Source organism: Sitophilus oryzae, unplaced genomic scaffold, assembly GCF_002938485.1.
Source record: "Sitophilus oryzae breed Bouriz unplaced genomic scaffold, Soryzae_2.0 scaffold_1351_pilon_pilon, whole genome shotgun sequence".
NCBI lineage: Eukaryota > Metazoa > Arthropoda > Insecta > Coleoptera > Curculionidae > Sitophilus > Sitophilus oryzae.
The window spans coordinates 175,276-247,364 of record NW_022146006.1 but is presented as its reverse complement, the minus strand read 5'-3'; the positions used below and the strand labels follow the sequence as shown (position 1 = coordinate 247,364).

The 72,089-nt window shown below is 32.4% G+C and overlaps 1 protein-coding gene across 1 annotated transcript; it reads right to left on the bottom strand.

Moving 5' to 3' along the window:
• Window positions 1-37,199: 37,199 nt before the first annotated feature.
• LOC115875189 lies at window positions 37,200-40,763 on the bottom strand. The gene is made up of 3 exons (XM_030890593.1): window positions 40,273-40,763; window positions 39,592-39,699; window positions 37,200-39,533 (listed from the first exon to the last, which is right to left on the bottom strand). Exons 1-3 carry the CDS (start codon window positions 40,337-40,339, stop codon window positions 37,525-37,527), a joined length of 2,184 nt encoding a protein of 727 aa, XP_030746453.1. The 5' UTR covers window positions 40,340-40,763; the 3' UTR covers window positions 37,200-37,524.
• Between the last annotated feature and the right edge of the window lie 31,326 nt (window positions 40,764-72,089).

The window sequence follows — 72,089 nt, the reverse complement described above, 5'->3', positions numbered from 1 at the left end:
ACTGTTATTAATATCTTAATTATTAGATATTAATACCTCTGGTATTATGGTATTCCGGTTTTTCGTCGATTTTAAAATAAACTAACTGTTTCTATCTTATTTTTTCGTTGGAATGGGCATAATCAAGAGGGCTACTGATACCGTATTGTATGTATAATTTTGCTAATATCTTCGGTTTGAAAGAAGATATCAAGATGCGGTTTTCGCTGACTTTTTAAGCTTTTACTACACTTTACTACCAGTTAAAATTACATATACTATTACATTTAATTTTTTTGAAAAAACGCGCAATGTTTGTTAAATTGTAAGATAACGCCCCCCTAGCGTCTACGTTCAAAAGCTTATTATTATTGTTTATATGGTACAATATAGAGTAAGAAACGCTCTTTTAAACGAGCCCTCGCTTGTTGAATTCCCATCATCCAGTCCAGAGTTATTAATATTCAAATAAAAACAGATCTAACCTTCCCCCACCACTTTATTTTGGTAGATAGGGGAAAATGACTCCAACAAAAAATATTCAAAATTTACTGAAGATTATGAAGCTGTTACTTATAGTACACCTTATCTAGACAAAATTGTGTAAAAACTCCATTTTCTTATTTTTTGGTGCAGTTGCGCCCCCTAGCGGTCGTTCTACAAATTTGAAAATAATTTCCAGCAATTTCCCATAGCCTCTTTAGTTATAAATATTTTTTTCCGCAGCCGCTACAGCTAATACTTTCCGAGATACAGCCGAGAGCTATTCTTAGTGGATCAATTTATGAAAAGTTTATTTTTGTACTGTAACAGCTTGTTCGTCTTAATCTTCAAAAAAATACGGCCCAATGTAATTCTCTAATATCCTCAGTCCAAAATCAGCACCAAACTGTGACACGTTGAGCATGCATCGGGATTTCTTCGCAAAACATTCAATAATTGAAAGAAGATATTACGCGAAAATTCGTGACATAACTTCAGGAATGTGTTCAGCTGCAATGAAAAATTTCAACAAAAGAATTGTGCGCTACCAGGGAAGTCATGGTGGCCATTTGGTAGATGTTGTGTTCCACGTGTAATTGGGGTAATTGTTCCACGTGTACACTGGGCAGCTACGAACTGCCATAAAGAACTTTTAGGTATGGTATGAAACTTTTATTTTATTCGTTATCAACATCCCAAACCTCTTGTTGTAATACCCTTTATATTGTATACCGATTATTAAATACTTTCAGAAGAACTAAGAAAAAGCTCAACAACTTTCAGAAGTATACTCAATGCTTTTCTCATGTTTCGGGGAATCTTGGTTTGTCTTGGCCGCAAATTCCTAAACAGAGCGAAATCGGCCGAGACAAGCTTGTTGATTGATTGTGTGTTTTTTTATTGTCAAGTAAGTAACAATGTTAATTAGCGCTCATTAATATTGTTACGATTATTGTAATAAGGTTAAATAATTTAAAAAACCAGAGCCGGACTTGAAATAGTGTTGTTAAATTTAATGTGTCCAAAACAAAATAATATATTAAGTGTGGTATATCGTTGTACTCGAGGTATACAATGGCGAAAACCCCGTTGGACTTTTTTGGATCAATCTATATTATTTATTAATATTAATATTAACAACACAATAGAGCTCACATGAATGATACAATTCAACACAAAGATTTTCAAAATATAATTAGTAATTAATTTTAACACGAAATTGCTGTAATATCATCACATTTTTCAAATTCCTCAACTCTACGAACTATTTTCAACCGACCTATCAGACTAACTGGGCATTCCATCCAAAGATTCGCCGAAATTCTATGCATAAATTAAACCTTGCTCCACTCGCAAACCTATCTATACTTTCCATTCATCTCTATCCTCTTGATTTCCATTAACTTTGCGCCGTGTAAAGTCTTTCGCAATCGCTCGAAACCAAGCAATTAAAAAGTTTAATTTAGTTACTGCAGCTCACCTTTAATCAAAACTTGGTCGGGGCGCTGTTGATCTAAATTGTACAAATTGTTTACCTGATGCGCGGGTCTTTTTTCTTATTTCCCAAAATCGATTTAACTCTGGCATTTTAATGTTTTTTTTTAAAAGACTGTTAATTGAATGTTATCTTCATCATAGTGTTATCAAATTGTTAGCTTAAAATAGTTAGTCAAAATAGAATTCATTAATATAGTACATCATACCAAATAAATTTTTAGTGTATAATAATATTTACGTGTATGGATACAAGATTGATGACCGAGGGAAGCTTAGACATCTATTTTACATGGATGACCTCAAGTTGTATGCAAAAAATCAGGAGCAGTTCGAGGGACAGCTTGAGCTGGTCAGAAGTTTCAGCCGGGGTATTTGTATGAAATTTGAGCTCGATAAGTGTGCGACTATCCATATAAAGAGAGGAAAGCTAACTGAAAGCGCAGACATAACGCTAGCGGATGGAGGCGAAATTCGTAACTGGAGAGCGGAGACCTCATAATAAATACTTAGGCATACAACAAATCTATGAGCTGAAACAGAAATAAGTAAAGAGCAGGCCGAAAAGGAATTGGTACGAAGAACAAATAGAATACTAAAAACACAACTCGACGCCAAAAATAAGTTTACAGCATTCAACATCTGGGCAGTACCGGTGCTAATATCTATCCGCCGGCATTGTATTTGACTAAGAGTGGATCCCAGGTGGGACCCTCCACTGCGACCGCGAGGACCTATTGTGGCTCAGTTTCTACAAGCTCTTTAATAGAAAAAGAGCATCAAAGTTCACCCTCAAGACTCAGCCTTTTAACATAGACCGTTATGTCCGAGGGCGATATGTCTTCTAGGTCGGATAGGTCTAGCGTGGGTTTGCCAAACACCTCAAACCTGGTCCTGCCCCAGCGGGGCAGGTACCGATATAGGCATATATCCGTCGGCATACTCACGTGGTCAAAACCGGATCTAGAATATTGGACCGGAAAATTATATCTCTACAGACGACGCATGGCATACTACACCCAGACTCGGCCATAAAAAGGTTGTACTTACCTAGAAATGAAGGGGGACGAGGACTGATCAGTTTAGTGTCTGCTAACCAGGAAGAAAGGCAGAAACTACGAAAATATTTACTCACCAAAAATGCACCTGTGTATAAAAGCATACGAGTCTTAGATTAAAACCATACAACACACTACCTGGCTAGCAACCAAAATCCGGAAGCAGAAAATCTTGCAGGACAGATGAAACAGCGCTGGCAGAGTAAAGTATTGCATGGCAGATTTTACACCTCCTGGCACCACGAAGATGTGGATTTCAAGGCCTCAAATACTTACCTAACAGCTGGATACCGCTTCCCAGCAACCGAAGGCGCAATACTATCCATTCAAGACCAAATGATAAAAACCCGAACATATGCACGGCACATATTGAAACAACAAGTTGAAAGCACGAAGTATCGATTGTGTAATATCAGTAATATCTTCTGGATGGAAGTAAAATAACCGGGGCCAGATACCTAGAGAGACATAAAAGGAAAAGTAGGTGCACCAGTTAGTACGCCTGAACAAGAAGTCATGATTACAAAGTCCCGCTTAAGATGGGCTGGTCACGTATGCAGAATGCAAGAAAACCGCATACCAAAATCTCTGCTTTACGGTGAGCTTGTAGACGGTAAGATGAGGCCGGGTGGACAACTCAAAAGGTTCAAGGATATGTTCCACGAAAACGTAAAGGGAATTAACAAGCAGAATGAGTGGGAAGAGGCAGCTCACAATAGAACGGAATGGAGAAGAATTGTAAAGTCAGTTAAGAGCGACAACCAAAAAATAAAGAGGCAACAAAGCAATGAGATTTTTGAATATCTGGAGTGCGGTAGACAGATAACATCACGTATCGAGCTTTTCAGTCACAGAAAAGCTCACGAAAGAAAACGCCTTGCGTCACCATCTTCTGATGCGTATCGAGTACTCGTCAGCGAGTAATGGCGGTATGTATGTATGTATGTATGCCTGAACAAGGGCCTCCTTGACACATTCAGCCCCCACCACGTGTACGTTCCAAAAACTGTATTAGAAAATAATATCACCAAGATATACTGGGACTTTACAGTAGAAACAGATATAGGGGTAGAACATAATAAACTCGATATATCTGTCTCACCTTATTGGCAATATTAGTTGTGTCCTTGGCTGGTTGCAGCCCGGACATGGACTACCACTAGTACTATTAGTGTGAAAAAAAATTATGTAATGATGTTTATAAAAAGAATTTTACTTTCGCATCTCAAGTTCGCAAATGGTATATGGTATAAGTTATAGTCTATCCAACGACTAAATTCTTGGTAGTGATAGATGTGTCTGTCATTTTAATTTCAACGATTTGAGGAGCAGACTTACTAAATGAGCATTCTATCCATTTTTAAGATTTTCAATCAATGGTGGCATTGTAAACTACATACACAGAGTTACAATGAATACGACATTCTAAATTCATTTTATCCCATTCGAATTAAAGGGAGAAAATGCCTTAGACTTTCTATATGTTGTATGTCCATTGGTGGTAGACAAACAGGAGTATGTCCTCTTGTGCAGTGGACATACTGCTGTTTGTTTGTCAATGCCAGATGAAGAGTGTTTTTTTTTACTACAATTTCTCTATTTTTTGAATAATATTACTTAAAATAATGAATGGAACTACGACTGAAAACCATGTAGTTGGGGACATGGACCGTGATAGCAGAAAAATAAACAGACATTTTATGTCTAAAGGACAGTCAATAGTTTTTTCAATTTTTTCATATCAAAACTAGATTTTTCAGATGTGGGTGTACTATTTTTATTATTTTTTCCATTTTTTAAGTATACTAGCTTTTCGGTATGTTTCTTGCAAAAAGGCGTAGCAATTTTTCTTTGTTTGCCAAAATTCGAAAAAATGGACAAAATGCATCTATAAAGGCTGCTCCTCATTTTATCTTACAAGAAATATGTTGGTACAATTGGAAGGCAAAGTGGGAAATTAATAAAATTTAAAAATTTAGTGATGGACGATTACTTCAAAATAGGGCTCCAATGGAGTCTATGTACTGTTCTTTCGTGTTGCTCTTCCTCCAATGACACGATCAAAATTAGATTTCTAAGTAAAGAAATACCTACTATCAAAAAATATAAAAAACTATAAGCAATGTTTCTAATGACGTTTTTTTACCAGTAATGTAATAAAAGCAAAAAAAAATTCGGCAATAATGAAAATAGTATATATAATATACTAGAAAGAATAGTAGAAAATAGTTTTTAAATTTTATTTATGGAGACATTTTATCCCTCCCCAGCTTCGCCCTAATCCTCATAAAAACTCAAAACCATCTTTTGCAGTCGCCTAGCTTCTCGACAAAACTCCACACCGGTAACGCTCGCATTTAAGCAAGCGAAACACTAAGAATTTTAAAAACAAATACCGGAGTCTGAAGTGAAAATCGCGAATGTTCCTTATTTCGCCGTCGTTATACAGGATGACAAAAATATCGTTGCACAATGTGGCAATCCAATGCTGTTAGTCGAATAATAAAGTTATAGCTTTAAAATTCAGTTCAATAAAATTCATGTTTTGAATTAAAGAAAGAAGGAATAACATTTCTGGTTTAACCGGATTTTTTTCTTGATTTTTTATTCAGTTAAAATGCTTGTAGTTGTTGTGTAAAACGTCAAAATTAATTTTTTAAGTTCTGGTCAAATTTACAGTAGGAAATACAAGAATTCTAAATAATAGCTAGACCTTTTTGAAATGTTTATTTTTTGAAAAAAATCTGATCTTAAGATTCTCATCCTGCGTTTCTCAAGACATCCTTATTTGTTGACATAAAAAAGACCACATTTCAAATGTGGAACACATTTCAATTCTAGAATATTTATAGGCCCGTATCGTATCCAAAATTTCGATCGAAACTGAGAATTTTGATATTTAAGCAAAACAGAAAGTGTTTTTATATAATGTCAAAATATTAATTGTTTTCTCTCAGAATGTTGATGAATGTATGAGAGGGAGGTTAATCACCGCGACCTTACAGATCTATTTTGTGTTTCCCTTTTTTAGTAGCGGTAGAATGTATGTATGTATGCCTGAACAAGGGCCTCCTTGACACATTCAGCCCCCACCACATGTACGTTCCAAAAACTGTATTAGAAAATAATATCACCAAGATATACTGGGACTTTACAGTAGAAACAGATATAGGGGTAGAACATAATAAACTCAATATATCTGTCTCACCTTATTGGCAATATTAGTTGTGTCCTTGGCTGGTTACAGCCCGGACATGGACTACCACTAGTACTATTAGTGTGAAAAAAAATTATGGTTAATGAGGTTAATCACCGCGACCTTACAGATCTATTTTGTGTTTCCCTTTTTTGTATTTTTTATAACTCTTTTCTTTAACTGAGAATACAGTGCATTGACAAAACCAAAAGTTATTTTGGTAACTAAACAATAAATGAACAAACATATTGTTAATTTAACAGTAATTCGCTAGTATTTCAATTTACTGTTATTACTATTAAATTACTATTAAATTAATACTGTAAATTAAATGCAATCTCTTCAAAAAGTTTTCTAAATCTATTTACAAGCTTTTGATGATTTGTTTCATAAATAGGTACATAATGTGAAGAGAACTATATATCCAAATTTACAGCACGTAACTATTTATAATATTCATACCTTCCTAACCAAATTGATAATCACAACAGGCCATATCACAATTTAGCAACGTAAATAATACGCATGGTGCAATTAGGATAAGCACACTGGTTTGTAACTTTTAAGTTCCATTCTCACTATGCGGTGATACGTCGATAAAGGAACTTAAAGCTCACTTGAAATGCGTATAAGAATTCAAAAACATATGTGGTATTCTAATCCATGTGGTGACCATCAATTCAAAGATGGTCAAAGAAATCCTAGAGAAGCTGAACAAATTAGGCAGAGAAAATAAAGTTCCCCTACTCGGGTGCTAACTCATCAAGGGATAGAAGGCAAAGAAAAAGCAAACGATCTAGCTAGAAAAGGAGCAAACACTGCAGTGTTAACTGGACCAGAACCGTTCTGCTTTCCAAGTGGACACCAACTTAAAGCAGAACTCAAGAACCTGGAAAACTCCATCCGTAACCTGGAATGGGAATCCTCCAACCGTCTAAGACCTTCAAAGGAATTACTCAAAAATCAAAGATTTTTCTTGATTTTAGTAAGAACAATCTTCGGATTGTCACGGGGTTTTTAACAGAATACTACCTCCTCAACGAACACCTCAGTAGACTGAAGCTAAGAAACAACGGCGAATGCAGATTATGTGGGGAAACGGGGAAAACACTTCATCACTAAGTGCGCCGAGATGACAACCATGCGTGCCATAAACTTTGGTACGACTGATATCGGAGAGGGAGAACTCTGTAAACCGCGTCAGACACTGGCTTTTGGTAAAGCCCTGAGACTGTATGTTCAGTTATAACTCGTTATAACTCAAGAAAGGGGCACACACAATAGATCTGTTGGGTCACAGTGACTAACCCCCCTCTCTAACATTCTACATTCTACCGTTATTCTACATACTAATTAATCTGATCTACCGAACGATAACGACATAAAAAATTATCTGAAAATACAGTCTTCTATAAATATCCACCAAATAAGTTTTTATGTTTATTCTTTTTTATATGATTCATACATGCGTTCAAAATTCGTCTATTGTGATCGTAATATTTCTTTTGATAGTTCGCCCAAAAACCAATATTCCGCCGAATAGCTGCAAAACGCATCCCATCGACGCATTGGCGCATCAAGTCGACGCATTGAAGAACCGCATCAGCGCATAGTGAATATGAAGCTTTAGTGTCTATATTTCCCGATAGAGATCCATGTGTAATTCAGTGTCCGTCAGAACAAGCATTTGGCAAGTATCTGTATGAAAATTGCCAAATGCAAAAAGAAGTATTATTAAATATTTTGTTATAGTTCAGAGTTTATTTCACAGTTGCACCGACTTGGAAATGTAAATATGTCACCCGGTATAGGTGGCGCTGTCTGAAACAGACGCCGATACAACGCCAGATAACGTCTCTGGCAAAAGGAAAAAGGCTCAGGTAGACGCGAGGCCCTTGTTAAACGCGAAACAATAGTCCCTACGGATTTACACCTTTTTACCTTGACATCGTGATTAATTGGCGCTAAGTCGTGTTTTTCTCTTCTCCGCTGCCGCTTTGTAGGAAAGCTCCGAAATTAACATTTAGGAGGATACTCGGAACTAGCGAACGCTCCGCTTCTCAAAATTTGTCAGATTACGGTTTCTTCTTTACTTTATCTCTCTAAGCCTGTTGAAATGACGACACGAAGCGGTGACTTTGTAATATTGGCTTTTCTTTGTCGGATTTTGACAGTTTTTATAGCGAAAGTGATGTCTATCTTTCTGGGTGGTTTTTTTTTTCTCTAATCTTCTCGTAATATCGCTACTAAAACTTTGCACGATTCATAAAAACGAGTGTAAGTAAAATTTTGTACCATAAGAATCAATAGTATAAAAAAATGAAAAATGTTTAAACAACATTTAAAACCGACTATCCTGAATCGTTTATAAGAAATACTTTAACTAATTTGAAATTACACATAGCATATGGAGGTTCGTAAGTTCATATGTCCACAAAATGTCCATTATTTATATGGGTTCTGTATATTGTTATATAAATCAGCTCAAGTAGAAAAACATCTGCATTAAAATCGTAGCATGAAAGAATTTATTTAATACAGGATTATTGGAAACACCGTATGATCGAAAAAACCAATGTCAAAGACGGCTAGAGAATGACAATCGATGATAATTTTGGGGAGGTCAATCTCTAAACGTCGTTTTCTAAAAATTGACTTAAAACTTGTCAAAAATTAACACTAATTATAAAAACAGAAATACAGAATGTTTCCAAAGACACAACAAAAAACACTTTTACTACTAAGCCATTTAAAAATAATTTTTACTCAATATAAAAAAAATTACAACTTTTTTAAGTCAATTGGGCTTGAACTCACTAAAATTAATTATCATAGATTGCCATTCCCTAACCGTTTTTGACGCTGTTTTTTTTTCGATCGTATTATTTTTTAGTACTCATTACACATCATCACACTTTCCTGTGATGAATACCAAAAAGTAATATATTAGTTCTAAGGATTTGGAATTAGTAGCAATTCAGCTTAATGGCAACAGGTCCTAAAAAGTTTCCAAATTGTAGTTGCTATTCGTCAAATAATTACAATAATTTATAGTTAAATAATATCGTAATTAAATAATTACAACATTCTATTTGTAATTATTTAATAATTATACTTGTGGATATGATATTAATTACTTACTAATTCATTTTTTAAACTAATTTAACAAAAATTAAAGAAAAAAAACTACAAGTAAAAATGTTCGTGAGTTTATCTCGCTTATTACAATAATATGTAAGTATCTTATTAAGATTGAATCTCTTTGATATCTCTTCACCATTCTTTTGACATTTTATATAAATTACCATCATGTTTTTTAAATAATTCTTTCGCACCCTTGTAACTTCACAATGTAAACAGCTGACTTGAAGATATGCATCTCCCACACCCAAATAAATTCCAACATTATCATATTTTAAACAGCTGCTGTTACTTGTTATCAGTTGATCAGTTGAAATTTAAATTGAACAATTCGGGTATAGCTCAACCCTGAATAAAAAACAGCATTATAGTTGCTGATTTTTTGAGAACTGGGAGGTATGGAAATTCTTTTATATTTATAAATTATTTTCAATACTTTTCCTACGCGTGTCATAAGTGTTTCACAAGTACATGTGACCTCACGTATCTGCAAGGGTTAGAGCCTAGAGGTGTGAACGAATTAGTGCCAATGAACTATTCCCCGGAACGAAAGGAACTAGTTCCCGGTTTCTCAAAGGACTAGTTCCTCTGGACCTATTCCGGGGACCGATATATAATCTGCGACGGCGAGTTTACGCGATTGTAGCCCGATGACGGGAGTGGGAAGTACCAGCCGTATGTTACCGGTCCCGGACCGAAAGGACTGAGAGGAACTAGAGGAACTAATTAAAAGACTAGTTCACGGGAATTTATTCAGTCCGCAGATCAGAGATATAGTACAAGACGAAGACGATGGATCCGGTCTTGTCCTGGATATATTGCTTTATGCTTTTCCATTCTTCTTTAAGAACCAAGCGAAGTTGGTGCCGCTTCGCGACCTCTAAACCCCCTGCCTAAGATTTCCCAAACGTCGAACACGATGGGTAGTTCATAGTAGTGTTTAGTTCACAATAATCACCAAAACCGCCTTATCATATTGAAAAATAACTTCAAAAAGAAATGATAATTCAAAAAATTGCAAATTGTTGGTGGCAAGTTCATTTCGCTCTTAAAAATTAACCAAGGTGTGTATTGACATGGTCCAAAAAACAAAATGCTCAGGAAACATGGTTCTGACTGTAAAATTATGTTTTAGGAAAATTTACAGACGAAAATATTGCACAGGGTGTTTTAAAGTTAAGGTACAAAAAAACCTAACCCTCGTTTAACCCAGTATAATATATATAATATAGTAGTATAGTATAATATTTCAAATACTAGAGTTTATTAAAAACTGAGTTTAGGAATTAAAGTTGATATAATTATATACAGCTTGCTAAAATATGAAATAATTCATGAAAATAGAGCTAAAAATAACAAAAATGTAACACAAATTTGACCGAAAATTTCTCAGTTGCGTTTTTTTGGCATCTGAGATTTACTCATTTAGCAGATTATATTAATTTACTAATCTTACTGATTATAATTCGAAGAGAATATAATTTAGACGAACATTTTAAATAAATGATTCAGACATCTTTAGAACCCTGGCGGGCAGAGATTGCGAAACAGTCGTTCCTCGCCGAAACAAACCCAGATAAAGAAAGGCGAAAAAGTTGTATGGTATCGGGCCCGAGGGGCCGATATAAATATTTATTTTGCCGGGTTGGGTCGTAAAAAAAGCGCTCCGAAACGGATAGGATACGGTCCTGCGTTCAGGTGTTTGTGCGAGGGAAATCAATGTGGAAAATTCGGTATTAATTTGGCAGCGCAGTAAAACTTTTTATTGAAGTGAAACTACCGAGAAGTTTGGGCGAAAGTGGCTCGACGTAAAAATATGGAAATAAATAAATAAGTAGATATTTTATGGGCAAAGTTGTAATTCGAAAGAGAAATGTCGCATTAGTAGCGTAGGGATATTGGATAAATTTTGCATTTATCTTTCGAAATTGTTTAAAAGCAATTGACAAGTTGGATAGCACTTGAGGAAGTGTACGCCGGTTATCGACTATTTAGAAAATGCGACAAAAGTTTTGTAATAACAAATGTTTAACTGTATATTTTTATTTTTAGTTATTCGCGTTAGTATTTTTTCATTTTACAAAATTCGTTTATTGTATGTGTTTATAATATTTGAAGGTTGGAACATTTGATCTTACAACACTAATTCACCAGAATACACCCAATCCCAAATCCCATAAAATTCCAATTTTAGCATCATCAGCAGATGATTACATCTAAACTAATGTACCTACAAATTGAGCGTTTATATAGGCGCTCGGTTGGTACGGACCAAGCGTCACAAAATTAGCCATACGAGTCAAAACCAATTGAGCGTATCAATTAATTATAGAAACTAGATTAATAAGAACAAAGAACAAGAAGGAATTGGACCATTATCCGTGTTCGTTGTTCATATTATCTTTACATTTATTTACTTTGCTCCCATATGCATTTAAATGCCCGTAAATTGGAACTTGTTTGATAAATTTTAAATTATTAACATCTGTATCAACAGGGTGGGTCAAATTGGAGGCTTTTAAAGGGAAACACCCTTTTCTATAGGAGATAGACCAAAAACTAATATCGGTCTGGAGCTCAATTTTTTCCAAAAACATGATGGTGAAAACCTCACATCGATATCTGTTACCGTTTCCGAGTTACGGGGTGTTTTTCAATAATGTGCATTTTTAACAAATCGCTGTAACTTTTTCGCAATGGAAAATTTTGTATTTTAACCAAAGCAGCTTTTGACGTATAATTTAATGATTTAAGTATATTTTTTTTAAATTAATAATTTAAGAGTTATCAACAGAAAATTTGATTTTTTATTTGGGACAGCCTGTATATTTTTAATTAACCGAAAAGAACTTAAAATTGCCTTTCCATAAATATAGTGCAAATGATATTTTGTTATAGTCCCCTTCGAAATACAGAATTTTTGAAAGCTCGCCACTTTTAACTAGTAAGCGTTGGACCCCTTATTGATGATCCGACCCTAATGGAACTCGAAAATTATATTTTTCCAACAAGACGAGGCACCGGCTCAGAATGCTGAAGTTATCAGCAAATTTTTACAACCAATTTCGAGAATAACTGAATAGCTAATCAAGATCACAGCCGTTGGCCGCCGAGGCCGCCGGGGTACCTATGGATTTTTATCTTAGCGGAGTGTCCCATATAAAAATTTAAATTTTCTGTTAAGTTTTCGGTTCTTAAATTATTAATTTAAAAAAAATTATACTTAAACCCTTAAATTCTGCGTAAAAAAGGTGATTTGGAAATGTTTTCATAAAAATACAAAATTTTTCGTAGCAAAAAAGTTACAGCGATTTGTTGAAAGTGCGCATTTTTTGAAAGACACCCAGTAACTCCGAAACGGTAACAGATATCGATGTGCAGTTTTCACCATCATATTTTTGATAAAAATTGAGCTCCAGACACCGATATTAGTTTTCGTCTATTTCCTATAGAAAAGAGTGTTTCCTTTTAAAAGCGTCCAATTTGGCACTAATCAATTGACCCTGTACAATGATCTTTATCAAAAATATGTTGAGCAATGCAAGATTTGTCTGCTCTATCATATCTTATTTTTAAATCTAGTTAATATTGACGTTCTAGTTTGCCCGATATATTTTTGGCTACAATCTTTAATAATAATTATTATTAATTAATACCCGACCTTTTGGAACACCTAATAGTTGTTGTAATTTATTATTAGCACTATACACTAGAGTTTCACCTTTTTAAAAATTAATTTTAAACCATGGGATAGCTCTCTATGACACATTTCAGCACTTGAAAAGTCATAAGTATAACTATGTTTTCTAATTAGTTTATCAACTAATGCAGGAGAGATATATATTACCCTCAGCTATATTCCTAATTTTATTTCTTTCTATTTCATATCTTTGGTTGGTAAATACAAAACTAATTTACTAAAAAAACTATTAAACTAAATTCAAACTAGCCATCTTATGTTCAACACTATGATAAAACTCATTAGGAATATATCTGTGGTAGATATTTTTACACCTAAGGTACATAGGCCCCCCTGTATACTGGATATTCGAAAACAAATTAAATTAAATTAAATACAATTACTAAAATCTACAAAGAAACATGACCATAAAACAAGAAATGAGAAAACTATTACCATGGACATGCATATCAAGGATTTAAAGAATATTGCAAGTAAAAGGAACAATAAATTAAAATTTATTGTTCCTTTTAATTGCTTTTAATTAGCTAAGGTTAATAGCATTTACGCAAATGAATAGCACTGCCTTCTCCGCATACATAAATACAAAATTTACGAGTGGTATTATACTAATGTACAAAACAATCAACGGGGAAATGTTTTTAGCAAGCAACAGTTGATGTAGTCAGCCAGTACACTCGAACAACGCTATTTCCTAGGAAGTCATCCGGAATGTCACCTTTAATATCTGAGTGCTAGTATAGGGGTAGAATGGGCTTCCAGCAGACCAAATACTCGACTAATAAAGCAAAGTCGTAAAAAGGCGCAAGTCATACCTGCTTGTAAAAGTCGCAAGTTTACGACAGGGCAATAAAGATATTTTCACACCTGAAAATTTGAAAGTGGCAACGACTCTATAAAAAGAAGTCTGTTTATTAACACCTACATAAGTTTTTTACTAGACCCCTTGTAATGAAATAAACAAATATCGTAATAACGATTTGAAATTGCATTGAGAAGTAAATTTCTGCCTGGAAGTGTGACTTAAAAATAATCATTTAGCCAAAATACAAGGTGGCGTCTTTCTACAACTCGAAAAAGAAGACAGTTTGTATCGGAATTAAGATTTAAGAAAAAGTTTTTAGCTTATTTAGAACACATTCTATAATTATTTGGAGCTCTACAGGGTGTCCACAAGTTGTATATTAGTATATTATTTTTTAATGGAGCACCCTATAAATTAATTGGTTTCTCGATTCGGGAAAAACGTTATGTCACTTTAAAGAACCTAGATGTTTAAAGACAATGATTCAAAAAAAAATGAAAATATCTACAAAAATGTTTAACTAAGGGGTAGGCAATTTTGATTGACTATATTCAGCAAATGTTAGGGCACCATAAATAAATAGATTATAATTATAATGATAATCAGCATGTTCAATAAAAAATATCTATACCTATGTGGCGGATTCATCTCTCCAAAAAAATCCTTTATGGGAATTTCGCCACTGCACTGCAAGAAAATCTACAAAATAAAATAGTTATTTTTTGTAAACACTTCTGCGTTAAACCTAAACGGACGCTGCTTGTCAGAAGTTATGTTTACAGTTATATAAATTTGCCTATAACAAAGAAAAAAAAGTGCTTAACGTTTCTGAAAGTTTATCTCCTTCTGTCGTCGGAAGCAAAAAAAATACAAAGAATAAAGAAAAAAACTATTTAAAATATTTAAATTCAACTATTCGAGAACACTTTACTTTTTTAAAACAGATACGTCTACAAGAAACCGTTGACGTTCTGTTAAAAAAAATAAAAAAACATTCTTCTGACAAGCCGCAGAAGTGTTTACAAAATAACTATTTTATTTTGTAGATTTTCTTGCAGTGCAGTGGCGAAATACCCATAAAAGATTTTTTTGGAGAGCATGTTCAATGTTAAATTTACTTGTATTATTTTGTATTTTTGTTTTTGATTTATTTTACGGCTCACTCCTATAAAAAAGTTATAGGAGTGAGCCGCTTTTGAGAAACACCCGGTATGTGAAAGTAATATCTATACTGGGGAGTCGTTTTTAATACTTTTTATAGGTGAAAGGGAATATTTTACAAAAATCCGCTCAAATGATGGTTCTTTCAAGTTACATTAAAATAACTTTCAAATGGCTTCTGAACTATAAATAGTTTGTAATAAATAATTCTAATTAATTTCTAAATAATTAATAGTTTCCAATAGCTGCTATAAACACCATAACATTTGTAAGAAAAATCTGAAGGTTTCAACATTTTCAACTGTGTAAAACAGTTTTGATCTATTTTAATTAACATCGATTAAAATCTCAAGTAAAGGTAGTTAATCTTGAGATTTTCTACAAAAGTATATTCTATAGGTTGCGGTAAACTGCAATCGAAAGTTTAAACTTCAATTGTTAAATAGGGTTCATTGGGATAACACATTTCGTTAGTTTATAGTTTTTACATGGGTTTGGAATTTTTATATAAATTATGTGCAAAAATAAATACAGGGTGGCCCATCGAAAACGTTCCGCAAGGTATAACGACCAGGATATTTTTTTTTCAAAAAATCCAAAAACACTTCAATTTTGTTTGTGAGGGGGACAACTTTTGCCCCAAAAATGATGCAAATCTTCAACCCTCTAAGCGGGGGTGTCATCCCCCAACTTTTTTCAAATAGGAAGGGGGGTCAAGTGGTACCGCAATGAAAAGGGCTTTTTATTCTCTATACTTTCCCGCTTCGTTTTTGAAAATCGGTCGAGTCATTGAGAAAATATGAAGGATTGAAATTTGAAAAGTTTATTTAAAGATTTATCAGAGTAAATGATAAGGATAAATTCCTTCAACCAATTTGCTGTTTTTTCTTATTATTCAACACCTTCCATCGTTGGACATATGAACATTTGCCACGTCGGGTAGGAGATACACCTGTCAATTGCAATATTGTAGAAACCTGTGCCAAATGTTGGGACCAACGTTTTACGCATCGTGTAGGACCGGCTTTACTTAATATGCAAAAGGTACAATTACAACCAAACTAGTACACAATACATCAACATATGCAGCGCATAAGGAATATAATAATAATAGTAAAGGTATTTATTTGTACTGTACCATATACATATACAATTATAGAAGAGAAAAAAAGTAATATAAGTGTACAAACGGACGAAGCTCGGTTGAGCAGATTAGATATATCTGCCCTCTGTTCAATTAACCCCTGCCCTCTCTTAAACATAAAACTAAGAGAAGAAAATATTTATTAACGAAAATAACAAATTAATGAAACTAAATCTTAAGTAAATCTACAGATATGTAACCTTAACATTGCATATACAGTATAAAAAAATACATTTATTTACGGCATGAAATAGAATAAAAATGCATTATTCTATTTCATGCCGTAAATAAATGTATTTTTTTATATGAATGTTTTCTTCAGTGCAAAACTCATCAATATTTAATATAAATAATTTTTCCATTTCCAGTAAATAAAATGAACAAATTTTTCCACTTTCATGATCAAAGGCTTTTAAATGGGTAAATAATTTCGAGTTATCCAGAGATTCGGATTCTTTTGCAAATTTTAGACAAATATCACATTGATGTATTTGAAGACCCTTTTAATTAATGTAGTCAAACATAATTAAAGGCATTTTGAGTTGAAAACATTTCTCAGAGGCTGTGATATAATGCTCATGATATAATGAAAACTATAGAATTTGACCACCCATGTGAGAAATTTCTTCTTATTTACATCATTAAATGATTTATTAGATCGAAAATATTTGATGTATTAAAGTTTACAAATAAAGATTTATATAGTCGAGAAAAGTCCGATAGAACCAATAGAAAGGTACTATTTTGTCACATTTTTAATTAAATTTTGTTAAATAAATTAATTTTTTACACTATAAATATCTTTTTTTTCCTTATAAATAAACACATTTGTATCCCATTTTAAATAAGATATAATAAATTACCAAAACTTAGAAATAACAGTTCAAAAGTTCAACAAAAATCCTACACCCGTTTTTAAAAAGAAACATATAACCACGCACTATGTCATTCCAGCAAGCAAATACGACACAGCATAGGTTTCCGGACTAAACGACTGGTGTATTTACACCACTCAATAGGCGTGTGGGGTTTGCCGAGCGGTTTCCGATGCAGTCGCTTTCTTTCGCATCTGTTATAGGTAATTTGTGGTAGAATTATCTTTGCTACCGTCTATGGTCTAGTTGGCAAAATGTTAGTGATTCGTCAAGATATTTATAAATCATTATTTAAATAATTATTAATTCAGATATTTCCGATTTGTCGGAAAGTTTGGTGATTTGTGTTTATAGTTTTTGTTTTTGTGACCAAAGACACCTGAATACGTCAATCAATCCTAATTTATGTCATATACTAACAAACTAAATCTCGTTTTTTTTATCTGAAAAAATAAAAAAGTTGTGAGGTGAGCCCCTTTTGATAAACGCCCGGTATATATTATTTAGTAAAAGTATCAACAATGGTATCTAAAAAATATTTTTATGTAAAAATCTATCTGTTTTTCACTAGAGAAATTTAGGAAAAAATTAATGATATAAAATGTATACCTAATTTTCAATACTTATACCTAAATTCAGTGAAGCTTGAAGACATAAAATAGTTTACCTCATTTCATTTCGACGTTACCAATTTAGAAATAAGAATAAACGTTTCCTTTTTTATTAAGTTGAGACGTATTTGAAGAAATCCATTTACTAAGTTTCTTTTCAGTATCTACGTAAATTTATGGGCTCGTTCTGGCTTTCACAGGCTGAAAAGCAAATATTCCACAAATGAACTTAAGTTGTAAAGCGACGCAATTTTTGCTTGTAAAAATCGCAATTTTACGACAAGGTAATAAAGTAATTTGTCACACCTGAAAGGAAAGCAACATAAAATGGCAACGTCTATATTAAGAATTTCTTTTCTAGTGAAATATTGAAGATCGCTTTGTGATTTAGTAAAAAGCCGGGTTATAGCGTAAACTATTTTTATTGTTAGTGCAGTGGTGTAAATTATTTTTACTTTGCGAAAATTGTATTACACTTTTTGAAGAAGCGTTAAAGTTATACTTTCGTCTAGAATTTCGTTTTCTGTGGAATAGGCATCTAAATATTATTTGCAAAAATCTTCCTTCAAATTACTAAAAATTTATAATACGGCCCAGAGAATGCTACAATGAAAATACCAGCAAAATAGTAAAATATATATTGTCAATTTGTCGAGATTGTCATTGTCAAGTTCGATGTCACATTTTGTGTACAAAAATTCGTATGGTTTGTAAAGGTAAAACTTTTTTTAAAACTGTCCCAAAAGTATTGGAAATAATGTATGGTATAATAGATTTAAAAACTTTTTTTAAATAACAAAATATTTGAAGATCCTCTGTTAAAACCAAAGACATTATAAAGATAGACCGAACATCTCATTCATAAATACTCGTTGGTAGTGTATCAAACATTCCAATGTGTCGAACAAGGACAGAAGAGACAGGGAAGTCTAAAATTTCCGACCCCGGCAACTAGGCACATTTGGATTGTTCTAATGGCCAGTGGCGTATCGTTTTTTGGAACGAATTTAAGTAGTAAAGTAATTAGTAAAATTTTTACTCCATATTAATATACTACATTAACACTTTTTCGTTAGATGAGTTTTGTTATAAGGTCTAATATATTAATATCCCACATATACTTATGTTGAAACGTTAGTAGATAGTTTTCGAAAATCGCTCCAACGTCGATATTCAATTTAAACTGTCAGTTACTTCTCAATAAACTTTCAGTTACTTTTGAATATTTACAGGGTGACTCAGGCTTCCGAAACAGTTCTATATTAGGTTTGTGGTTGGTGACTTTTCTTTCAATTTTTTTTAGAATATGGAGGCAATGGTAAAGCACGTTTTAGACATTTTTGTAAACATAGGTGGCCGGAACATATTTTCAAACTAAAGTTGTAGATTTGCCATTAAATTTCCATTTCAGAAATACCTAGGGTTGCCACCTGCCCTTTTTTGAAAAGGACAGTCTTTTTTGGAATAACTTGTCCTTTTGACTTTTTTTGACTTAAAAAGTCATTTTTATTTACGTATTTTCCCTGAGAAAATTACCTACAGCAAACAGAAATATTCTTTTCGTCCAAATTTAATTAGAGATCTTATAAAACTTATAAATGAATTTTTCTTGTTTAAAATAGGCAACATTATTTAGAACTTCCCGTTTAATCATCTCAGATGATAGTTTAGGTTTTAGTTTTACTTTTTTTGATCTTAAAAAGAACTGTTCAAAATTAGTAATTAGTTACGATTTAGTTAGTTCGCAATCGATAGCTTCCTGTGAAATACTGTGTAGTTGTTTAATCGTATAAAACTAGTAGCTTAAGAATTATTTACAGTTCGTCCCATTCTAAAAAAAGGTAAACACACCGCACAAATAACTCTAGAAAGAGGTATTTGTATTGTACGGTGGTAAAAAATTGTCTAAACAAGACCGAAGTGGCAGATATAAGATATAATAAAGCAATAAAATGTAAAAAAGGACGGGTAAACACCTTTGTTTATTTGTTGAGCAAAATTTCTTTAGAATATCGTATATAATGACCAAAAAATGACGCATTTTAAAAAAAAATGTCACTTTTTCTGGCTTATAATAAAGTTTCAAATGCAACGTTTATATTCAAATTTGTTATGATTTAGAAAAGTTAGGTAGTAATTGAGACGAATTATAATTCAATTACCGGCTACTACGTTCTTATTTTAATAGATCAAAATTCAACAAATATAATTAGAAATTATTTTAATTGTGAGAAGCTGCCTTGTGGGACGCCTATGTACGATTACGGCGCGGCGGAAACAATACCTACCTGTGAAAAGACAAATTCGGGTAATTTGAGCTTATTTTTCCACACATTTGACACTGTCCTACCATATTGAAAATTCGTAGATTCAAAAGTACGTTAAACAAAAACAAAAACTAATGAAAAACACTGAAAAGTTCACTTCGGACTTGATTCCGACTTCAAACACACCGTAAGCAAACCGTAAGCTAAACGTAGTACGCTATAACGGACCAAGGGCCGTCGCGAGGGGTGGTGGGACGGACGGCTCATTTCATTCTGGAAGACTAGCAGCGACGTTGCCAATAGTTCTAGACGTTTCAGCACATTAAACAGTAAACATGTCCTTTAATAGTAACGCATATATCCTCTGGTTAATAACATATTATTACGCATGCTTCTTTAAAAATAAACTATAAATTTAATTAAGAAATTGAGATTTATTGATATCCGGTGAAGGTTTTAAAGTCACCTTTTCTGCAAATCAAACTAAGTAGATAGGCGCAAATTTGAGATGTGGCAATGTCGCCTTCTCTATTTCAGTTGGTTTTTACAGTACGTAGTCAACCTCCGATTGTTTGATCGGGTTAAAATGCATAATGTGATATCTGTTCTTACTAAATCTATGGTTAAAACTTGTTATACCTACAGGGTGGCCCATCGAAAACGTTCCGCAAGGCATAACGGCCAGGGTATTCTTTTTTTTCAAAAAATCCAAAAACACGTCAATTTTGTTTGTGAGGGGGACAACTTTTGCCCCAAAAATGATTACAAAATCTTCAACCCTCTAAGCGGGGGTGTCATCCCCCAATTTTTTTAAATGGGAAGAGGGATCAAGTGGCGCCGCAATGAAAAGAGCTTTCTATTCTCTATATTTCCCCGCCTCGTTTTTGAAAATCGGTCAAGTCATTGACAAAATATGAAGGATTGAAATTTGAAAAGTTTATTTAAACATTTATCAGAGTAAATGATAAGGATAAATTCCTTCGACCAATTCGAGTTTTTTCTTATTATTTCTAGATGTTTACGCATTTTTTCACTTGCCACAGGGTTGAACGATCAGGTGCGGTAGTTGCTAGATAGCTGTTCTGTGGCTTGTGCGTTAAAGTTCTTCTCAATATCGTTAAACTGACCTACAATAGAATTTCCAAAAATACCAGCCCACACGTTCAATTTCTGAGGTTTTTTTGGGTGCACCTCGTGAAAAACCCTGAGTGCCGATTAACTACATCATTCAAAAAGAAAGTACTCTCATCCGAAAAACACACATTAAATAGGAAATTATTATCATTCGCCACTCGTTCACTCATAGTTTCACAAAATTGTAAGCGACGATCAACATTCTCTTCGTTAAGTTCTTGTACCAACTGAATTTTGTACGGGTAGAACTTGTGTTTTTTAATATTCTTGGACATTTGTACGATTCACGCCGGTCTCATTGGAAAATTTTCTTGTTCTCAGCGTACTATCCATATCCATGGCAACTTGGCCCAATACGAATACCTCCATAGCTTCATTTACTACAGGATTTTCCCTCTGCCTCTTTTTATTCATAACGGAACCAGTTTCGCGAAATTTTGCTACTAACTCGCGAACAATTTTGCCATAATGGTGTTTGTCAGGATGGCGTTCATTGAATATCTGCGCAACCCGATTGCCACATTCATTATTTTTAAAATAAAGTTCGATTATTTCCACTTTTTCTGCAAGTGAGTACACCATAATAATTGTTAAAAAGTTTAACGATATTGAGAAGAAGTTCAACGCATAAGTCACAGAACAGCTATCTAGCAACTACCGCACCTGATCGTTCAACCTTGTAGCAAGTGAAAAAATGCGAAAACATCTAGAAATAATAAGAAAAAACAGCAAATTGGTCGAAGGAATTTACCCTTATCGTTTACTCTGATAAATGTTTAAATAAACTTTTCAAATTTAAATCCTTTATAATTTCTCAATGACTCGAACGATTTTCAAAAACGCAACCGGAAAATATAGAGAATAGAAAGCCGTTTCATTGCGGTACTACTTGACCCCCCTTTCCATTTGAAAAAAATTGGGGGATGACACCCCCGCTTAGAGGGTTGAAGATTTTGCAATCATTTTTGGGGCAAAAGTTGTCCCCCTCACAAACAAAATTGACGTGTTTTTGAATTTTCTGAAAAAAAATTGCCCTGGCCGGAACGTTTGCGATGGGCCACCTTGTATATGAGAAACAAATAACGACTGTTAAAACAATAATAAGTCGTATTTTTAGAGCTTAAATGATCAAATTCTTTCACGACCACTAAATTAACATAATGAAAGCGCCCCCTAACCGTCTTGTTTTATAAACTACGGCGTGCGTGGATTGATTTGTGGACATCGTAAATTTTTGTCGCTAGTTAAACCGACCAAAATTAGCATTTTACTATTCGGCTGCTTCCTGTTCGGAGGCAGATGCAGCTTATAATTTTTCGTAAATATTTATTACATAAAGGTAGTAAATCTTCCTATTAGTAATCAAGGAAATTACATATAGATTTGTATCTGTATGAAATAGATATACACTAATATATAGTATGTCCCCGGATGGTCTTTATAGGAAAAAAAAAACTTTTTTATTATTGACATTTTGAGGAAAATGCATTTTTCATAAAAACTTTTGCTTGTATCCGTAAAAATAGTCAACAATAACAATAAAATGCTTAATTAACAGAAAAATCCTATAATTTAAAAGTTCTTATTAACAAATAATATTTTTGAAATATTATTGTTTATTTTAACTGTATTTTTACATTTTACGTCTGGCCTAGAGCATTCTTTTCAAAAATAAATATAATACAGAAAAAAGATTTTAAAATTGCGGTTTTCGGGTTTCTTTTTGACCATCGTTTGTAGTGTCTGGACCCAAGATACACATTAAGATTTGCTCCAGGTAGAAACACAAAGATATTGGCAGGCAGCTGAAAGCCGTGCCGGGGGGTGATATCTGATAATGGTCCCGCAGTGTGGGAATTACAAATAAATCACTTGTAGGGGGCTGGCTTGTTTAAAAGTCAGGTTTTTGTCATCGGCGTCTAACTAAATATTGTATCTTCACGCGAACTTGTTGACACAACTATAAAAAAAGCTTTAGGGTTCGATTAAAGCGGGTGCCATATTTAAAGTTGTAGTAAATGGTTATACATTATTAGTTTAACAAAGTTATAAACAAGGGTGTATATTTTGTTTCTGTTAAGGAGTTGTTTACCATTAAGGTAAAAATACGATATTCGCTACAATATTTCTTATATTTACATTATTAAATATACTAGTTCATATGATGTCTACAAAAGAGTTTGCTGCAAATGAAATAAAATTTTATTTTATAGAATTTAGTTATGGAAAAAAATAAGAGAAATATTAGAAATATGAAATATGAGATTATATGAAAACTGTCATAACCAGTAAATTATAAAAAATTCTCTTTAATCAGTCGGACTACTATTGCTGGTTCAATTTTTTTTCATGTTTCAGTGTGTTTTTCCAACTGTTGTTCGACCTCTGGGTGATGCAAGCAAAACATCAATTTACAATGCTAATGTACTGTCTAAAATAGCAAAATAATTAACTAAATAGATTGTATGTATCCCCGATGTATATTTAAATTAGTTTACCTTCAGACAAATTTCCCGAGCTATCCAATATAATATCGTAAGTATATCTTCTTGTATAGTGACTCTAGTAGCTACCACATAATTCTAATAAAGCTTCCATTGATTCTTCCATCCAAAAGATTATGTCATTTTCCATTTCAATCAAAAAGCGACACAACAAAACCACCAAAAATAATAAGTAAAATATTTTTTGGAAAAGGCCTCTCACTCCGTCCAAAAAGAACCACAAGTATAGCATAGTCGTAGAAACAATACAAACGTTAGGCGCACGATAGCAAATCATTGAACAAAACCTTCTGCGTTCGGTGCAAACCTGCGTTATATTTTACAGTTTACATGACACAATGATATATATCAAAATGTCCATGCAAAATATATGTAATATTAACGTTAACTATTAGTTACATTACATTTATTTAGACGATCTTACCATAGATAAATGTTTATATATGTATGTATATATATGTATATGAATATGTTTTGTTCTAAATCGAATAATAAAATGTTTTTAGTTTTAACAATATGTCTATATTTAAACTAGAATAGTTCTAGGTTATAATAGTTCTGCTATTATAACCATATAGCCAAACCAAAACAAAACGACACTATGTTTCTATGAATGGGTTTGATCTCAATAATAAGACTATTGTGGAAAATACTTTATTGTTTTTTCTGTGTATTGTGTCCCATTTTCTTGAGTTATAACTCGTCATACAGTCTCGGGACTTGACATTTTCCGTTGTTTCTTAGCTTCAATCTACTGAGGCGTCCATTGAGGAGTCCATAGGCGTGACCAGGCTTTTTAATAAGGGGGTTTGGTTTGGTTTGGTTTGGGGGGCAAAGTTAAAGTTTACGAACCGGAGAAAAAAATAGCGCCACAGGCGAAAATTTTTTTATATACAGAAAATTGATTTTCCCGAACGGTGCGGCAATTTTTTTCCCGCATCGTTTATAGTGCGGCAAAACTTTCCCGCATTGTTGACAAAATTTTTAAAAACGTGCAAAATTATTTTTTTCCGCAATTGTTAGGAAAATTGCTATTTTAGGCTTGGGTTAATAAAACAATAAATTTACGTAGGTACAGTTGCGCCCATAAAAATCAACAATTTTTGTTTGCCAATTATTTAAATATTTTAAAAATTATTTTATATTTAAAATAATTTCTATTAAAGCTTTTCCAACGGTTTTTTTGTGGGTTTTCGTTTGAGGTTTTTTTTATTTATTATTTATGCTAATTAGGGGGGGGGGTTATGGCCCTGACTGAGAAGATGCCTATACCTGTGCCCCCTGAATTTGCGGAAGCATCTGTGTAGACTGCTATCTCTTGAGTGTTCATTACTCGGTTGCTTTCCCATTCTTCTCTTGTCGGGATGCGAAATCTTATCTTTTCTCCAAAATCATGTTTGGTGAGCATATAGTCCGTTTTCTGGTCTAGCAGACGTGGACTCGTGTTCACCATGATTTTCCCTATCACTGGCAATATCCTCGAGTGACCGTAGTTGGTCTGGTTCCACAGATTAGATTCCCTTAATCTTAGGGCACCCTTAGCGGCCAGGTCCTTCACGAACCAGTCGATTGATTGCAAGTCCAGAATTGCTTCTAGCGCAGCTTGCGCTTTGTTGTTCCTTGTTCCAGTTGTACCTAGAGCTGCTAATCGCTGTACTTTTGTGAGGCTTTTTCTATTAGTCTCTTTAAGTACCGCTTCCCACCATACTAGTGCTCCATAAGTGATGATGGATGATTGGTCTAACTATAGCAGTGTACATCCAGTGTATAATGTACGGTTGCAGACCCCATCTCTTTCCAAATAGTTTTTTACATGCATAGAATTCATTTATTCCCTTTATCGTCCTTTCCTCCATGTTCTTTTTCAAGGAAAGCTACGAGTCCAGAATGATTCCTAAATATTTTGTCTCCTTAGCAAGTACAAGTGTCTTCCCTTCCAGCTTTGATAGCGTGAACTTGGGTATCTTGTATTTTCTTGTAAACAGAATGAGTTCGGTTTTGTCTGGGTTGATGCCCAAACCATTCCTTTTTGCCCATTCCGTTAACTTCTTCAGAGCGGAATTTTAGCCACGATAAAAATGTCTGCCAACAATTTTTCACGTTTCTTAATAACAAATAAAAGCTATTTGGTAATTATAACTCGTGTACCTTATAATATTTTTAGTGTGACTCTAGCGCAGATTCACCCTGTAAAGAGTAATATCGCGATGATAACTGTCTGTCGCGATTTAGCCACGATCTTTTCGTCTGCCCTTTTGTATATGGCTTTTAAAATAAATAAATATTCAATACATTCCACCAATCGGCATGAAGGTATACCATATTTTTTTTTAAATTATGGCCTCCGGAAAAAAATGTCATGCCTCTTTTGTGTTGTCTGTCGGCATTTTAGCCACGAGAAAAATGTCTGCCAACAATTTTTCACGGTTCTTAATAATAAATAAAAGCTATTTGGTAATTATAACTCGTGTACCTTATAATATTTTAAGTGTCAAAATTTCACCCTTTCGATTGGCCACCCCCGCTTTAAGTCCCGGGATCGCGCTGGCAGACATGACAATGGATACTTTTGGAAAAAAATTGGCCATGGAACGATGATAAGGTTTTTTATGTAGCCAGCTCTCCGTCTATTAGACCGTTGGAGGATAGCCATTCCAGATTACGTATGGAGTCTTCCAAGTTCTTCAGTTCAATTCAATCAGTTTTAAGCTAAACATCACTAAAATCACGATCTTCATTGCGGTCCTAAAGGTCATAGTACCATATGATCGAAAAAAACAGCTTCCAGTTGACTGGAAAATGACGATCGATGACATTTCCCATATAAATTTACATATAAAATAACAGCAATCTATATCTACATAGGTATAGGTACTCTATATAGATTTATATAAAAATGATCCAATTTCACTAACTGGAACGAAAAAAAGGTTGATACTATAAATCAAATCTTATGTAACCTCATTAAAACAGACAGTCCGATAAACAATAATCTCCTTCTAAAATAAAATTAAATTCTCCGTAAAAAGACGATTAATATCCATATATACAAAAGTTAAATCAACGTTCCGAATCCATTCATCATGCCTTAACAAGAGTGAGCCGTCCGTCGTGTCAGTCGCTTCATTCATCTGCTTACCTTAATTACTTAATAGATTTTTCTACTCTGGTTCTAAACGTACCGAAAAAGTAATCCTATTAGATTATTCGTATTATTAAATTTTAATCTGGTCACAATGAATTATGGTAATGTCTTGCTTAAGGACGAAATGTTCGAGATAAAATGTCTTAGTTAAAATATATAGTGATAGCGTAATGATAATTATAAAAGGATTTTATTTAGGGAATATGAAAAGTTAATCTATTATGTAAAAGTATTAATAGTTTGCCTATTTAACTAACTCAACGGTAACTTATTTAGAAGTTTTTCACTACAACATATTATTCGTATTTTCGAATCTAATTTATATAGCTACAAAATTGTGACTAGTGTCATATTCTAAAATGTATTTTAGTATAGTGTGATTTCAAGATAATTTCTAAAAAACGTTTTGTGTTCGTTTGTCAAGTCGATTGGACAACAATGGATTAAGAATATATGGCGAATATATTAACCATCTAAGATTGGCTGATGATATAGTCCTGAAGAACAACAAGAACAAATTAATGAACTAGATACAGCCAGCAACAAAGTAGGTCTCAAAATGAATTTAGCAAAAACTAAAGTAATGTACAATGAACTAGTAGAGAGAAAGTACATAAATAAGTCCAAAATAACTCCGTTATTACTAATTAACTAATTATTACTATATTTATTACTAATTATTAACTTGCACTTATTTCTGGGACACCCTGTATATACAGGGTGTCTCAAAATCATGTGCCATCTCTCGTGGGGAGATTTCTCAACAAATTGTATACGATTTAGCTCGCGATTTAGATTTTCTAGCACTCCCCATTAATCTGCAATTTTTTAAAACTAACTTGATACTGTACCAACCTTGATGTGTGCTAGGAAGTAAATTTTCATGTATATTTTTATTGATAGGTTTGTAGCTTCTGAATAATGGTCTAGGTGAAACATTTAGCTCATTTACTAGCTCAGGATTATTCGAGTTAAGCAACTTGCATTTTCATTGGAAGACATCGTCATATTTATTTCAAACCAATAATCATCGAGAATATTCGTATAATTTAACAAAATTAATGTAAACCACTATAAACAGCCATAAATACGAAGTTAGGGTAGTATCAATAGTATTTTGGTTTAATGTCCAGAGTTGCCAGGGCCAGGGCTATCCGGCCGATGAAGTTAGTTTCAAAATTTTTTCTCTTGGTGAAAATGTCAAAACTTGGCATATGATATCTTATTCTACTCAGAATGTCATTTTCTATCAAATATAGTAAAAAAAAATACCGATGATACCATTTATAAATCGAAAAATTTAGCCATTTCCACTAAAACCGGTAGTGATAGAGACTAATTGAATAGGTCAGTCAACCCCGATTTATGTCATTTATTATTACATACCAAAACACAGTTTTTTAATTCAGAAAAAATAAAAAAATTGGGTGAGTCACTTTTTAAAAAAGACCCGGTATACAAATCTTTAAACGTTTCTCAATCTTAACACTCATTATAAAAATGTGATATTGCCCCAATAAATTATCTTTAAATAGCATTTATAAAAAAACATAAAATGAAGTGTACCCGACTACTTTAGACACAATAACAATGGCCGAACGCTTGTATGAGAATTATGCGAGTATAATGAGATTTCTTTTATAACATTCAAACATGTTTTTTCGTTTTTTGATGGGACGGCTTTATGTTTATGAGTGGTGCTCGCGGGAAGAAGGCCGGAATTATATACCAGTTACGTGTTGGAAGCTCTGAAATTTTTGGCTGTAAATATGCTGTAGAGTAATAAAAACTCTTGTACCTGTGTGCAATAGAAATGTTTGAAAACGTATCAGAACAGACTCGGCAAGAGTTAATTTTAAAGAGGGCATAAAAGTTTTAGTGGTCGTGATAAAGAAAGGGTAATAAAAAAAAGATTTTTGAAGCAATGAGATAGGGCCAATAAAATAGGGGCGGATTGTTTTCAATAAAGTCTATAGGGTTAGAGTGAAAGTTTCTATTTTTGTATAGAATATTGGCACCCGCATTTGTAGCTTTCATTGAAATGTAATTGAAAATAACAACATTTAGCTAAAATTAGGCTTCGGCAAAAATTAAGCCGAAGTTTTTGCCGAAGTTGAAAATGTAATCGTCGAGTCGTCAATGACACTCGTCATCAAGTGTCGATAGCCACAACAGAAGATGCATATGACTTTAATTACCAATATGCAAATTACCTAGATTTGTATTTACGAGAACATTTGCTTTTAAGAAGTGGTCACATTTTTCTCTTTTGGGATTCAAGTTCGTACGTTCCTTTAAAGGCTGCAGCCAAAAAGTTTTTATCGTCTCCACCAACGTGTGTGACTAGTGAACAATTATTTAGCTCTGCTAAAGGGGAGAATGCAGATAACTTACTCTTTCTGAATTATAGTATTTGGCTGTTCAATTGTGAATGTTGAGCTTCAAGCTTTTATTTTACATTATATATTTTGGAATATTTGTTTTTTATATATTACATAATATTCAAAACATGATGCTTTTATTTTCGACCTTCTTTCAACTTATCCTATCATATTTTTCATATTTTTGTTTTTAATTTAACACTTCATAAAAATATCTTCGGCTTCCGAAGGTGACCCACAGACCGAAGGTCGGCCAAAAAAAATCATATTCGGTCGGTCTTTGCATTTAGGACCAGTTGTACAAACATAGCTTAAACTCGAATTCAAGTAAATTCTGAAAAACGCTCAACTCGGCAATTCTCTTTAAGTATATTTATTGAAGTATAAGATTATGATATGATTAAAAGCCTAGTTTAGATCTCAAAAATGGCTGGCCTTTTTTGAAGTTTTGAACTAAGTTCAAAGATAAGAAATCATTGAAGAACTTATTTAAATTTTGATTGAGATTTAAATAAGTTCAGCAGACTTTTTTTTTCATACGGATCTTTTGTTCAGATTCCGCGTCTGGTCTCATACTGGCATCGTAGTTTTATTCAATATTGCTTGACAATTCGTCATGGAGAGACTTACACTGCATCAGCGTCTCCAAATTTTTCAGCTATATTACGAAAATCGGCGTTCTGTGGTAAATGTTTTTCGTGCATTTCGAGCGACGTATAGTGTGCATCATCGACATTTCGTGCCGATTATTCCCAATACCATCCGCAAATTTGGGGGTCAGTGTACGTTACTACCTAACAGCCCGTAATGAGGAGAATATTGCGGCTGTAGCGGAGAGTGTGAATGAAGACCGTCAGCAGTCAATTCGACGGCGATCTCAATGATAACAGACATTTTGTTGCCTGAAATTGTTGCCCGTGATGTCGGCGATATTTGGATTCAGCAAGACGGTGCTACGGCACACACAGCGCGCGAAACAATAGCTTTATTGATAAATAATTTTGCTGAGCAGATAATTTCGCGTAATGAACCTGTCAACTGGCCACCTAGGTCGTGTGATATCACACCCTTGAACTTTTTCCTTTGGGGATATGTTAAATCAAAAGTCTTGGTCAATAACCCAGCTACGATTCAGGCCTTAGTAGGAAAGTCAACATTACTCGCGTCATTAGGGAGATACCGGTCGAGAGTGATCGAAAACTGGACCTTCCGAATGGACCACGTACGGCGTAGTCGCGGCTAGAATTTAATATAGGTCATAATAAAGATTCCGCCATCCAATTCCATTTTATATGTTTTATTTAGAATTAAAAAAAGGTCTCATCACCCCTTACATATGTAGAACCGAGCCTAGTGTTCTCCATATTTTAGATCTAACTATAGTCTGATATTTATAAGTATAAGGAATAAATAATGTTTCATCTTCACCATCGTTATCATTCTCAGCTTATTCAACCATTTCCAATTATGGTGTAGCCTCCCTCACATATTTAGGTACTTTCTTTGTAGTTGGGCCCATTTTTGTATATTGTTGGCTACGCGAGCCCAAGTTATCCCCGCTAATTTCCAATATCATGATCTTATCTCACATTTGGTCTTCTTTTAAGTCTCTTAATTCCTCGTGGGTACTATGCTTTAATTTTTTTGGTCCATCTGTTGTCCGTCCTTTATGTCAGGTGTCCCGCTCATTGCCACTTGAGGGATTTGATTCTGTGGCTGACATCTATTACCTGGGTCTTTTGTCGTATATCCACTCTATTATTTTACGATATTTCTTCTCTCTTGGTTATTCCCAGCATATTTCGTTTCATTGAGCGCTGAGCGACCTGCAGTTTTCTTATAGTGTTCGTTGTAAGCGTCCAGGTTTCGTATGCATAGGTCATGACTGATTAGTACACATTAGTCGAAAAATAATGTTTATATCTAATTTTTTTATGGTGAAACACAACTTAGTGGCTATTGTTTCTTTGGTTATTCAATAATAATTCACAACATAACTTAAATATTAGTTAAAAACAAATATTTCATGCTTGCTTCATCTACGTTACCGTAGATGGAGTTCAAAGCTTGGTAGGGTTTGCATTTGCTTGTTGTACTTTTTTGAAAATATTTCACATTGTTTCTGAAACGGGGGGAAAATATACCTTATGAAACTTTAGTAGCATTTTACATAGGTAGAAATTTTACATTTAGAAAAAACGAAATAAAAATGAAGCATCTACAACCTGTATCTCCGAAACGAAGCATTTTAGGACATACATTTATAAAAATTGTTTTACTTCTTTTTATATGCAGAATATGCTACCGAAGTTTCCGGAATACTATTGGGCCACCCTGTATATTGCGCAATATTTATGGATATAAATAAATTAATCAAATACGAACAGGAAATAATGTAAATTATATAAAATGTAATAAGAAAAATAACACTAATCATTTATCTTTACATTTTAACATATTTATGTATGTTCTCAAAATTCAAAAATAAGTCCAAAGTGTAATAACAATTACTTCGAATAATAATTTACAAATGACGTACATATCAGAGGACAACATGAAAGCGACTATCAAATGACGGTATAAAATTCAAAAGCTATATCAAAGTGTAAATTCCCATTCAATATTAGCATTTAATGTTCTGTTATATAATTTTAAACCTTTATTATATAAATTAAAAGTCGTCTAGAGTTGTAATTCCTTCAGTATAAGTTTCTTTATTATTAATTTAGATTAGATTATTACATTATTAATACTAGTAAATTTTCATAATTAAATATAAAGATATACTGTTTCAATCCAACTAATGTTCCAGGGAGATTAAACTAAGTATAATCAAACAAAACTCTCAAGATAAGTATAATACTCTATACTATATTAAATCGATGATACTTTCAAAAACTCTAAAAAAAGTAACTTAATATATCCTAACTGTTCTCATCACGGTCTATGAACATGATAAAACTTAATGGAACTTAGTTTCCAGGGGCAAACTTTCGAAACCCGACCAATTCCATTACCCTGGATGTGTCCTGCAACCTGCATCAACGAGTACGAATTGCATTACCGTGTCCTAACAACCAACTTCCTACTCCTAATGGCCCTAATTCGACTAAGTTTAAATCAATTTTCGAATTTCTAAATAATCTTAACTAAAAAGAACCGATTTTAAAACAAAACAAGGTAGGTTTCTGGAAGTTAAGTCAACTGTCTTTAGGAATGGATTTTATACGTATTGCGTTAAAATGGTTTGTGTTGTTTTAGAGTTTTATTTTATTAGACTGATAAAGAAGGTTAATAAATATAACAAACACTGAAGATACACTATTTTTTTTTCAAACGTCACAAAAGTATTAATTTTTGCGTCTATTTATCCTTGTCGAGGACCTATCAACCACGCAGATAGTGAATTATATTCATTTATTGATTTGTTTGAGGAGACTGTAATGCTTCAAATACATCATATAATTACAGACTTGTTACAGGTTTACTTCGTGGCGTCTATTATTATATAGTACACTATAGTTGTTTTAACATATCTATTACTGTCTGTGAAATCACTCTTTCTTGAACATGACTGTGATGATAGGTGGTGAATTACAAAAACGTTTGATTCCAGTTCCGTACAGCAGTAGCTCACCTGACCAGCCTTGCAAAAATAGATTAAATTGGCCAATTAAAAGATACCCAAATCGAATTAATCATATCTCATTTTTTTTTCAAATGGAACGAGGATGGCTCATTAGCATATTTGGAAAAAGCATTTTTTTTTACTGATAATTTGATACCACACAATTGTCATTGTAAACTGCATGATACAATTTTAAATAAACTATGCGAAACTGTCAAAAGTTGACATATGATATGTCATTCTTTTTAGAGTGTCATTTTCTATCTAATAAAGAAAAAAAATACTGAGTGTGTTATTCAAAAATCGAAAGTTGTAGTAATTTCCGGTGAAACAGGAAGTATCTGAAAACAATTTAATACGTCAGTCAATCCTGATTTATGTCATCATTATCATTTTATCTGAAGAAATAAAAAAAGTTATAAGAGTGAGCCACTTTTGTACACCCGATATAAAGGGCTTAATGATATGTAAAATATAATTTTCTGAAATAAACGTAAAAAAAGTATTTTATTTTATAATACTAATAAAGGACGATAAACATACTTGAAATATACAGTCTTGTATTATATATATTGTCTTATATATGTCTTCAGACAATTTTATCCCGACTGCCTACAGTAACAGTAAACATAACATTAGTTACAGTATGTTCAAAATAAACACCTGATTTGGTCCATATGTAGACTATTTTCTGAGTAAAACAAAAGTATGTAAAATATGATTTAAAATTTAAATGAAAAAGAAAGCACAATTATTTCTTCAATGATTGTCCAAACAGACGATAACAGGTGAAATTTGATATTCACATAACCAAGGAAGCAATGTCCTCGTAGATATAAAAAAATATTATATAAGCCTGTTTAAAGTATTAATGTCAATTAAGTACAAATTCAATTACAATGACTCAGTGATGCTTATCTGCTGCGGAGAGTAAAGTCTATTGTTACACACCCTATTGTGGTCTCCATTCTAACTTCATTTTACTTATATAAAAGAGAATTTTGAAAGGGAAAGTATATATCGTATCATCTGATGCTAATCTACGGTTTCCGAATAATTTTATTCTGCTTTCTAGAGAGGGGCAGTATACTATCTGATTTTTTCAAATATCCCAGAGGTTTTGTTTAACCCAAAGCAGAAACTGCTTAAAAATTTGGGTTTATCGAACCACGAAAAGTCTATTTTGATTAGTAGGATTTAGTAGGAAGTTTATTTTGATTTTGTGTGTGTTGCCCTTAAAGTGGGAACATTTTATAATTCAAGAAGGCATCGACACTTCTTTTTAATTATAGTGCTTTAATCCCAGGTCATATTATACACTTACGTGGATGCATAAACGCCATATAATTAGCATTAAAATAATGTCTCCAACATCACGACATACCACTTTCAAACCTTCTTTATTGCATTTATGAAACCTTCTATGTATAAGCTTGTTTTTCCCGATGGTCTTACTTTGCGCATGCGCATTTAAAGTTACGGGTATGACAACCCAAACCACAGTGAAAATTATACATTGTTATGGAAACTGAAAACCAACTTTTAATCGTCATAATCTTGCCATAATCAGTAAATCATATGTCATAATCTTATTTCCATTGCGTAACGACACTTGAGTTTTTTATTTTAAAAATTGTATCAATTACACTTTTATCAATTGCTTTTATATAGCCAAGGATGCAAGAGTGTGCAATTATATCTCTATTTTTTTCCCATTTTTTCCATTTTCGTTGGACTTTTTAAATACTCAAAATGGCTAATATAAAGGTCCGTAAATTATTCAGTTGTTCTTTTACTTATATTAAACCACACGCATACTTTCTGGGTAGATTTCCTAAGAATATTAATATTCGTTTGGAGTGGCTAAATCTATTTTTTTATATAATTTAATTTTTTGTAACAGTAAATATTCAATTTATTGTTCAAATATATGCATTTTACAAATTAAATTTGGCGCGTGAACGATAGGTCCACGACAGGGATAGACAGAATAGAAAGAAGGTAAATGTAAATTATAAGTCATTGATATGGTTGCGACAGTTTCCATAGTGATTTATGTATCCACGTAAGTGAGTAAGTGTATTAAAGCACTAGATCATAGGGCTTTAATATATTAGGTACTTTGTTTGTGTGAACTACGTCAACATTGCCTAGGTGTCTGTGGTCGAATTCATTGTACCATACATACTAAATTATCACTTTAAGATGAATTTCTTTCTTTTCGGCCCTCTGTTGGTTGAATTCTTGTCGAGAAGAAACATTATAGACTACTTCACTTCAGTTATAACAGATTTCTTGTATTTACATAAATTTTGGTGAATTTTCTACTATCAAATGTGTTGCTGACTATAAATTTACCTGTGTATGACAGATAAGTAGGGTTGCCAACCGTCCTCTATTCTATAGGACAGTCCTCTTTTTGATCGTACTGTCCTATTTTTTACACATCCAACTTAAAATATAAAAAATGTTTGTGTATCGCCACAATGCTTAGTCCTTTTTAAAATTGTATATTTAGAAACAATGTGTTTTTGCTACTTCCACTCGTCCGTACAGAAAGGCAATGTTTCTGTACAAAAATATTTGTGGAAGCGATGCATGTTTAGCTTTTTTATATTTACTTCCACTCTTAGCTTTCCACTCGGCGAGCGCTTCACTAACTGGACCCGAGGTTTTCTGTTTCCCAAGTGAAAACCAACTTAAAGCAAATTCCAACGGTCTAAGACACTCGAAGAACTTACTCAGGACTTGCTATACCTTCTCAGAACTTACGATCGAGAAAAACCAAAGATTTTGCTTGCTTTAAGTAAGAACAATCTTCGGATTGCCACGGCGTTTTAACAGGACACTGTTTCCTCAATGAACACTTCAGTAGATTGAAGCTAAGAAATGAGTACAGATTCTGTGGGGAAAATAGAGGAACACCAGAACTCCTCATCACACTGAGTGCACAGAGACGACAACCATTCGTGTCATAAACTTTGGTACCACTGATATTAAAGATGGAGAACTAACTTCTATAAAACCGTCTCAGATACTGGCTTTTGTCATAGCCCTGAGGCTGTTTGATGAGTTATAACGCAAGAAAGGGGCATCAAAGATCTATAATGAAGCGGTGACCCTTCTCCACACCCATACAATCTACAGTCTAATGACAGATATGACTTCATCATTTATGGTGTAATATTCCTTACCATCTTCACAGTTTGTTCCTAGTGTCTGGTGGTACATTCAATAATACTGCAATTGCAATCGTGGGAATGTTAACAGCCATATTTTCTTCCTAAAAACCAACAATACATTTTTTTAGTTGCATCCAATATCTAGTTAGCCCTGTTTATTTTTGGCATGAACTTTCCACCGCTCATTGGCATTTTAGTCATGCCTAGATAATTGGCAGTATTGGCATACGTTGACTAAAATGCACCGATATTATTCACAACGTTATTAGATAATAGTGACAGAAAAATATATAGAAACGACGAGATTATACACGCACATTGCGTTTGTTAAACACCGAGTGCGATTTTGGTGTGGCGGTCCGTCGAGCCGGCGTTGTTTGCGTTTTCGACAGCGGCGGCGCCACCATACGCGCGCTTCAACTGTTTCGCTTCGCCGGATCGCGGTTCGCTTCAGTCTTTCCGGAGCGTTGTCCGGACGCAGATCATTCTGTGATTGTCTCTCCAGCCAGCCGGAGCAGTACTTTTCACTCGCGTCGCGCGGCGTATCATGTTATGGTTTTTGCGCGCTGACGATACACAGTTCTAGGTTTTTATGGTGTTATTTTATACGTTCTTTGTTGTCTTCAGTTTGCATCAGGATTATTACCATTGCTGCGACTGTTCAGTCGAATGTTTCGACATCCTCTGATTCTTCATCAGTGGTGAGTTATCAAGAGTTTTATGGTGTAATTTAAAGTTTTTCGTATCGGTTTGTTTATGGAAAAAATTGTGAATGCTTGTGATAAACATATGAGCTCAAACTTACATACAGCATACTATGTCACTAAGAAGACAAAATTTTCAAAAGTTTTGGGTCGCGACCGTTGCAAGAATAGCCCCAAATAGTGTTTACATTGTCCTTATGGGCACTTTCCAATCTAAACTTGTTTCATTTATCTATGATATAACTCGGAAGGTCTCGGTCTGAGTAATTTTTTTTCTGTCTTTCACTTATACAGGTTGTCTCAGAAATAATAATAATAATAATATGTCTTTATTTTAATAATCCTCGGCGAAGTTCAGTAAATAACTGCTTAGTTAACCGAGTACCATTACAGTATAACCTAACAAATAATATCAATATCTACTACCTTATCTTAAATTAATATATCAAATGTATAAATATAATAACAAAAAAAAAAACAATGAAAAATACAAAAAAATATAAAAAATATAAAGCATTAACAAAACTATTAGTGTAACAGAGAGATTAGTTTAACATAGAGCACACATAGAGAACAATTGAAGACACGAGTGGATAAGGGTGTCATCTGCCAAAAAAATGTTTTGGAGTAAAATCGATTTAAAATTTCTTGATTAATTTCCAGTGTAACTCTTTTGTTATTTTAAATATCAATGTGAATTTTGGTATTGAGATGGAAACGCTATTAATATATCTTTGTAAAACGCTATTTTTCAGAAAACTAAATAATATCTCATGTTTAAACATGTTTAATGGCATATGACACTTTTATCCATCGAAATAGAAAACATAAAAAATAAATCAAAGTGTGTCAAGTAAAGAACTTTAATATTACATAATATTATGATATAAAAAATATCTTATTTTTTATATAAAATATGTTAATAATACACGTTATACGGTTCTCCTAGATGTTTTCTTAACTTTAGGATTTGTTTCATTTTCTTCCAAGATCTTTTCATAATACCATTTATATTCATCTTTTATGTATTGTAGTTGAGCACGTAAATTATTTTGTTTTTCGGAAGTCAAACCACCTCTTTTTTCGGAAAATCTATGTAACTTAATTTCATCTGCTCTTGTCAATGTTTTGACTCCAGTTTTAAAAAGCTCAACTTTGTGGAATGGCGAAAACTCATCAAGATTATTTTTATACCAGAAGCTTCCAAATTCGTCAACTTTAATCCACTTAACATTATCTCTAAAATTAAGCTTTTCTTTTAACATGTTAGTTTTTCTGTTAACCAACCTTAATTTCAACGGAAGTTCATCAAAATTATAAAAGTAGTTTTCCATGTTTATCGTCATAGCATTTTTAGTACTTGCAGACTTTATAATGTTACTATATTGCTCAGGTACATAGATGTTTTCATGTTTACGAATTTTTTTTTCAATTCTCCCAAAGTCTCTGTCTGAATCTAAATAGCTGTGACCAACCTCAGGAAATTTATGCTCTATAATATCAAATGTTCCATTTAAAACTAAGAGTTGATATAGGCATATGATATTAAAATTTTTGTTCTGACCTGCGCAAGAATCAGACCAAATAATAAGATGGGTTATATCTTCATTCTGGTCTTTAAGTAAATGGCAGAATCTATATAGGCAACTCGCAATTTCAACACTTCCCTTGTTAGCCATGTCTTCCGTCCAGTTAAAAAAATAGGGTACAGATTCAGAAGAAGTTACGCAATGAACCCCGAAGTTATAATACCACATCTGACGCAGGTAAAAGGCTTTGTTTGTTGATAATTTGGGCAAGGGCATGGTTTGCTGCAAGTCCATTGTGATATAACAAGTTTTTTTATTAAGTACAGGTTTTTGTCTGTCAAGTTTTTGCATCTCAAATGCCATTTTAAAGCTTTCTGTGTGTTCTTCCGTGTTCTGGCCTGAATCACATATACTACACGTATCACTTCTTGGCGTCCCAAATGATAAGTTAAACTTGGTGCAAAAAATCTTATTATAGGATGAAAGCTTTACCACAAATTTATCTTCTAAATTTTTAGATTTACAATCTTCAATGTACAGCTTATGCATTTGACATACATTTAATAAAGGAGAAAGATATTTTTTATGGCAGTTCTTATTTCGGGAATAATGCGATTCGTCAGCAGGAAATTGTTGAATGTGGTTAGTGATGGCATCTACTACATCTTCTGGGATCTTGTGAGGACGGTTGGTGTGTTGACCTCTTTTATCAGGTGTTGGGGCACACTCTCCCTTTTTTAGCTTTCTCTGAATAATTTCAATTTTTTTGCGATTAAACTGATAGAGAGAGCATAGGGCATCTCGGCAGATTATCTCTGTTTTCTGATTGTATGTAATAGAATAGGTAAAAGAGAATTTTTTTTGTCTTTTCATTATCGTTGTTAGATGTCGCTTAACAGGCCTAATGCTTATGCTGTTAAATAACAAGGCATTTTTGGAGTTTACATCTAGAGAGTAATACTTTTTTAAGATAGCCTCTCTGGCTTCCAAATTAAATTTATTTGTACATTTAAGTCGACACTTCTCCTTACAAAGCATTTCTTCGTTAATTTTTTTCCTCGGTATAAGTTTACCCTTCTGAGATAAGTATTCTTCACCCTTTTCCCTTCCAATAGCTGATTTTTTTCTTTTCCACTCATTTTCATTTTTATGGCGCTTTTTTGAAGTTTTTTCCTTTAACTCAAATATCTTTCGTTTTAAATTTTGCCTTCTTTCAAGAAAAACTGGATCTGGTAAGTCTCCATCACTTCTTGTATCAGCGGTGATATGATGTAAGGCACCAGACATATTTCTTGTACCAGGTAAACTGAGTTCATCTGGTGACTCAGTTGATTCATTTTCACTACTTTCGGGCTCATACTCACTATCGGAACTCTTATCTTCACTCTCTGATGACAAGAAATTATCTGCATCTGAAATGTTACAAATTAAAAGTATATTAATAGTCTTAACATAGAAATTTCTCCTTACGTTCTTCAGCTATTTGCTTCGAAATGTCATCATTCACGTTATTTTGGTTTCCAGAGTCATCTTGATTGTTGACATTTTTGTTAACAAAGGTGTAGTTATTTTCGTTTTCTAAAAAAATATCGCAGGATATTGTAATATTAATTAATCAAGCCCTACATTTAAAAGGAAATTGCAGGGCCGTTTTTAAGTTAATATTTTTTAACTGTGCAAAGATCTCATTAAAACAATTTTTTTAATAACTTAAAAGGGTAATATTATACTTATGCGTACATACATATATTATATATACAACTTTGAGGTTTACTAAACACCATAAATAAACACTATTTTGGTTGGGTTGTTTCTTATTCTAATAACCAAATTAATTACAACAAAATTATGCTTAAAACTTATATTATTGCTTGTATCAAAATACGAATTTACACAACCAAAATGGTATTTTATAGACATATACATGTATTTGTATAAATCCCAGATTTAACTGCATGTACCTATGAATTCCGCTTCTCAATTTCCGTTTTTTTTAAGTTATTTAAAAAATATGATTTCCTTATTGCGGTCTATACATGCATAGTTAAAAAAAAGTATCAACCTAGAAATCACCCTATATAACACCAATCACCCTATAAAACACCAAAAGTCACATCTAGGTTTGGTTGGTATTCAATAAACTTTGCTTACCTTCTTCTACTGCCTTTTCCTCATTTTTATTTATTATCAGTGACAGAATGTGCTTGCCTCTAGACATGTTCTTATTTAGTTTACACAACACAGTATTTAACAACAAAAATAATCTTTTACCAGCGAGCTCGGCGATCACCAAGAAACTGAGAAAATTACAAAAAATTTCGTAACATAACCTCACACCGAAGTGTCATCTAGAAAACAACGGTATCCGGTCTTCCGAAACTGAAATGGATAAAGGTGTCATATAGCATAAATCTCAAATATTTGAATGGATTAAGGTGTCATGTTACAATAACACCTTTCTCCACTGAAACAGAAAAAAAATGTGTACATGACACCTTTAGCAACTTCGTATCACAGAAACTTTTCGTTGTTTAGCTGAGATTGATATCTCACATCAAAATATGACCTATTTAAAATGCTAAGTACTAATAAAACAAGTTTTTTAAAAAATGTGACATGACACCTTTATCCACTCGTGTCTTCAATTAATACTTATAAGTAGTAGGTGTTTACGAAAAATGTTGCATCTAGGGTTGGAACTTTATTTTTCACAATTAGTTACTGATTTTTCTACAGCTGTAATAAATTCTTAAACAACTGTCTAACAGAAATTAGCATTATTGAATAGCGTAGATATATTATCTTCGTTTATTATTTTATTTCTCGTACGAACCGGCAACACTGTATGCCGCTTTTTATTTTGTCTCTGTCTCTCAACTGGTCGTATATATTTATCTCTGTCTTACGCATTAAAGTACAGAGCACGGAAATAAAGTGACCAGGGCTAGTATAACTTATAAGTTTTTTAAATTACTGCTTCGTTTTTGTCTTCTTCAATATTAAGTTTCTTTAGTACATATATAAATATACTATATAGTAGATACTTTATAAAGTTTTAGATATATTTTCTCATATAATTAAATATGATAAAAATATTAAATCGATACTCTGCAATATTATATATTATTCTGCCCTATTTTTTAACTAGTATAATTTCAGTAGTATACATGAAAGTTTTTAAAATAGTCTATTTTTTTCTATGCACGTAAAAACCGGTGTTGTAGATGAACACCGGTGTCGAGATAAACACCGGTGCTGAAATGAATACCGATGTTGAGATAAACACCGGTGTTGTCACCGGTACACGGACTGAAACACCGGTGGTCATCAACACCTAACACCGGTGTTCAAATCTCAACACCGAACAGGTCTACCACTGTATGCCGCTTTTTATTTTGTGTCTCAACCGTTCATTTATATTTATCTCTATCGCATGCATTAAAATACAGACCACGGACAAGTATCCAGGATGGTATACAGGCTATTCCATTAAATAAAGCGGTTCATGTAAAACCTTTGTGAAACTCTCTGAAAAATCTCTCTGAAATCCTGTATATCATATTTTTTTTCAAATTATTACCTCGTTTCAAATATCAGCTAGCTAATTATTGCTGAACCTTTACAAGTTGTTCTATTTTCTTATATTTCATTTCCGTTTATTTCATAATATAAAATAAACAAAACTATTTTTAGACCATAATTATGAAGCAACATTTTTTACCGTGTATTGTATTGTTTATAAAATATTTCGACATCATTTGTCGCTTTTCTAGGTACTGTTAGAATTTAATTGTAAATAATATATTTGTTTTAATCAGCTTTGCTTACAAAACATAGTTATATCATGATTAATAGTATATAAGTACTTTGATATAGCTAGTATACAGGATGAAAATAAATAAGTAGAAAATTATTACTCATTAAAGCAAATACTTTAGCCGAACAGAAGTATAGTTATGTAAAATATTCAAAAAAAATAATTCATCGGTCAACCTGAATAGGTATGTCGTCGATCTACAAGTAAAACACTCTTAAGTCCAAAAAAGAATAATTTTGAATGCATATTTACTGGACAAATTTACTTAACGCTTTCATGAACTTAAAATAAATATGAAAATAATTTAAAAATAAAAGGAGCATAATTTAAAAATAAAAGAAGATTTAAAAGATTCTTCCATATTCTGGAAAAATTCTAGTCAAATAATATAAATAAGCCAAAAATTAAATAAATAACCGTCAATAAGTATACAGTGTATGGATTTAGAAAGAATATGTTTTTAATTTTGATTATTAATTGCCATAAAAAATACTCACGCCAATATCTACATATTTATATCGATTCAGTAAAAAGAAAAATCAGTATCTATCAGTTCTTAGAAGTGAAATAATTCTGAATGCATACGCTTTCATACGTACATTCGCAATTCGCAGCAATACTCGTTGATAATCAAACACTTCAAGGGTTCTTTACATATCTGTTCAAATATCGACATTACACGAATGAATGGGAGGCTCTATTCATATCCCACTCTCTGTGTAAAAAAAGCCTGTAAAGTAAACCCAACTTTCGTTTATGTTGTTGTCTCTTTTTCGCAATCTGTCTGTAAATATATCGTAAAGGTAAAGTTGTAAGAGAGGTTAATCCTTACTTAGCAACAGTTTGTTATTTCGAAGACGAAGAGTTATGGTGTCAGAAACCGGAAATTTAGCATAATCTAAGATTTTATGACGCATACATAAATATTTATATTTATTTATTCTTATTTTATTTCGCTATTTATCTACCAGGAAAATATTTCTGAGTAAATTACCTAGTTGTGACTTAAACCATTTTTTAATCCTAATTGAGTAAATTAGTGGAATAACAAAATAGAGAACGTCTATACCTCTGTGGCGGATTCATCTCTTAAAAAAAATCCAATGGGTATTTCGTCACTTGTCCTGTAAGAAAAACTACAAAATAAAATAATTATTTTTTGTAAACACTGCTGCGTTAATTCAACGGAGACCAATTTGTCAGCAGTAATTAATTAATAAACAAATTTGCATAACGGACAAAAAAATGTTTAACGTTTCGGGAAGTATATCTCTTCCCGCCATCGAAAGCAAAAAACACAAATAATAAAGAAAAAAGCTATTTAAAATATCTAAACATACTATAACAATTTAACAATAATTTATTTTTTCTTCAACAGTTACGTCTATAAAAACCGTTGACATCCTGTTAATGTTCATGTTCTGTTTGATGATGTAGAATGTTTAAGAGGGGAGTTTGATGATGTTAATAATGAAATATTCTTTAATGAATAATGTTTTGATAAAATGAGACTGAAAGATAATAGATTGTAGAAGCTATAATAAATATGCTAAAAATATTTAGATGATTTATCATAAGAAATAACTGAAGTTGAAAGAAAAGGATAGATGTATACCATACCAATGAAATTATAAATATTTTGAAAAGATGCGTATGTCCCTAAATACTGTCATTAAATAAATCTTCATTTTTTTCTGGTTGAAAGGAATTGTTACACAATGAGAAACAATGAAATCATTACTTATTAAATATAGTGTAGTCTCTTTTTATGCACTTGTTGAATGTTCTGTTTTCTTTTAATAATCGATGAAATCATCTGGTGATGCCAACTCAAAGCATATGCAGTAATCTAACTATATTAAAATTTTCTTCTTTTAATGGTATTGTTTAAAAGTTTTAATTTGTCGCATATTAGACGCGAGATAGACAAAGTTTTGCAGAATTAAAATCAATTATGTACATTTTGACATAGACAAGTATTTTTCAGCTTAAGCCTTAGTTTTAACCTTGATTTTAATCCAAAATAAATAAGAATATTAGATGAGATAGTTGATTTCAAATCACAAGTTATTGGAGAACTATAGATATACTGTTTTCATCGTAGGATAATATGTCAATCCTATGGTGCCTGGTGAAACCGACATTGAAACTTTTATTATTAATCGTCATAAAAAATTATGACGATTTATATAAGTTAAACAATAATATCAGTTATCCATTATTATTTCAATTTGAATCAGTAAAACAAAAATTAAGTGTTATTAATAGAAATAATGGAGGCTATTTTTCCCATAACAAAATAATATATCTAAGTTGCTTATAAAATAATATATCTAAGTATGGCTTTACCCATAACAAAATGATATATCTAAGAGTATAAAGACAAGACAAGCTAAGACAAGCACAAATTAAGAAACTAAATAAACTAGGTCTCAACTAGCCACCGATAAAATAGATCTCAAAGTGAATTTAGCAAAAACTAGTAAGAAGTAATATTCAAAGAACTAGTACAGAAAAGACAACATTCGAAATAGTAGAAGAATATATTTTTTTATCATTATTTGGGACAACTAATACACAGCTCGGGCACTACCAGAAATCAACAGAAGAATTAAGTTAGCATGGAATACTTATGGAAGAAACTCAATTATATTCAAATCTAGAATGCCAATTTGTCTAAAGAAGAAAACATTTGACCAATATGTACTACCAGTCTTGACCTATGCATGCGAAAACTGGACATTTAAAATTATAAAGAAACTGCAAGTCGCACAATTTTCAATGGAACGAAATATGCTGGGAATAACCAAGAAAGACAGTATAAGAATAGCGCCTAATCAAGACCACAGAATTAAATCCCTCAAGTGGCAAAGGGCAGGACACCTGGCAAGAAGGACGGAAAACGGACCAGTAAAATTACCCAAGAGGCATTAAGAGACCTAGAAGACGACCAAACCTGAGATGAGACCATAATATTAGGAAATTAGCAGGGATAACTTGGGCCCGCATAGCCAACAATAGACAATACCCAACTACAAAGAGAGTATCCAAATATATGAGGGAGGCCGCACCATAATTGGAAATGGATGAAAAATCTGAGAATGATTATGATGATGATAAAAGCAAGCTAAACTGCATCTATTACATTAATTAATAGATAATAGTACAGCCGAGTTTAAATTAGAACCTATTATAGTTGTCTAGTCTGTTTGAAAATGGTAGACTAGGTAGATAGATGGTAGATTCATCATTGAATTATAGAATTATTTTCAGTCAAATGTACCTATTACTGGCGGTTGACAAGTGTCAACTGATTGATAACAGGCAGTGATATATCTGACCCTCGATCTGACCGTTACGTTGCGTAAAATTTTAAAATTATAGACAGTGTCAGCTCAATCACATATTTTATATCAGCTTTCTAGTCGTTCAACAACGTATTTTTCCTGATGTTTCAGTACAATGTAAAACAATTTGAACATTATTTTTGAATTGTCCAATTCAAATTTGAATAATATTTAAATATACATAAATTTAAAAGTTTAATTGGTATATTAATGGGTTATTGTATTATTTGTCTACTCATTTTAGATATACTTTTTATTATATATCTTTAAAATGCGATTTAATGAATTCTTAAATGAATGTGTGTTGTCAACCTTCACGTCGTCTGACCCCATTTTCTTATCTCCTTTAATTTATGTAATTTATAAAGTGATAATAAGCATTGGTTTTAATGTAATTATGCATCAACTTCGATATTTTGGGGTTTTGACTCGGTTTTATCTCACCTTTGTTAATTAAAATCCACTTAGGTATTAAGGTAATCTTCAGTTGGTCCATCTCAAGCCGACGTTAAGATAACATAACTTTTTTATGTTAATTGAAAGATAATTTTTAGTTCGTTAATAAAGGTGTTGATTTAAGAAATCTCAGAGTGCCATGTTATTATTAATAATTAATGTAATATAAAGTACTCAGGATTTCTGTGAAGTCATTGTGTAATTATATATAATTTGGCGTTAGATGCTTAATGGAATTTATTTTAATTATGTACTAAGTGCATTAAGGTTATTCAGAGATGTAGTCAGAGCTACAAACTCACAGAAAACTTGAATATTTTTTTATTAAGTCATATTTTTTAAGACTTAAAATTTAAGTAATTTTCAAAATGATTTGTGATTTAAATCTTTATACCGAAATAGAACTAGAATTAAGTCATTAAAAAAAGACTTAAATCTTAGAACTAGACTTAAGTCATTAAAAAGATTTAAGTATTTTTATAAAAGACTTAAGTCAGATTTCTATATATTTTTTGATGATTTTTCGCGTTTCCTTTTAGACTTTAGTCGGCAGTAGATAAAAAAACAACACTCACTACCACCAGCAAATAAAAAATAAAGTTAGTTTTTCGGAACCGTTTTTGATTAGTCATCGTGTTACGCGTGCGTAGTGAGTCTGTTGTCTTTCAAGTGAATCCACGACCCCGTTATACAGGGTGCTACGAATTCGGGGTACGAGCATTGGTATCTAGGTAACAGTAATAGATACGAACATGGTTAAATTTTGGACAAAGTTGCGCTTTGGGATGTTCACCAAGACGCAATCAAAAAAGTTTTAAAAATTTCAAGGATTGCTGAGTTTTTTGGAAAAAACGGATTTTTTTGAAAATCAATTTTATTTTTTCCTGTCGTTACTTTTTAGAAAATCAAAAAATTAATTGCACATTAGGGCTATCTGATAGTATTTTTATATTTACATATTAGCTGATAATTTGTAGGATACAGAGGCCATCTTAATATTTTTTAAATAATGATTTGCATTTTTTATTTCAGGTTTTGAAAGAACTCAGTCTCCTGAATACATATATATATGCCACACTTTATACTTTTTTTGTTGATAACCAAACCAACCAGACCAAACCAAACCAAAAAACTTTACTTTTATTCGTTAAGTTCATTTCTGACCTAGAAAAAGATGGGCCTTCCAAAAGAATTATGTAGAACTAAACAATATCTAAGTATCTAACTATTGAAAAATACACACAACTGGTATTAAAATGTGTTATATTTTGAATTAAGTTTTAAATCATATCTTGATCTAAAAATTCACATTATCACATATTCTAAAGAAATTTGCCCCAAAATTAATTGCATTTGAGTTTTATATCAATACAATTTAGCCAGCTAAATAAACCAGTGAGATTTATCGTTCTATAAAAGCGTGTAAATAAAAATTCCCCTCAAAAATACACCAGTACCATCGTTCAATGTACACAGAAAAATAATAAATTTTGAAACCTGTACAATTTACTTCAGAGAAATTGTACGTAGCGGCGGCGTATTATATGTCCTCGTCGCGCAGGCATTCCATCTTTTATAATTAGTTTGAGCGAAAATACAAGTACGGGTTGCTTGTAAAATAAATTTCGCGTCGTCGCCGCTGACGTAACGGCCTGCTAATTACAAACGACTAGCAGGAACACGGTCTTGAAACTTGAACTCTACGCCAGCTGTTTTTTCAGCCTTGCTTTCGGCTGTTGGCGAATCAGGAAATTCTACAATATAAACGTATATAACGCCATTTTATTATAATTACCTGGTAATTTTATTATTTCAATTTACGTAGCTTAGAATTGTTATACGGAGTGGTATATTATACATATTCTGCAGATAAAAATAAGTTAAAAAGTTGGTATAAATTTATGTCCTAAATTACTTGGTTTGGGAGATACCTCGGGAGATGGATATAGAATGTTTAGGAGGGTGAATTAATCATTGTGTGTTCCCCTTTCTTGAGTTATAACAAGTTATAACTCATCATACAGTCTCAAGGCTTTGACAAAAGTCAGTATCTGAAACGGCTCCAGAGAGGCCAGCTCTCCATCTCCAACATCAGCCGTGCCAAAGTTTATGGCATGTATGGTTGTCGTCTCGGCGCACTCAGTGATAAGGTGTTCTGGTGTCTCCCAACTTTAGGTTCCGTGTACTTATGAAACACTGGTCACACACGTCACAAGTACATGCAAGAGGTAGCCGATGCTCTATGTAGAGTATGACACTGTAAGAAGAAGATATTTGTATAATTGCCTGCACTTTTGGTACTTAAGATAGTGGAGATCTCGTTGAAAGTTTCCGGAGAATAAACGAAACTTAAAAAGCAAAAACGAGCATTTATCGAGAATTTTTATCATTAGCACCAATGAGAGGAGATGGAAAATCAGTTACTTTTTAAATTTTGTTCTGAAATGTTTCGTATTTTCTTATTATTCTGTAGAAAAACGAAAATGTTCGAGAACAGAAAGAAGCAGCGAAATTAGAGAACAAATAGGTATTCAATCAGTGACACGCATTTCCTTTTCAACATATTTACATAGATTATGATTGAGACAGTAACATATTCCATTAATGATTCAGAAATTCGAAAAAAAAATCAAACAAAATATGTCGAAAAAAAAATTTAATTGAAATTACTTGTGTAAGATAAAATAAATACATATATTAGAAAATGGCAGCTAAAAATTATTCTTCATTTACTTCTGAATTAGCTTTCTGAAATTTGTTTTCGTCCTTGCTAAATTTATCTCACTTTCTGATTCGACTTCAAGACTCGGGCCCATCAGATGCATTATCATGCTAACTTATAAAAATTCTATTTTTTGTTCCATTTTTACATTTTCTACCTTTATGACAAAAAGAACAAAACGAAGGCTGGAAGCTATAGAGATGGATTTTTGGAGGAGAGCAGAAGGCAAATCAAGACTCGAGCGAATAACTAATGAACACATAAGAGAGATTATGAAGTTAAACATACAATAGTGGACGGGATAAAGAACAGACGTCCGAACAGACACCTCCAAAGAATGGCAGAAGTAAGAATCCCAAAGCAAATCATCTATACTAATACCTATATAAAATCCTTAAGTGACTGACATACTGATTAATCACGATCCTGCTCAAACCACTCAACGTAAGAGGCTCAATTTTGGTATACAGGTTGATTCTAGGGTGTAGAGGTTCGATAAGAAGGGATTTTTCGAAATTCCAGTTCGAAGATGGTGAAACCACCCCTCAAATATTACAATATTTTTTATTTAAAAAACGGTCAAGTTTCCGAAAAAACGCTTAAACACGTATATTTTATTTTGTTTTTTTACATATTTTAAGATTTTTTTAAAAATGTATACAGGGTGTTTCGAAAAATCTGGTCATTGTTTAATCACGATCCTGCTTAAAGCGCTTGACGTAAAAAGCTGATTTTTGGAAAACAGATTGGCTTTAGGGTGTAGAGGTTCGATAAGAAGGGATTTTTCGAAACTCGAATTCTAAGGGGGTGAAACTATCCCTCAAATATTAAAATATTTTTTATTTAAAAATTGGTGAGTTTTTCGATAACGAGGGGTTTCTCGAATCTCAAATTCCAAGAGGGTGAACACGCCCCTCAAATATTACAATATTTGTTATTTAAAAAACGGTTAGTCTTTCGGGAAAACGCTTGGACAAGCATAATATATTTGTTTTTTTACATATTTTGAAATTTTTTAAAAATCATACAGGTGTTCCAAAAAGTTGGGTAATTTCTTAACCACGATTCTGCTTAAACTGCTTGACGTAAAAAGCATAACGGATTTTTCGAAAGTCAAATTCCAACGAGATGAAACTACCTCTCAAATATTACCAAGTTATATAATAATATCGCCATATTGTTTTTTCTCTTCTTGTTAATGGAGATTCTTGCTTTGCTTTATCATCACCATTACAAATGATTAATTCGACGCGAACGAAGTCGCTGGTACACGCTAGTAAACTATAAACCTGCAGGAAGAAGAAAACCGGGTAGACCGAGAAGAAGTTGGCAGGAAAGGATTGACACTTTTATGGAGGAAAGAGCTCTCGGCGACGGTGCATGGAGAGACAGATAGACATGAAGAGATGGCATCGGAAGACGTAGAACGTTTTAAACCAATTATTATACAGATTATTAACTGGACAGTTACTTATAGGGGTACTGCCTATTGAGAACGCATGCACTTATAGGGCTTTCTGCCGACTCGTCCCGTCGCGTCGTCTATCGATGAGCGGGCCGAAGTTGCCCTATTTCAACCATAAAGCTCTTGCCGCTAGTAATAAACAAATTAACAACCTGTATACCTTTATAAACTTTACTGTCTTTTATTATTTCGTGAAATCTTGAATACACTAAACATATATTGGAATAAAATTAGAACGATATTGCAACTGGTAATAAAAATTGGTCTGAAATATAAGTTTTTATTAAGATTTTCTATTAAATCGATTTTATGAAACAGAGATAAGTAGGCAAACGATTCTTAAAGTTGATTTCCGGATTTTTTTAATCATACAATAGATATTGATTTATCCCCTAATACACTCATTTCCGATATCGAACAACTTCACGTCAGTAAACGTTAGACCGTACCCTTAATTTATCACCGTTCCACCTTCCAGCTAAGATTAATTTATTTCGAGAAAAGACGACTCAATTTCCATTCTAACAATGGTGCCGCCATTGTTCCGCCGGGAATTTATATCTTTTCTCTCCAGACGTCTGTCCTCGCTCCAACAGACTTTCTCAGGGAATAGGGAACAAGGGTAGGGCAGCTATCCCGACGTCCGAAACTTTTCATTTGGTTTCCTTCACGTTCCCTTGACGTTCCCGACCCCTTGCCATCGTGCCACACCGACTACCAGCTTTTCCGAAAAGATTGGTCAAAAGTCCGTAAAGTAATGGAAAGGTTTTTACAAAAGACCAAATGAAAATAAGGACGACGAGCTGTCTAGTATCTCATTCTACTTCTGTTCGTTTTAAAACGTTAATATTATAACTTTAATTCAAATGGAGATATTTATTTTAAACTCTAAATCCATTTTGGCCAATCATGTTAACATCATCAACAGATCCTATTATAACTCTATTTTAAATCCAAATCTTAAAATAAAGTATATATATTCGATACCAATTAAACTTTTAGTTACGTAATCGAGGGCGCGATTTTTAAATTCATTGTTGCCAACCATGGACATATTCGGTGCCGGGCTGACTAACTGGAATTTAAATTTCCCGCTGGAGATTCAGGTGGTAACTCTGCTGTAAAAAATGTCAAGTTGTCACATTTCATATATATTTCCTGACATTGTTATTCGTTATGACACTTTAGTTTTGTATTACGAGTTTATGGTTTAAATGAATTGTGTTTTGATAGTTTTAAGCTTAAAATTTTTACTAGCAAACCTTGTAGTCGAACATTGTTCTCTTTAGAACCTCTTTTAGTATGAAGTGGGTACAAGATAGCTTAATAGCTGTAAAAAACTCATCGCAACTTTATTAGAATATTTTGAACGGGAAAGCAGTAGTAATGGCCCTTTATGTCCCTTCAGTGCCGTTAAGGAGGTGAGTTTTGTCGATGTAAATAATAACTGTTTATATATTTATAATTAATTTATTTTTGTTTTCTAAAATATTTTGATTAAAAGAAAATATGTAAATGTGGGCAACGCTGTGCCGGTCAAGCTTAATCACGTGACTAAAAGTTTATTTGATATGAACATTGATGATGGTGATCACACTAGTTTTAAATGATTTCCCGATGTTGATATAGTTAGCGAAACGTACTTCTATATATTCAAATGAATTCTGTTGGAATAATGTTATTGATCTATATAATTCTATTGAATGTGAAACGTTTCATTTGGTTTTCTTGCCATCAAGCACCGGGTTTTCCAAAAAAAATCGTCAAAATTCGTAAAGTAATGCAAAGCTTTTCAAGACAGGTTTTATAAAAATAAAGACAAATCTGTCTAGTATTTAATTCCAGTTCAGTTCGTTTCAAAACATCAGTTGTAAATACCACTGCGTAGAATCCAAACGGAAATCAGCTTGTCAGTGGCTTTTTACTAGCAAAAGAAAAAAATTACTAGCAAAAGAAGTTTACAAAAAAAAACTTTGTTAACTTTTATATTTCTCTTCCAGTGGCGAACTCTTTTCTATTATTATAAAAGTTTTTGAACATAAATTATTAGACTCGTACCTTATTATATGTATCTTCAAATATAACTATTGTTATATTTCAAGATCATAAATATTTAAATTTTGCTTTCTAATACTTCTTCATAAAGTAAGAAAATATAAAGTTATATAAACATATATAGTTCTACTCATTGCGTTCAGGTAAATAGAAATAATTTAACATTGAGCGTTAACTTAAAAGGTATAATAAAATTATACTTTTTATACATCCTTTCCGACATTTTACATACCTATTACCACTTAATTGAAACCAGCTGATATTTTATTTATAAAATAACAACAAAATATACAGTAAGAGGATCGTTTACCAATATAAGGTTCATTAGTTGAATACATATTGATGTTTGAATAAAAACAAGATCCTTAACATCTGCCTTTTATGCTAATGAATGATTCAAGCAATGTGGTAAAACGGTTGTTATTTAATTTCTCTTGTTTCATTTAAATTTAATAAATTTTGATCACATATGATGCAAGGAAATCGAAACATTATAGCTTCATTCAAAACCTCGCAATTAGTGGAGAATAAATTAGTAGTTTCAATTAGACTTTATACTTTTTAGTTTACGATCATTCACAATGTTTAAAAAAACACAATTCAAATTAATAGAATATCCTAGCAACAGCTTGTGTTTCCATAGAGAAAGCCTAATATTTAGCTTATAAAACAAAAAACTTTTGATTTATAACCACAATTTCTCTTGACGGAAGATAATCAAAGGCCAAAATGACAGTTCTTGCAAATTTTGAAGTACAATTTGTGGAAAAGTTAACAGTTTGATAATTTTTTCTACTAATTGAAAATGTCGACCACTAATTTTGACGTTCTGAATGTTTACATATAAATTAAAGGAACAAACTTCTACGCTAATTGAAACCACTAATTTATTCCACTAATTGCGAGGTTCTAAATGAAGCTTAAGTATTTTAATATAAATTAATGTAGTAACACTAATTTCCTTCTCATAAAAAAAGTCAATGTAAATTTAATTTTTGTTCTTCTATTGAACAAATCTAAGACAGATTCATTTAATTCGAATATCTTAAACAATAAAACATACGTACCCATATTGCATTATTTAAGAGTAATAGAAACTTCCTAAATGGAAGAACGGTAATTTTTGGAGATATACAAAAGTTTTTATTTCGCATTTTCCTTTTGGAAAAGATTATTCAAGGACCGTAACGTAATGGAAAGTCGTGGAAAAAGCACCGGTTCGAACAAGCGCAAAACAAAACGGAAAGAATGGAAATAAAAATAGGAGCGCGAGGCAAAATAGTATTTCTTTTTGGAACAGGTTAATGTTTCATTTTTAAACATCCGCAGACAAGAGAAACTCGAGAACGAAAACTATTCGGTGGCGGCGTCGGGTTTTAGCGAGTTTGCCTGTTTTTCATTTTAATGGCAGCATGTATGGGTCAGGTTGTTTCCAAGAAAATAGAGGATATCGCCAGGTGAAAGTGGATAAGGGAAAAAGTAGAGGAAGAGAATAAATTGAAAACTATGCTTAAGCTGAAATTAGTTTCTTTGTCCTTTGAAGACTTTCCTTAAATATAGATTTAAATAAATATTTAATAAGGAAGTATTAGTTATGTATCTATTCCATAATAATATTAGCAATTATTTCTTAATATGTTTTTAATAGTATACTTTAGAATTACCTCAGCTGATCTTTTCTAGAAGACTGTGTTGACTCTGAATGAGTATTTAAGATTAACAATTACAAGGTAATTGATGACTACAATCGCAAGCTGTACCTTCCTCATCCTAAGCAATCCTAGACCCTTTATAATGGAGAATTAATGTTTAAATTAATGTTGTCTCCTACTTTACTAAACAACACCGTATTAAACCAAAAAAAACGTTTAACTTGGACTTTTTCTATGTATATCGCATTAACTGTAATCGCGATTGTTAATCGTCAATGATTTGCAATTATTTTATTATTCAGGTAGACACTAGAGTTTTCGGAACCGGAGCCAAAGTTTACAGAATAAAATATCAGAACCGCGATTGACCGTTTTTTCCGCACTTTCGGTTCTAACTAATTTTTGTTCAATGATGGTGCATTCGCCAATCAGAAATCAAGGGATTGTTTTATTGGTTTTCCAAAGTAAAATCAATAAAAAAATGAGATTTTTAATAAAAATAATATCAAATTATTGTCAGTAAGTTCATCTTATTGTCTCAGTCAGTCCAGTATTATCAGGCATGAGAAAATTAACATGAATACAAACATTTACACACAAAAAAATATTAATAACTTAAAACTCACATCAAACAACATAAACCAACTTTACTAAATTTGGGAAAAGCACCTTAAAATATTGAATTAATAATGCAAATACATATATATTAAAACATAACAATAAGTAATACATTCAACCAACATTATACTAATAAAATACAAATAAATAATACAACTTAATAAAATATAAAATTATTAAGTAATCAGTCATGAGAAAATTAACATGCAACGCAGAAAACAAAACACACAACGAAATTAACAACACAAGCGAATAAAACACTAAAAAAAGATAACTAGGTAAATTTACATGAAACAACTAAGCTAGCGGAGCTAAGAAAAAATAAATTAAAATAATTTTGATCTCAGTTTTGATATTTTGAAATACCTACCTACTGGATAATGAACACAATTAAATTTGAATAAACCAATGTTCTACCAATACCAACCAGAAGAAATAAATCCAGATAATAAATGAATAATGGAGCATTACACTGCTTATTTTATTTATTTCACCTCTTATAAATTCAAGAACCTGAACATTAAGCTCCATGAATTTCTAAAATAAACTTCCGCTACTTATCGATTACAGAAGGTAATGAAATTAATAATGCCTAAAGAAGCAGCATTTATTTTCTTTAAATCGGCCTCACTGTCTTTAAAAATAGTGTTTCTCAATACTAGGAATATTTAAGTATAATCACTTTGTCATTTTAACTGAATAGCAGAGCAACTATTAATTTGAAATTATGTGATTTGTAGAGTCATTTTTATTTTAAACAGATATTTTAGCGTTTTTATAATGCACGCCATTAATCCATTAACGAATAAATGTACATTAGCTATTTTTAAATAGTAAAACAAAAGTTTTGCTTCATTTAATTATATTACTTGACTTTAACCATTATTGCGTATCATAAAATTTATAAATAGAAATAGCCTTGAGTTTACTAATGCAGTGTATAAACCAAAAAAAAGGTGTCAAACATAACAGACTATTAATCATTTTAAAATGATCTTTAACATTTATAATCTTAATGTATATTTAAAATTTTCCGAATGAGATATTAAAGCAAATTTAATCAATCGTGTTATAGGTAAAGTTTCACGTGCTTTAGTGCCTTAAATTATTCAACCAAACTGTTAAACATAAATCAATCAGTCAGTAAATTATATAGCCCGAGGAAGTCATATAAAACTTTCAATTTACTTGATATATTTATTTGCAGCTAAATTCTAATTATATTGGTATTGGTGGATGCGTCGGTCTTGATATAATAGTCATTAATTATTATTTTTTTCTCGCATGCTGTGTTTGATTTATTAATTAAAACAATTAAACGCTAAGTTATATTCAATTATGTACAATAACAACATTATTCCAGGAATACTTTTAAAGTAGATATTGTTTGCATTCTACTATGTATATATTTCAATTAGATATTTTTTATTAGGAATAAATACACTCACATGCAAAAAAACGCAACGGAGAATTTTTTCGTCAAGTTTAAAGTGTTTTTAGCCTTATTTTCGATTTTTTTAGCAAACTGTATATAGTTTCAGTTTTTTATAAACTTTAGTATTTGGCTTATTATACAGGGTTAATTGAAGGGTTGTTTTTTGCCCTAAATTTAAAATACCCTGTGCAGTCATTTCGTGAGTTGCTTTTCCTAAAATATTATTCTTCGATCAGAGCCATGTCTTCTGAGCATTTTCTTTTTTGAGTCATGGTTAACACATGCCTTGGTTAATTTTTAAGAGCAAAATGTACTTGACACCAACAGTTTGGTGGCAACAACTATCATTACTTAATGATGTTATTTTTTAGTATCACGAGGTATCTTTGGTGACCATTGTCGTAATTTCATATCAACACTGATTATAACTCTATTAAAATATAAAAAAAGTTAAAAAGTGATGATACAGGCTTGGTTTTAATAAATATTAATAACACTAACAAAACTAAGGATAATAAAAAAAAATAACTGTAATAACTAAGTGTACAAACAAACAAAAAACTTACAGGTAAAAATATTCTAATACGTTGTATTGGTCCCCCCGGCTGCTATAACTGTTAATGAGGTTGCAAATATATTGTGTTATGTTTTCCTATTCTTCAACAAAATCAATGATTTTCGCACAATCTTCGACACTAAGGACTATATTATTCAATCGTATACAACAATAATCACCAAAGCCACCTCGTTATTATGAAGACATCAAAAAGTAACGATAATTGAAGAAATTCCAAAATGAACTCGTTATATTATCGTTACTTTTTGATGTCTTCATAATAACGAGGTGGCTTTGGTGATTATTGTATGTGTTGACATGACTCAAAAAACAAAATATTCAGGAGACATAGTTCTGAGGAAAAAATAACGTTTTAGGAAAATTCGCTAACGAAATTGTCGCACCAGGGTGTTTTAGAGATAGTGTAAACAACAACTCTTTGGTTAACCATGTATAATAAGACAAATATTAAAGTTTATAGTATACTGAGTTTACGTTGATATAGTTTGCTAAAAAAATCATATACCTATATATTCTCCATATTTTAATATTCATCCTATATTTCGTTTTTTGCGTAGCTTACAAGGTTTATTTAGCCTATATTAGCAACTAAATAAATTTTATGAATTACTATATCTCTACAAAAAATGTACTTCACAGCAAGTATTTTAAAACTATGTGATTATGGAGCAAAAGTAATATTAAGTATTTTGGCACAAGCATGCGTCTAATTCATCCAGTGTTTCCTCATTTCCTGTGTTTGGTTTGCACCAAAATATCTCCATTTTATAAAAATTGCAATAGAATTTTATTGAGCAGCATTCTCCCCAAGCACGCGTTTGTAGAAATAGATTTTCTTTGACTGGTTTCCACGAACTGGACGTCTCTGCATCATAAAACCTTTACGATCTTTTATTTTAACAGATGTGTTGGCGGTTGTATGCAAAATGACTTTACGCTTTAATGAACCTGTATGCTGTAAAAACGACTTCAGACAAAAACAAAAGAGTTTTCTCATCCTCTATCTTCAAGTAGTCGTTAAATTCATCTCTTGCTCTTGAGGTAGGAAGACGAGGCTGTAAAACCTAAATTAAATTCAATTCTGGGAGAATAAATCAAACAATATGTAAGTTAACTGTACTGTAAATTAACAAAAAGGAAAGAAAATACTGGTTTCTTATTGACAAGGAACAGTTATTTGAAAATAAAAACAGATATTTAAATAATTCTCAGGAAGTACAATTGTATTCGAGTTTTCCTCAAAGGCATCGTGGCGTGAGATCAACTAGGGTCGTGGTATTTTTTCGAATGAATGGAAATTATAGAGATCGGGCATGGGCGTGAACAATTTGCTATGCAGTGTTATGACCGTCGGGTATTTCTGCAAAATACCGCGAATGGGGCTAAAAAGAAAAACAAGGAAATAACGCTTAGAAAATGTTCAGTGTATTCGAGTTCGTTATTAATATTGTTTAAACTCAAATCCTTTTAAAAAGTTTTTTTAAAATAAATAATGGAATGGAATGGAATTTATATGAAGAAATAAACATTTTTACATATGTCCCCGGATTGTCTTTACAAGAGGACAAACTTTTTTATTATTGATATTTTGAGAAAAACGCATTCTTCATAAAAATGTTCGCTTATTCTTAGATGGTTAATCGAGTTTATACTTTTACAAGTTTCCATACCGTTTTAGAGAAAATTAAAAAAAAAACATGAAAATATAAATACTTTCCCAGTCCTAAAAATCAAAACGCGTTTCTACGGTAATATGATTTCGTGTTCATTTTTTGGTAGATTGTTAAAGATAGAATTTTAATTAATGTTATCTTTACTGCTATTTTAAAATGTTATAGAACCACAAACTTTATTTAGTTCAATGGTAGGGAAGAGGTGATAATAATTATCGGAGAATGTAATACAGGACCAACAGGAAAAAAATTACGTTAATTTACAATTGATTATAACCATCTATCAAAGAATGAGATCGAAATTATATTTCTATAGAAAGACCTTTTGATTTTTAGGACTTAATTTAAACGGTATGGAAATTTGAAAAAGTATAAACGTTATTAACCATTTTAGAACATGCAAACAATTTTTATGAAGAATTCATTTTTTTCATAATGTCAATAATATAAAAGTTTTTCCAATCCGGGGACATACTGTAGAATGCATACGTCTATGAATTTGCTGCACGTATATTAACAAACTAGGTTTGGAATTATTACCACTTCATTTATTATCACTTTTTCATATATACTTTTCATATTTCATATCACTTCAGTATACTTCTCCTAATTATTTATTACCTTTGTTATAGGCTATTTTTACCCGTGTTAGTGTTTCTCAATATCCATGTTTTAGTTATGCGTTTACTTATGAGGTACATATAGATACTTATAGATTACATATTATCTTAAATTTGTACTAAACATAGGAACTGAATGTCAGTAATACTGATGGATAGAGAATACTCGTTAATTGAAGGAAAAGAGTCAATTAGCGATATTCCTGAAACGAAACCCGTCCCGGATCTGCGTAGGAATATCATCGAGCAGTCATGATTTTTTTGTGATAAAACTACCTGTTGAGCTAAAGCCGGCTCTACACGATGTGGCAATTGATCGTTGGACATATGAACCTATGCCAAATGTTGGTTACAACGTCGGAACCAACGTTGGACGCATCGTGTAGGACCGGCTTTAATGAAAGAACCGACACAATATAGCGGAAATATAAAATTGGCAGATTGACTAAGAAAGCAGCTAGTTCATATTATATTTTTGTACCTACCTACTCTAGTTTATTACCGTAGTAGTATTATAGACTTAATAATTAATCACGGCGAGGAGAAATAAAACCAATGATTGATATCACCCAACAAAAACAACAAATACTAGAATGAGGCAGAGAGTTGCAATTTTGTTAAAGAATCGTTGGATTATTCCCATCCAGAAGAAGTTTCCGAACACTACAACTGGAATACTAAGCGGACATTTCAAACTCAATACACATTAACAAAATGAAACTAATTGCGAAGCTACACTGCAAGAAATATAAACATACAGATGAGAGGGTTCTGTCCATTCTGAGTGAAGTCCAGCATGCTTTGGCTGATTTACGGGAAATACCCTTGACTCAATCCTTTTGGATTGCATTTAGATCATATCACACTATGATACTGATACAGAAACGTACATCGTCATCAAAATTTTAAAGTTTATACCGTCATTATCAAGCCATTTTCATCATTTTAGATTGCTCTTTTAACATTGTCAGCAAATTATAAAAAATGTATTTATTTAGTGATAAAAAATATCTGCTGATTAGGCTAACTCGATTGGCGAACCGTGTGACCAAAGTGGTAAAAGAATATCTTGATTTAGTCTAGTAAATATTTTGTATTATAAACAAAAAAGTTTAATGCAAATTGCATGTTACAAAATCAAAAATCGAGTCACAATCATCAAAAATTAAAAATAAGTAAATATTTCAAATAAAAGTAGATAACTTATTATTTATGGCTTCAATCTCATTCTCTCTTAGTTTATATCTGAAAAACAATAGGACGAGCATATGACAAAAACACTGTTTCGAATTAGAATTTACCAATCGACTTTTACGACGTATCCATTCTAATAACGTAACAGTACTTAGATGTTCAACGTGCACTAAAATAACACATAAAACCGTCCCCAGAGACGGAAAGAGAAACGACTTTATATACCCACATTCAGGAAAAATGCAATAAAATACGACGGCGTCGCTAAAATATTAAAGTTTCGGCCTTTTTTCCTTATCCTCCGCCCCAGTCTGAACGGCTGTAAAGCAGTTTTGAGGATGAGACGTAGTATATCGCTCGGAGCGATAGGCGCGTCTCTCAATATTCGCCTACCGTTTGGCGCGATGCAACATGCAGAAGGGTGCATATCTGAACACCCTCGAGATCCGCCACCCTCCCGCTATTCACAGTCGCAACGCTGTATTGTCTGCACCGTACGCCCCAGGCAACGCAGGAGTTTTCAAAGCGTACGGCGCGAAATAATTCAGAATGAAGACTAATTATTGTTAACACTGGGAGCGTACACACCGAGATAAGGATTATACAATTAAGAAAGGAATACGAATCACGAAGATGATATGGCAGAGCTCATTAGTTTGTTTTTATAACGTACAGTAGTATACCAGTAACAGGCTTGTCTTTGTTTTAGTATTCTAAAGAAATCTGCTAACGAGCTTTTTTTATTTGTATCCGTTCCATCCGTAAATTTTGCTTTTATTTCGTTTTTAAATAATGCATACTTAGTGCTTTAAATGCTATTTTAACTTTATAGCAAGTTTACTTTCTCTTCTGTGTACTAAAACGTACTCAAAAATTTAAATATGACTTTTAAAAATAATTTTTTATACGAGATTTAGTTAGAGCTGTTAGTTAGCCCAGTAACGTAGTTAGCCTTGAAGAGTAGTTGATAGATATATTTAATTAAGTTTGCCTATTAACATGTGCATTAAAATTTGCCTGTGTTATACTTTCTCTGTGTGAGAACATTAAGTGCGACTACATGCCTGTGTGGCATATTTTCTGTGTGAGAACAGTCTGTGTGACTGGCCTATGTGGCATATTTTCTGTGTGAGAACAGTCTGCGTGACTAAATGCCTTTGTGGCATATTATTATTGTTTTTAAACTAGTATTTTTATGTTGGAATATTACGAAACTATTCAAGTACCTGTCTAATTTTAAATTCACCTCATTTTAATAATAACTAGTAACATTGTTGCTCACACCATTTTTTTTTATTTCCAGGTAGGTCATCTCGGGAGCCAGGCCATACAAGACTTTTGTTGTTATACAACATTTGTCCATTTGCGGTGCCAGTGTAAGGTACCATTCATTAGAATTACTTTTATTTTATATTATTAGTTGGTATTTTATTGTACAACATTCACTCCAGTTAAATTAGTTTTATAATTTTTATTTTTGATTTGACCGCTTGGAAAAAAATGTTAGCCTTTACAGTAATAACATTAATGGAATGATTTAATAGTTTGGGTATATTTATATGTCTTGCAGATAACAATACTCATGAATCTGATAATAATTTTAATAACTTAATATGGACAGGAAAACATCTCTTCAAATTAAGATGTTTTATAAAACTTTATTTACTAAAGTTTTTAAGGTTTTAATGTTACCTTTAATGATCAAGATGAAGGTCCAATTTAAATTATATACCAACTATTCTATCTTAAGGAGACCAATCCTCTTTCTTTCTCGACGATCAAGATCAGTATCATGCCAGACTCTTTCATTATATCCAGAAATTCTAGCTTGTCAAATCATTCTTCTCCTTTAACAGCCGTCCTAAAAATTTATACCTCTTTATTGTCATAGTTCCTGTCCCATTCTCTGCCCGTCTCTCTAGCACATTTCTTAGCTGCAAACTACTCGACAACGACCCATCCAGACATCGTCTACGACTCATTTGATGGCCGACTCACTTAATAAACTAATGTATTTAATACGTTAATCCAAACAATATTAATATTATCTTTAATTTCCAATATGAAAACCCAATTCAAAAAGTTTTCCATGTAAAAATTATCAATCCTCTTCCTCGACAATCAAGATCAGTATCGCACCAGACTATTTCTTTACATCCAAAACTTCTAGCTTGTCAGATCATTCTGCTCCTTTAACGGCCATCTTAAAAATTTATACGTCTCTATTCTCATAGTTCCTATCCCATTCTCTGCCCATCTCTCTAGCACTTTTCTTAGCTGTAAACTACTCGACAACGATCCATCCAGACATCGTCTACAACTTATTTGATGGCCGACTCACTTCTTAAACTAATGTATTTAATCCATTAATCGAGAAAATATTACTATTATCTTTAATTTTCAATATGAAAACCCAATTCAAAAAGTATTCCATGTAAAGATTATCAATCCTCTTTTTTGACAATCAAGATCAATATCGCTCCAAACTATTTCGTTACATCTAAAACTTCTAGCTTGTCAGATCATTCTCCTCCTTTAACAGCCATCCTAAAAATTTATACGTCTCTATTCTCATAGTTCCTATCCCATTCTCTGCCGGTCTCCCTAGCACTTTTCTTAGCTGTAAACTACTCGACAACGACCCATCCAGACATCGTCTACGACTCATCTGATGGCCGAAAAATAAGAATAGGGCGCGCGACGACTTGCATGCGATATCGTGAAAGTCGGCGTGCATTCGTGCCAGCCAGCAGCGCTGCGGCGGTCGTCGCTTTTTAAACGGCTATCGTAAAACGAAACAGCACCGCTCTTTGTCCTGTCTTCGGCTCTAGCTTATTCTTGGAGCCGAGCAGATCGAGTCGTGCATCTCCCCCAAAGAGAAGGTAACCCTGTTCGAGTATTTTTAGAGTGTTCGGTTGGCAACCGTGACCTTAAGGCAAATTCTTGCATAATTCTAAGAAGCTTATGCAGAGATAAGTATGCTCTTCTTATAAAATTATTTTTTTTTTGAATTTATCATATTGCTCAAGAAGACTTTTCTAATTCAATTTGAATTCTATACATCTTAAGCTAAAAGTAAACAATATTTCTCTCCAAGTTTTTTTTTTCTCTTTTTGTAGCTAATGGTATACTAAGCTAGTATACCACTGGTATGTACTAGTAGTATTAACAGGTCAGGAAAGTAGCAAGTTGATACAACCAGTCAACATACTGATGTAAAACTTCTATGGAGCAAGGTATGCTTAGAATAATAAAGTGGAGGCATAAGAGGATAGAGGGTAGAATGAAATAAAAAGAAAAACCAGATCCATTGACAGAAGTTATCTAGTGAGTAGGATGGACAAGATAAAATGCCAAAATTACGGAATGGCTTACAAGAAGCATTGGACTGCAATATTGGAAAACAGGACATGCAAAATGCTCTAATACAACACAAAAACGAAATACTGGACATAAATGAAGGAAGAATATGTAAGCAAGACTTCACCATCATTAACGCAAGATTAAAACTTCGTATGATAGTAACAATGATGGTATTTAAATACTCTCTACATCTACACTTTTGTGGCGGTTTCATTTCTGGAAAAGGCTGAATCATTAAGCTTTTTTTGATGATTATGCTTGAACACCAGTGGAAAGTTACAAAAAGTAACTTATAGATTTTAGATTTCTATCTTAGTGACAAAATGCGTATCCCTTTTTTCAGAAATGATGATTAGTCAGTACTAGTCAATACTAATTATTATTTCTGGAAAAAGGCTACGCATTTTTACCGATATAATTCAGGAAGTGGCTAAAATGAAATGGCAATGGGCTGGCCATGTTGCTAGACTGGATAAAAAGACATGGGCACATAGAATGACAGTGTGGAGGCCAAGACAAACTAAAAGAAATGTGGGACGTCCACAGAAACGTTGGGTGGACGACATTAGGGAAGTGGCAGGTAAACGGCGGTTAAATACAGGGAGACATGGAAAAGAATAGGAGAGACCTTCCATTCAGGACCAATTCAGGAGTGGATGAATCCGGGTTGAGGAAGAAGCTACGCATTTTGCTATTGAAATAGAAATTGAAAATCTGGAATGTAAACAAGTTATTTTTTGTAACAATCACAAAAACTTGATCTGCAGTTCTAAATAAACTTCAGGATATAGATCTCGTCTGTGTAATATCGACGTTTATTTATAATGATTTGAGAAAAAACTAATATTGCAGCAAAATCATTAAATCATTTTAACCAATCAATCGTCAATTATGGAGTCTTCTAGATGCCTCTAAAAATACCTTTACAAAAACACCTTTACGTTGTCATTATGTGTACAGCAAAAATGCATATCCAGCTTAAAAACTTCTTCAGAACCGCGTTTTAAAATAAATTAATTTCATTAAGAGGAATGCGCTTTATATGGAAAAGTAATATTAACAAATTGCATAATTTGTACATAAGATAGTTGGGCTTCTAAGCCCATCTAAATTTTCTGTCAATATGTAATTTATCACTTTGTGTGTATGAATAGAATAAATTTATAAATTTAAAATAAATTAAAATATCATGAGCAAAATGTAAAACAACCATATTTTAATGATATTGACTTTTTATATTAAATATATCTCGAAATATATATAAACATTCCTATTGTTTCACATATAAACTTCTGTTTAATATTAATTGCTAAATACTATTTTAATCATACGTTTTATATTAAACAATATAAAATCATATTTTTCCATGCTTTGGGCACCGAATTCCATAACGTATTAATTTATAATACTACATTTTACATCGGAAAATTATGAATCGAAATATTAAAATAGTAATTTATATCATTAATAATTTAGTTCGTTATAATAAATAGCATCCCAGATATATTTTCAAATTCTGCAATACAGTTAGTTTTGTCTGTAGATAAATTGTCATTCCTTAATATACCTCTGAAAAACTAGAAAATCGTGTATGTTAAGAAATGTTCTATTTATACAGACGAACCCATTGGTCCCATATGTGGTATAAACATTACCTTAGGCAAAGTTAGGCTGTATAATACTACGAGTCAATAATACGTATTCACAGCCATGCAAGGCAAACCGAAACTGTATGTTACATTCTTTAAAGAGTCTTCTATATTTAAAAGACTTCCTCGAAGACTTTTTAAAAATATTTATTTAAAATTCTCGATTTTTTGGCTTGCTTATTCTAATAGATATTAAATTTTATAAATATCCAAAAAATGTAGGTGGGGTGGAACTTTTGGTGTTACAACAAAAACTTTAACAACAAAATACCATATATGCAAAGTGTCAAAAGTAACATGATGTATCATTCTCAGAGTCTCCTTTTCTATAATTTTTTGTTTAATCCTGTATAAAAACACGCAGAAAATATATCAAATCTGCACTACCAAATTACGCGAACTATTATATACTTAAATTAAACTACATTATATACTGTACTTAAATACAAAATCATTTAAAAGTATCCATTTTATTCAGAACTCTTAGCTTAGGAAACTGATCGCCAGATTAGTTCAAGATTCCGCTTGTCTTCGATTCACTCTGTAGCACCTTTAAAAGGTCTGAAGAGATTTGTCAAAGCAGTTAACTATGTGTATATTGTCGAATTAGCATGTCTGAAGTTCTCTCTTGTCTTGTCATCGGAAATGTCTGAGCAGAGTTCAAACGCGGGACAAGATAATATTTACTTAGTTCGAGTGCGGTGCCGTTCACCTGAAGAGCTTGTGGCTAATATCAATAACACAACGAAACTGAAACCACATGCATCGCCTGCTACTTATTATAAACAGATATTTATAGCAATATTTCTGTCAATTGCATGTAAGAGAACGTCTGGCATCCATTAAACTATAAAAAGGGAATTTATTATCTCTAGAGCTCATAAAGTGAAATATGGGTTCTATTTTCATTTTTATAGCATGCATTTTCATAATTTTAAGTCGGGAAACAAGTAAATATTTTCCTAATATGTATATAATTAAAAATATTAAAACAGTAAATACAGAGTTAAAAAGAAAAAAGAAAGCAATTATTATTTTGTGTCACGGAAAAAAGAATTTCACTTTTACAACGATAAAGGTAAAATACAGTTCTGCTACGGCAAGGAGAGAAAAAGCCAGGATGGAAAGCCCTCCAACATTGGGAGGCAAGCACGGACGTATCACCAGCTTTGCTAGTACTCCAATGTAAAGACATCGAGTTGACAGTCATCAATTCGAGGACGGAGGGCCATGGTCAGGTCCTCACACTAGGAATTGACCTCTAATCCTAGGAGGCAATAGAGAAAGATATATCCTCTGTTATAGATTCGGGACAACATTGGTATCAGGTCTAAGTAAAAACCAAATTAAAGAGGTGGAGAAAACAAATACAGTTCCTTCGGCCTCCACTTCACGGGTACCTCAATCGGAGACAAGCTCCTCGACTGTGAAAGGTACGGAGGGCTAAACCCCAACCATGCAAGGAGAGGCACCTATATATACTCTCGGATGATGAAAATGTGTTGTCAAAAGAGGAGCGGCATACTCTACTACATCTCTACCCTCTATAACAGGAAGATCCCCATGTATGATGAGTTACAGATACTGTATGATGAGTTATAACTCAAGAATGGGGAATACAATAGATTTTTAAGGTCGCGGTGATGAACTAACCCATCCATTAATCCATCCACTCATTCTACATTCTAGGTAAAATAGACCTTAATAAGGCTAATTATTATTTTATAGTCAATAAATGAGCATAAAGCGTTTATTGATATCATTATAGGAAAGTTGTCATATTATCCAACGATTCCAATTAAATATTTAATAATTATTATCATCATTAAACGCTCGGGCGCATAGGAGGCTAATGCGGCCGACAACGATCTCTAACCGCGGGCTATGCAATGAGCAAACGATCTAGTTATATTGTAGTACAGGACGTCCAATTTACAATTGTCTTTTAAATAGTTGATTTTTGTGAAATGGAACAATATATTATGTCCATTCTTTCATATTTATCTTTACTGATTTTCTTACTTCGTCTTTTATCAGTATTTGGTAGACACGATAAAAACAATGAAACCTCCCGAATATTGTTGTTTAACTATTTTATATAGGTACAATAATACAATTATTTTGGTATAATATAATATATTCAAACTTTTGGTGTACCTACTCTTACGGTTGTTAGTATAAACTTGATTTTATCCTTGTTTTTATAACAGTATTTGAAGGGTCCAGGGGAAAAACTTTATAAGCGCCATAGTCCTTACAAAATGTATAAATTCTGCAGGGCAATCAGTTGTTAAATCCGATGATATATGCCTAGGAATAATATAGAATACACGAAAAAAACCTGATAATACCAGCCGTGCAGTGCTCTCCAGTAAGATTGGACCCTTCATTTATATGTCACACTCGTATTGTAATGCCTGTAGTGCATATTAGATTTTTTCCATTATGATGACATCATTATTTTTCATTGACTTTTAATACAAATTTTAATAACTAAAGCTTCATTCAGAACCTCGCAATTAGTGGAATAAATTATCGGTTTCAATTACACTTTATACTTTTTAGTTTACGATCATTTACAATGTTTAAAAAACGCAACTAAAATTAATATAATATCCTAGCAACAGCTTGCAGTTAATCAGTTGTATCCATAGAGAAAGCCTAATATTTAATTTATAAAACATCAACTTTTGATTTCTAACCAAAAATTTTTTTGATAATCAATCGGGTGATAATCAAAGGCCAAAATAACATTCCTCGCAAATTTTGAAGTATAATTAGTGGAAAAGTCAAAAGTTTGTTAACTTTTTCAAATAATTGAAAATTACTACCACTAATTATAACGTTCTGATTGATTACATTAAAATTAGGTGAACAAACTTCTACAGCTAATTGAAACTACTAATATATTGCGAGGTTCTGAATGAAGCTTAAAGCTTCATTCAGAACCTCGCAGATTTTCTACGAAAAAAAAAAATTTGAAAATATGAAGTAAAGTTATGTTTTCTCAAATGGATCACCTTGTATATTTATAAATTATATGATCTGGCTTGATATGAGCTTCAGAAAAATATGTAGCACTATATATTTATTTTTACTATTTACTTCAATATTTAAAATATATAATTTTCTTCAAAAATCAAAATCGTATTTATAAAATATTCATACACAGCCGAGACAAGACAATCTGAACTTTGGTACGACTGCTATCGGAGATGAATAACTAGCCTATGTAAAACCTTCTCAGATACTGTTTTTTGTCAAAACCTGTATGATGAGTTATAACTCAAGAAAGGGGGACACAATGGATTGGTAAGGTCGCGGTGACTAACCCCCTTGCCATACCATTCTACATTCTATTCAATTTAAGAAACCAGAAGTGTAATAAAGTCTTGCGCCATATTGCAGTCGCACTCATCAATAAAAGTAAAATTTTAATCTAACTAAAACTTCGTCACAGCGTTTTTATGATCTGAACAATTAAGGTCTGATGAATCTAAACACTGCAGTAAACAGTGACTCAACGTTGTCATTAAGCCAGTGATGGATGACATAAAAGATTTCTAATATCATAACAATAAATATGACGATTCTGGTTTGGTTGTCTTAAGACATTGAAGTGGGCTTGATTACTCATTATGATTTTTTCTAACATACATTGTTTATTTGGATAGTAAATTGCATTACTGTAAAATTATATTCTCTCTTTCTCTTTCTTTTTGACACATTCCTTTAAAATAATGTGAAATGGCAACAGTACGTCTGTATATGTAAATATTTTTAATGAATGACCACTTTAATATTTTAAATAGATTTATTTAACAGTGAAAATGCCTCTAAAGTGCCTCTTTAAATGCGTTTTTATTTAAAAATAGATAATTATTTGCATTTAACAGCAATTTTTAAAGTCCTATCGCCTTTTTCTAATCTCCAGCTATCATGCAAAGCCACTTTTAACTGTACACCCGGCAATTTTCTTTTTTTACGACCGTCGTGACCGCATCGCATAATTCAAATCCGGAACTTTCTTATCGTCTTTCTTATACTCTTTCATTTAAAAACCGAGATAACTAATTACTTCCGACAAAATATACCTGCCGATTAACTATCTAAACGCTTTAAAAGTCTATAATTTAGCTTTAATCTTGCTGTAACATTTTTTACCTTATTAAGAAGTCGCCCACATATTTTCCCGTCTTAACTTTTAAACATTTGTACATCTCAATCTTATGTAACCGTTAGTTTACGAAGGTTTTTCTTAATTGGAACGCATGTTCGGTAATTAATATCATTAGTTTATTCGCTGGGAATATGCAGGCAGCGCGCTAGAAATTTTGTTTTGGTTGAGAAATGTCACTGGAAATTTCTACGTGACAGATTACATCGATTCCTTAACATAACCAAAACATGTTGGAATTCGATAGCTATTTAATTAACTGCTTCTTAATTATAATAATTTACGAGCTTTAAAAGTATAATTTATTCGTTAATATTTGATGATATTAATTTCTTTCTAAGGCTTTTTAAGAAGAAACTTATTTAGGGTGTAATAATAATATATAATAATAAAATTAGTTATATTAGGTATTTTTTATTTTTAGAGGTTAAACTAAATACACCCGAAATAATGACCAACGACAACGTACAGATTGAGGCAGCCGATATAATTACATCCCTTCGAAAACTAAAGCATAGGAAGAGCTCAGGGCAAGATGATATCTCAAACGAATTACTTAAATATGGCGGCCAAAGTCTCATACAGCAGCTAACATCCGTGGGGTAACATAGGTGGGCTGGCACCCAGAGTAGCATGACTTTATCTTCTTGTTTACTACTCAACTAACACAATAGTTGAACGCTGGAACAAAATGACATTAAAAACCACAAAAAGGAATGACAAGGGCATAAATGGAAGAATAATATACAAGGAAGTAATACACCATAATTAAGGTAGAATAAAGCTAAATCTATACTAATATATAAAATCCTTAAGTGACTACTGATTAATCACGATCCTGCTCAAACCACTCAACGTAAGAAGCTCAATTTTGGCATACAGGTTGATTCTAGGGTGTAGAGGTTCGATAAGAAGGGATTTTTCGAAATTCCAGTTCCGAGAGGTTGAAACCATACCCCTCAAATATTACAATATTTTTTATTTAAAAAACGGTCAAGTTTCCGAAAAAACGCTTAAACACGTATATTTTATTTTGTTTTTTTACATATTTTAATATTTTTTAAAAATTTAAAAAGTATATAGGGTATTTCGAAAAATCTGGTCATTGAGTAATCACGATTCTGCTTAAACTGCTTCACGTTTAAAGCTGATTTTTGGCAAACGGATTTTTCGAAAGTCAAATTCCAACGAGATGAAACTACCCCTTAAATATTAACAAGTTATATAATAATATCGCCATATTGTTTTTTCTCCTGCTGACATAAATGTGAGAAAAATTTATCCAGTTTGTATGTTAATGGAAATTCTTGCTTTGCTTTATCATCACCATTACAAATGATTAATTCGACGCGAACGAAGTCGCTGGTACACGCTAGTGAGTCTTAAATAAGTGCAAATATTTTCAGGGCTCGATTAAAGAAACATATTTTCTCTTTACCGTTTTTCAAATAAATCCAAAATAACCGAGTTATTTTACTTTGAAAATTTCCAAAAAAGTTATTTTTGCTAAAATTTTGAGAACCACTGAATCTTTTCTGGATTTTCTTTCTTGTAAATTTAATCTACTTAGTAGGTTGCCATATTATCAGCAAATTATGTTTTTTTAACTAAAAATTAAAAACATTTTTTTTTCAAAAAAAAACAAATTTTTTTTCAAAAAATTCAAAATTTTGTAAAACAATAAAGGAATTATGAATCATGCGATTAGGTACTAAGATTCTGAATCAACATGCATCGTTTTATCGACCTACGGCTTTAAAAATTTCCTCTACCGAGTATTTATCAGATAATAAAATATAGCAGCTCCCGCTAAAAGTATCATATATCAGAAAACAAGGTTTCTAAACCACACCAAAACCACACTAAACTAAACGGCGTCCCAAAACACACATTGCATTAGCTATTTTGGAGATAAAACCTGCAGAAACGTTAAATAAAAATATATGAGCGTACTTAAAAAAAATGCGGGACACTTTTAAAGCGTTATGATTTATTTATGACCGATAAATTTTCTAAATGTTTTCCGGGGTTCGAATATCCTTTCTAATAGCATTAGCGCTAGATTGCGTCATGCCCCACATCGAGAGCTTGAACTTTTGCATTGTTTAATGTATAGCAACTATTAACGCCGACGAGGTGTGGAAACATTTTTGTGACATTCAGCATAATTTATCATATAAAATACGTATTTCTTTAATTAAAGTTTTGCTATAAATTTTATAAATGTAGCAACGGAGGACGCTTACTCTTTGAAATTAAATTTTAATATCAAAAGATTAGTAAATTATGGTACAATCGTAAATAAATAGCATAAACAACACTAAAATCAAATTTAATTGCAACTCTGCTCTACATAATGCTAACTTTATAGTTTATTTTTTTCAAGATAAACGTGCTCTTATTATAAATAGGTCTCATAAACATTTTTCATTAGATTATAATTAATAGTCTGAAAATTCTTTTTCTAGCATCTTTAGCAAGGTGAAAAAAAAATCAATATTTTTTAAAATGTTAAATTGTTTAATTGTTTCAATTTTGTCTTTTTTATTTTAATCAATTTTTTTTATCTAAAGCGGATTTCCAATTAATTAACCATTTATCTACAGTTGAAGTCCTACTCTAAATGGCTAAATTTTCGTAACTTGGTCCAATGTCCATAACATTAACATTTCTACGGCACGTGTTGTTTTTCCACATCAGTCACCGATATATTTTGTTCTGTAATCTTTGCCGATGTCGCTATTTCCGGAAAAAAAGTCGCCCGCTGGATCAAATAGATTTTGTTTGAAAATGGTCATGACCATCTCGAGTCGAGAATGAAACCAGTACCATCTGATATTCAAAGTAAAAGTACTTACTGCAGATCTAAATATCGGTAGATATTATGACCCAGAAATTTGGAAAGAACCAGAAGATAAATTGGAGAAGCCAGAAGTTAGGTTGATCAACATACAGCTGTTTTAAAAAATAGATTTAAAGTAGCCTTGATGGCAACATATATTTTCTGACATTGATTATAGATCTTCGGGAATAAAATGTAGCCTAGAATGTGGAATGTATAATGTTTAGGAGGGGAGTTAATCACTGCGAGCTTACATATCTATTGTGTGTTTCCATTTCTTGAGTTATAATGAGTTATAGCTCATCA

What these genes read in the sequence shown, in the direction of transcription:
- LOC115875189 (XM_030890593.1), bottom strand. Translation starts at nt 40,339, where the DNA reads ATGTCTAGAGGCAAGCACATTCTGTCACTGATAATAAATAAAAATGAG. An exon ending in GGAAAAGGCAGTAGAAGAAG is followed by an intron (nt 39,700 to 40,272) that starts GTAAGCAAAGTT and finishes ATATTTTTTTAG; the next exon opens with AAAACGAAAATAACTACACC. An exon ending in GAAGCAAATAGCTGAAGAAC is followed by an intron (nt 39,534 to 39,591) that starts GTAAGGAGAAAT and finishes GTAACATTTCAG; the next exon opens with ATGCAGATAATTTCTTGTCA.